Consider the following 72,089-nt stretch of genomic DNA (forward strand, 5'->3'; position numbering starts at 1 on the left):
TTATGAAGCTTGATTTCTTGCTATAATAAGTTTTTTCCTATCCATACATATTGAAATCTATCAAAATCTTATTTTGATGATAATTTATATTCAATTTATGGAAATTTTGTTGAAACTGCACTAAATTTTTATGATTTTTCCTCCTTAAAATTTATCATTATAATCTTAATTTGGTATTAGTTTTGACAAAATTAAAATTTAAGTATGTTCTTCACCTCATAATTGACGCAAGGTATGAACATGAATTGTAAATTTTGTTTCTAGCTTTACCAAATAATTATGACAAGTTGAAAAAACAAGACACTTTGGTGTCTTAGGACACTTGAGTGTTTGTTTACAAAACTATTGTTAAGAGCACTAGGAGAATAACGCATGCAAAAACCAAGCTCCACACACACACACACACACATCATTGTTGTAAGATTTCAAGTTAGGGTCTCATCAACCTGTCGAATATCTATCACTAGGATAGGTGCTTGCAACAAAGGTGCTTTTATGGATACTCACACATCTTGCCGTTATAACATTAATGCAAGGGTCTCATCAACCTGTCGAATATCTATCACTAGGATAGGTGCCTTGCAACAAAGGTGCTTTTATGGATACTCACACGTCTTGCCGTTATAACATTACTGCAAGGGTTGGTATTGTGGTTTGTTTGACTTGGTGGGTTGGTGGCGGATGCCATGGCTCGGTTAGAGCATGGCTTTCTTTGTAATTGGTTTGTTTTGGTTTAATATTTATACACTCACTATTGTGAGTGTGTTTTTTTTTAACATTAATGTTTTTTTTTTAATGTGCCCAAACACTGCTCGATTCAAGGCCATTTTGAGTGGGTTGTTGGCTTCGTCCAATAGATCTTGATTAAGAGGTGTCCATTGAATTCATTCCATCTCATAGTCTTACACACACGAGACCTTTTTTCACCAAGCACAAAATGCCATACCAACCCATGCATCATTCAAGACATAATAAAAGCACTTCTCAAGCCTGCAGATATGCAATACAAATCCATGCATCAGCCAACAAATAAGGCTCTTCTCAAACTTTCAAATGAACATCATAGCTATTTTCCTCACTTCCTTGTCTCTTGACAGCTTGTGATATTTTGCCACATGCACTTTTGAATTTCTTGCAGTATTAATTTTACATACTCATAAGGTTTTTGAGGCAGGAAATTCTCCCTCAAGATTGTTCTCCGAATAGGAAAGGGGGAGATGGTGGAGCATGACAAATCCATGCACAAAATGTGGGGCACCTTAGAAAGAATTGTAGAAGAAAACCCCTCTATTAGCACTATTTTTACACTTATATTGAAGAGAAACTTGCCGATCAAAGCACAACAAGCATACAAAATACCCAAATTACAACCCAAAGGACATTGGCTACTATAAATTTTGAAAGAGCTTGTTATGAACAAATTTTGAAAGAGCTTGTTATGCAGTGTGAGCTTGTTATCATGTCCTCAGAGAACTTACATTGTTGTAAACCCTACTACATGTGTGCATATAGCAAAGTTCCCCTGATATTGGGGGCATGGCAAGAAGGCATTGGGAAGGTTAGCGGGAGAATCTCTCTTACTCTCCCCTATACCACCCTTGTTGCGTGTGCTGACAGATTCCCCCCCCCCCCCCCCCCCCCCCCCCCCCCCCCCCCCCGCTCCCAAGCATCCACTCTATCCATCTCCTCTAGCATGCCCTGTTGAAAATAATGCAAATGCAAAAACTAATAATTCTAGACCATCAATAGCTCCCGGACCCTCTATAAGCTTCAACTTCCTATTCTGTATTCTCATTAGCATGTGAAGGCCTAGGCAAGTCTCACTATCTAGCCACCTCAACTACTACTTCCCCCTGCCTCAATTGTGGATAAAATTGGAAAATTGTATCAAAATTCACCTACAAAGTTTCCATTTTTCCGTCTCTTGACTAAGAAAAAGTAAAAGGGGGAAAAAAAAAGAGGAAGAGGGGGGGGGGGAGGGGGGGATGTTTGATTAAGCGGATCTAAGAAGCCTTAAACCTGCACTTAATGCTCTTCCAAATCTACTTGTTCTTTAGACCTACATATACGTCTTCTACCATTTTGGAAACTAATGCTAGCCCCAATGACCTAAGGCTTTTTATGTCCTTTAACAAAGGCACTACTAATGGGAAAAAAAGTAATTTAGCATGAAGCAATAGTGCACATTATGAGCTTATAAAAAGCAAAACATAGGGCAGTACTTTCCCATATTAGTGGCACAAAAACACATGATGGTGTTGCAGGGCATTACTTAATTCAATCCAACTATGTTTCCCACCCTCGGTAATGGAGAATCCATCTCTTTAGCTCTCAGTCATCTCAAGTTCTTGCAAACCTGGGTTTGGCTATAAAATGGTCTCTTTTCATGTAGAAGCTTCTCTTTATTTCCTTATTTGTTAGTGTATCTCTACTATTACATATACTCTTTTAGATACAAGGTCAATAACACAAAGCAGTATCATGTAAGGGAGATCCCTTATTGGAGTGGTGGATGAAAACTGAATAGCTTGCATTCTCTCCTCTTGTTAAGGATGTACCACATGTATGTTTCATGCATTAAGCACTACAACCATAGATAGTGATCGGAATGCTATAAATTCTTGTAGTAGCAAACTTGAGCAGTAGAAGTAGACTCCATAAGCCTACTAGACATTATGCCAATGGGCAATAGACTTGTCTATACTCTTAAGAATAGAATTCCATCATGAAGACAAGTAACAAGAGTTTGGAGATAGAGCGATCATGCATGTGGGAGTGACTGCCCATCCAAATCATGCTAATTAAGTGTATGCACGCATTCATATTACTCATAAATATATATTTTAGTACCCCCGTATCATTTACCCAAGTGCATGCACACATTAATATGCACTCATAAATCCATATATCCATATATTCTAGCCCTATGCCTAGAACGTGCCCTAGTACCCCCATATCATTTATCCATATATTCTAACCCTATGACTAGAACAGGCTCTAGTACCCCCATATCATATATCCAAGCAAACATCCACCATGGCATGTCAACCCGGAAAAAAATTTCTAAGGAGCCCAACAAATGCCATCTCCAAGAAAAACAAGTGATAAAATCACAAGGCCTTGGATGGGTACAACTAGAAGGACCACTTACATCCTAGGGCTAGCAATTTAAACATCTAAGAGAAACCAAGACCTAAACATATTGCAAAGAGACTATCAAATTACATACTTTCTCATGCTCAAGGTAAAATGCATCTAAACATCTTAATTCTATCTTAGCTAACATATAATTGCCATCTTATGTTAGTCGATAAGCGATGTGCATGCACAGTGCACACAATTACCTGTAGATCTACTATAAGAAATATTACTTAATATTACTAAAAAAATAGCATTAGCGATTGCTATGTTGAAATGTATAAGCAAACATGCAAACAAAATACACACATTCATACCAATTTAGAGGAAAGAGAAGGTGAGTTCATAGCTATTGGAAATAGAGTACCAAGAAAGCTTGACTAAGTTTAACTTTTCTTGCCACTTTTCAACCACAATGCCATAAGCATAATGCACAGAACATGAGATGAGAGATATGATTACAAGGGCTATTTAGTTTTATGATAGCTTGTATTCTTTAATTTAGAAGCCTATCTACATAGGCTCAGAGCTTCAATTATCTTGAACATCGTGGAAGTGAAGAATTTGTCTATATGTAGTAAAAACACCTCTCCTCCATGAGTGAGACAACTATACAAGACACAACCTGACATTCTAGGAGTGTCATTTTTACGATGGCCAACCCAAAGTACATGTGATTGTCTCTATCCAACTTGAACAACCCTCAAAGCTGCAAAACTAAGATGTATATGCACAAGACAAAGGGAAGATACCAAGAGTGGCATATATGTGCATGCATGTGTGTGTGTGTGTGTGTGTGTGTGAGAGAGAGAGAGAGAGAGGGGGGGGGAACATGTGGGCTTTCATTATCTAGACCTATAGTTGCAGAGGAGCTTTTTGACTTGAGATCAATTCAAAGAAATCAAACAATATTGAGATGTTTATCAGCATTTATTTAGTCCTATAACCCATTAGGAAAAAATGAAAACCATGGGGAAACTACATACACCAAAGAAACTCGACCAAGGCAACCAAGACCGTTTATACAAAAAATAGTAGACTTAGATTTGTGTTTACATGATACCAGATTCTTGGTGAGCATAAACATGGGCGCATTTTTCCACATTTAGACAACAGTTGCACACAAGCGTAAGTCATTGCATGGATTGTAGATAAACACCCTTTTGTAGTCATGTTCTTCTCGAACGCAACAAGGCAGGGAGTTATAGAATACCTATTCCTATTATAGCCACAAGAAGTTTTGAACAGATTCTCACAATAATTCCCTCGTTATGACTTACCTCAACATCATGAGCTTCTGTGAGGAAGGCACAACATACCTAGCTAGGTATGCGGTGCCTCTCGAGCAGAAGCTCATGATGTTATGCATTGTATGAAAAACATTGAAAAAGGCTCCCTCTTCCTACGTGAGAAAATTTCTAAATCTTCTTGTGAGCCCACACTTAAAACAACAGGAGCTAGAGCCTTCTCTCAAGGCGCAATGAACTATGGTAAAAAAGAACACTGTACAGCATCTTGCAGACTACTATTTGTCAACTAGGATCAATCGAGAGCTGCACACCAGCTACGGGAAGCTTGCTGATGTCTAGGACGACAGGCGGTTGCACTCCCAACTCTCTGCATTTGCTCAGCTCAGCAGCAAGCAGGTACCCTTTTAGACAACTCAACTTAGTTGGCATAGAAAGCATTCAACAATTCGTAAAGTGAGAGAGATACTCCCATGGAGCGCCTTGGCTTTGGCATGACAACTTACAGGAGAGGACAGACCTCTGATTTGCTACTAGCCGACTAGCCTTGCCGGAGGTAAACCTCTTCCACCTTTCATGATGATGATATCAATCTCATCATTACTTTTACAAACTCTTCCTCTTTGATAAATGCCCACGATGGGATTCCACCAATCGAAAAATGTGGGCTCGGCAGCCAGAGGTGGCGCACACAGGCAGAGGCAATCCTGGAGACAAACAGAAATGCTGCGTTAACTCTCCCGCCACCCCTGTCGACCTTCCTTGGCTGCCTGCAGACTTGCCACGCTTCGTTAGAGGGGCTGAGGCTCGTAGCCCTTTCGGCTAGCTGCAGCCTGAGAGAGAGAGAGAGAGAGAGAGAGAGAGAGAGAGAGAGAACATCTGTCTCCTTTTCACGATTCAATGTTGCTATCAATATTGTTTGTCTTTCTAATGAGTATCTACCATCTTTTTTAACCAATCAAAAACTATCTATTTTTTAAACCAGATGTGGAGTATATTGGCTTGTCTTGGTAATGAGTGTCATATTGTGATATTGGTTCAGCAAGTGAGGTTAATCTGGCTCTAAGGTGAATGCCATCACCTATGCAGCGTGCAGCAAGAAGTGAAAGAATAAGAGGACAAGAAATGATGCCCATCATCTCCACCAATGTGATGTACACGAAGGACGAGACCAAACTCGGCCTCCTCTCCACAGTGAAGCAGCCCATTATATTGATAACCAGAAGGAGTACAACAACCTATCATTATCTTGGCACCTACTTGAGGGTTCACACCAAGGCCGTCCACCGGCACACACCACAATATATCCATTCTAACCAATAAAAAATAATACTTTTTTGAAAAAATCACTTTCTTTTTTCATTTGCAAAAAGGGAACACATCAACTATGGCCTTAGCCCTTTGAGCAAGCCAAAAAAAAACTGCAAAGAGCCAAAGTTTACATTAAATCAATTGTGGTATGTCAGGTACAAAGTTGCATGTTCGAATTCCTGGATGCAACTCTACAATCACAAAAACCATTTTCAAGTAGAAAGGAAAGAAATAATGCAAGTCTGGATATCCCAAACTTGCAAAATTACACAAATTTACCTGCCACCTTTCTAAATCACCGACACGATGTTCAATAATATCTTAAGAATGGTGGTATGATCTGGCATAAAAAAGACCTGCACCTTGGACATTCAGCTGCACAGACTGAATAGCTGTATAGTTGGTGACGATCATGCGGTTCAATTGCGGCCCCACAAACCCCATGTTTATCGCACCTTGCACACGTATTAGTCCTAGTAGCTTTCCTCCACGGCTGAAAACTGTTCCATTACTAGATGTATTAAAGGCAAAGCCACAGGTTGATATTCAAATAACAGCAGAGAAGTGCTAAAAGAAATAGCGTAAAGCTTTGGGATTTATGGCTTGTCCACACTTTCGAGCAAGCTGCCCAATTATGACTCTTCTGCCATACACTCTAAAACCAATGGATAAAGAATTCAAGTAGAGCCCTCAAATTTGAGACTTAAAGACAAGTCCCTTCCTTTTTTGTGAAGTAGAAGCTTCACTTTCAAAGAAAAATGTCAAAATTCAGATGTGGTATGGCAAAATAAAAGAAAATCTTTACTTTTTCCATCTCTGACAGCATATTAAAATCAATGCAATATATGAAATTACTTCTCATGCACATGGCTGTATATTGCGGAAAGGTAAAGTATGATACCTGATTCCTGTCAAATGCAATGAGTTATAAATTGTGAATCCTTCAAAGTCAACAACTGTGAAATGCTTCAAAATTCACAAACAGCAAGAGGAACGTCCACTCTATAAGAGCTATCAAGAGGGTCACAAACAGCAAGAATTTCTATAGAGGATTACAAAAACAGTCGTCAAGTAGTTGAGGGAACGATAATGGTAGTACTTTTGAAGAGGAGGAAACATCTGAAGAGATGGAATTCCTGCTTAGTCTGGGGTACCTTTCTCTGCATCAATTGTCTGTGTCTTCTTTTCAAAGCCCCTGTTACCCCTTATTGAAGATCCGATTTCCCAATCACTAGGGCTTTAGGGTATTTTCTGCTAGGGTCCCTCTATGGTGCTCTGGCCCGCATTTAGGCGCACCTGAGGCCCTAGAACTGCTAGTTCTATTCTAATGTGCACACAACTAATTAAATACTTATTTTCTCGTAAATGAATTAATTATTTACAAAGATTGACATTGTTACACTCACTCACAAGATATAGACCGGAAACCCAAGAAATGACCTCTAACACAATATTCTTCTCTTTCGTGAATAGTCAAATCATTAGCAAGCATCCCCATCAATTTCTCCTTTGGTAATGTTGGATTTGAAGTCAATTTGTTGATCTTCTACCGTCTTATTCTCCTTTCGAATGGCGTTAGTTTTATCCATATGCAATCCGCAAACATCCATGCCAAGCTCCAATAGACTTAGATCAAAACTTTCTTCACTGCGCGTAGAAAAAACACTCAAATATTCATCGTGCATGTCCTACGTGGCTGAAGTAGACACTTCTATCTCTTCCTCTTCTCCACTCTTTGATACTTTGCATGTCTTCATGTCGTAGCAAATTCTTTGATCTTTTGGAAGATCTACAAACATCAATGTAGCATCTATATGAAAACTGCCACTATCTCGTGGCTATCAACAATGGACTCCCCCAAAATGATTGGATAAGCTCCCAACCTTCTTAACCGGCTTCCAAGACTCATGTGTTATGGTTAAGCTTGACCTCCATCTCCACCTTTGTTCTCTACATTATGACCTTGCCTTGGATTAATTAGATAGATTCAACATTGTTCTCGCCGTGGAAAAGGGCAATGAGGAGATATGGCCACTCTCTCTACAATTGTCACAACAACGTGCTCTGTCCAATTTTCTTTTTGTCTTTTTCGAAACTCGTTGTTGAATAGCTTGCATAGCAAAGATCAGCTCTTCACGGTAGTTTGGTGGTGCCTATCTTTCAATGGTTTTGGTGAATAACCTCTACCTACACCTCCTTTCCCTTCACTTCTTGCCAAGGCACTTTCTACCCTCATTAGAAGGGGTTTTCAACTGGCATATTTTTTAGCCTTTTACTGTTTATGGTTTGGCCACCAGCCTTGTAATTGCCTTTGGGCATCTTATGTGACAATTTTTACTTTCCCTTGGAATGGGCACCATTTTGAGCAATTCAAGGGGGGGTCAAGTAATAAATATCGACTATGTTGTCTCCATGAAAGAGAGAGAGAGAGAGAGAGAGAGAGAGAGAGAGAGAGAGGTTACATACGAGTGCACACAACCACACTACCCTTGCTTGCACTGCTCTTTTGCCGCCAAACTTTGTTGCTAAATCAGCTTTATCTGAAGGACATATAATTCTAAAGGAATTATTGGATTTATAAGCGAGGGTTTTTCTCGCTTGAGACATCCGAGTACAGACATTTCTAGTGCGCCATTTAGTGTAAGGATGGGGACATTGTGAACTGGAATATCTGTAGGGCCGCCAAGAACAGATACTCCTGATGCGTCACATTGGATGGGTGACAGAGCATTTAGAAGAAGTATTCGAGCTAATGCGTCATGGAATGGGTGACATAGAGCATCGTAAAGGAGGGTTCGGTGAGAAAGGACCAGGTGATGGGTATTCCCGATGCATCACAAGGTGGATGACGAGAGCATCAGAAAGGGAATATTTCATACTCGAGAAGTATTCCAAACTCAATTAGAATTGTGCACAACAAAAGAGGCAAGCACTTGAATGAAGATGGGTTCAAAGGAAACTTTGAGGAAATGTAGTTTCTTTCTGAGAAAGCGAGTTGCTAAAGCATCTGTAAAGCAGTCTATGTTCGCATTGCATCTATGCATGAGACTCTATCCAGGGACGCCTGGGTTGTGACGTGTGAGAATTGTTTCAGCTTATAAGGTTTTATTGAGTTTTTAGCAGGTTCAAACCTTTTTTTTTTTTAAAGTGCCCGGTCGCCCACTTAATAAGTGGGCAGCCATAAGTAAGAAAAGCAGTAAAAAATCAAACACCCTCTCTTTCTCTCTCTTTTTAGCAGAAGAAAAAGCGATCTCTCTCTCTCTCCCTGTAGCCCTAGGCGCCCCCTCTATGCCCTAATTCTGCAGGGAAGACCCCCTCTATTCCTGTCAGTTGCCAAAAATTATAAAAGCGGTTTCTCTCTCACTCTTGGGGACCAAAAAAGTCAGCATTAAGGGTCAACCCATGCTGCCGCATATTTCAGCCGCCAAAATGATGCCGCCGGTGACTCCCATGGCTGCCCCAAGTGCAACCATAGAAACGGGGGACGGGGGGACGGGGCCCTAAACCGGCGGGACGTGACGGGGGATGCAGGAACGTGGGACGAGACGGGGTTTTGAGACGTAGGGACGTCCCTCACAAGGGACGGGGACAGGACGCGGGTCCCCGGTGACGGGGCAGCATGGGATGCGGGCAAGGGGCGTGACGGACGAGCGGCAAGTTTTGAAATTCACCTCTCAACGGCCAGTTTGGAGGCACTAGTTTGCTATTTAAGGGCACACAAGGGAAGGCCTTGGCAAGCCTACCCTTCTAACTTCTAAGTGCTCCCGAGTCCCATGGGAGGCTGGCCATCATCCATGCCACATGGGCCATCTCTCTCTCTCTCTCTCTCTCTCTCTCTCTCTCTCCGAGCTTGAAGGCTTGAGGCTTGGGCCTTACCTACTACCTAGTAGCCCTTTCTCCTTCTCTCCGAGCTTTCTCTAATATCTATCATCTATGGTATCTCAAGATGGATCCGAAGCTTCTCTAAGCCCTTCTCCCTCTCCTTCCTTCGGCCTAGTGTTTATTAAAGCGCGTCCCCCGTCCCTTGTTTTGCCACGTCCCCGTCCCTGGGACCCGCTGTCAGGAGTTTTTTGGAGCAAGGGATTGCGCATATGTACATACACATGCATGGTGCATCAATTGAAGAATTGTCCATTTTCCAGAGCCAGGTGGTTACGTGGGGCCCACATGTGTACAGGTAGGACAACATGTACATAGTGCATCGATTTTCATCATTACCAATACTAGTGTGTTTTTTCTACAATAATCAGAAGTTGGTAGCGCGTAAAACTTCTCGAGGAAGCTATCCGTGGGCCAACGACATGAGGTAAGCAGGTGCGTCAGATGGCATCGAGTGGCGTCAGGAGGTCGAACGGGGTCAATACTTGCACGTGGAGAAGTATGGACACAACGTGGATGTTTTCTTGTGGTAATTATGCAAAAAGGTCATCATGAGGACCATATTTTGGGCCAACTTCATGTGGTGGCGGGATGCATTATTGAAAAAAGCTGAGTGCCAGGTGTGCGGATGATGCAAAAAGGTGACAACTATGCACTGCGAGGTCAGTTTTTGGCCTGTTTGGGGTCCGTTTGAGGTCAACTAAAAGCCCAAGGGTGCCCAGGTAATAAAGCTAAGTGTGGGAACTGAAAAAACAAAGAGAAGACCAGAAAAAACGTGGAGAAGAGAGGAGGAACAGCCACAGGTGTGTTTTTGGGGTTTTTGGAGCCTGTTTTGGCCGTAAACTGCTCATTCGAGGTCAGATTTGAGCACTTTGACATTGTAGACTGGGGTTTTGGGCTGTTCCCGACGCAATGGCGCTGTCCATTTTGCCAAATTCCTCACTCTTTTTCTGCTGTTTTTGCTGTGTAAGTTTCTCCTATGAGCGAAGCTTCCGCTCCAGTTTCTGATTGTATCTGGCATGTTTTACCCATATTGTGTGAGCTATTTGCCCCATTGGTGTTGGCCCAAGCTCATTTGTATCTAAACATCATAAGTTCTCCTCTTTTGAGCTGAGTTTTTTGGGTGTGTGTGTGTGTGTCTCTCTGTATGGAGTGGGCAAGTGGATAGTCTCTCTCCTCTCACTCCATAGGTGTGTTTCCTGTCTCAGCCAGGTGTGTTGTGTAAGCCGAGTGGTGCCCCATAGTGTGTGTGTGTGTATCTTCCCAAGAGTGTGTGTCGGGTCGTTATAGAGGCGTTCTGTGTGTTTCCATCTCGCTCACATTCTTTTGGCACCCCCACGGAGGATCTTCTTCGAGTACCTTCTGCTTCGAGCTTCAAGCTTCGAGATTCGGGATTACAGGTTACAGGTTGCAGCTTGCAGCTTACAGGTTACAAGTTATAGGTTACAAGGACAGGGACGAGTACAGGTGATTCACACAGGTACAGGTAGCTGGAGTACAGTGATATACTAGCAGTGGTGTCACTTGTAGTTGTTGTGGGTATGCATCACTTGGCGCATGTTTGAGCGCATTCTCTGTTGGATTGTACGTTACTTCTGGAAACTGCCATGGTACGCCTTTGTGGAGCCATAGATTGTTTTATTTGGCAGTCCCAGCCATTTCTGAGACTTGGTCTGGAAGATAGTCATTTCTAAGACTTGACTATACGCGATTTGCATTAGCCTTCGTGTGAGGGTCGATAGCGTGAGGTTTTTATTGAGCTGGGGGATTCTCAAGTGTGGAGATCCTTTCGGTGATACAGGTAGCTGGAGCACCCTTTTCGTGACCTCGCCATAGGCTATGTACTAGTGAGTCCTATTTGATGCTCGGGTTCTATTGTTGACAGTTTATGCATACATATACAGTCTATATTTTGGGTTCCTACTGCTCTATTTCTAGGGAAACTCTGCCAAAATTTTTTCAAGTTATGATGGCTGGTTTTTTGGTCTTTTGAGCCATTTATGTTGTTATGCTGCTGAAATTTTGGCAAAATCAGAGGTTAAGTCAGGTGTGCCTTCTTGGGAGCTTCATGGTTGGCTTTAATGGATGATCAAAATGGCCCTCAATTCACTCCATTTCATTTAACTCAAAGAATCCAGATAAATGTTCATGTGTCCAGGAAGATTTTTTTCCAGCAGCGCATACTCTTTATGTTCGGGCCAAGAAGATTACGAGAGATCTTGGAATGTCCTTTGCTTGTTGTAATTCCGATGATCAACTATGAAAACTCATTTGATGTGCATGTGTTTGTCCTTATCTAAAGTTGAGCTCCATTGAAGTTTCTGGGGATTGGGTAGTCAAAAGTTTTGGGTTCTTGCACGTGTGTTCAAAGGGGTTCTCAAAGCATTGTAACTTGGGTAGCCATGGCTTTCTCTTATCCGGAGTTTCATGGAAGAAGTGATGAAGATGTGGAAGATTTTTTGGAAAAGATGGAGGTTGCCTGCATTAGCAACCAGATTCATGACCCTGCGCAGATGTTACGTCTTTTCCAAATTTGTTTAAAGAGTGATGCACGAGTCTGGTCCAAAACATTTCAAGAGGAGTTGCGTGCAGCGGATCCACCTGTAAGATTGAGTTGGGACAATCTAAGGCATGGGTTGGAAGTGGAGTTTGTGAAGATAGAAGATCCTGACAAAGTGTGGCAAGAAGTACAAGGTTTGGTGCAAAAGGAAGGTGAGCCAGTAGATACGTACATACGTAAGTTCTCATTGGCATGGGAGCGGATGTACAAGGCCTTAGCACCACAGGTACCCCAGCCTGACATGATGAAGAAGGACAGGTTCTTGGCTGGTCTTTGGGAGAATATACGTTGGAGAGTGGAGCTAAAGAAGCCTAGGACATATGAAGATGCACTAGAGGTAGCAAGGAACAAAGAGTGGAGGTTGAGGAAAATGAGCCAGTTAGGGGTGGAGTCTTTGCCCATGAGGTCTGAATTTCAGCCTATAGAGTCTTTACAAGGTCGCATGTCAGGGGTTCATCATGAACCAGTGGTTCCTGTTACTACTCAGGTTATGCCAGCAGTGGTCACTACATCGATGCAAGATGATGGGCTAAGGCAAGACATGAGGCAAGTGGTCGATTTAATGAAGAATCTCAGCCTAAACATGCTAGGTCAAGTGGGAAATAATCGAGGTCGAGGGAGGTTTGCAAATCAATCAAGAGGTGAAGAAAGGCCTAGGAATGGTGTTGGACAAAGCAATGGTAGGTTTTGGAGGCAGACGCCCACATGTTATAATTGTGGAGAGTTGGGCCACATCAGCCCACAATGTGATAAGCCACCAAGGATGGGGGGAGATATGTATCCATTGCCAAGACAGGTGCTAACTAGGTCAAATGATTATGGCATCGAAATTAAGGGAGACGAAGGAACCAGTGGACTGACCCAGGAGAAAAAGGGAAAGACAAAAGTGCTAAGTGTAGTCACCTTGGAGAAGGCATCAAAGCTAGAGGATACATTAGTGATGCCTATTGGGAAGAGGACCTCAGAGGAAAAGGAAGGAAGAAGTGTCCCAGGTCCTAGTAAGAAGAAAGGAAAGAGCCATTAAGACGAGGATGTCAAGGCCAAGAGGAAAAGAAGACCTCGTCGAAAGTTTCATGTTTCAGATTTTTCACTAGGGGATGGGCAATTAAGCTATGACTTGAAGGAGGATCTGACGAGCACGAAGGCAGATGTTACTTTTGGGCAGCTTATAGAGATGGTGACTAAGCTAAAGCGACAGTGAAAGAGGATGGTTAACCCAATGGAGAAAGAGCCAGAGAGAGGTTCAGTAAAGGTGTTGGCAATGGATGAGCTACCAGATATTTGTCCAATAGTAGATGTGTGGCATAAAGGAAAAATTTGGGACAAGGTTATGTGGATGGCGGAGCCCAAATATGTGTCATAACACACTCATGCGTTGAGAAGATGGGTCTCACAGTGGCTGGGGTGTCAGGTTTTCGGATCAGATTGGCAAACCATCAGAAAGTAAAATGTTTGGGTGTTGTAAAGAGCTTAGAAGTGGAAGCATATGATGCAAAGACAGTGGTTGATTTTCATGTGATGCCAGCAGGGTTGGGAGCATATCCTATTATACTGGACAGACCATGGTTGCGTGCAGTGGGAGCTGTTCAAGATTGGCGACATGGTACGATTAGCCTCTATGGAAAGACAGATACCAAGAAGCTATACAATATGGACACAAGGAAACGATTAGAGGAGCTTTATGAAGATGAGGATGAGTCTAGTGATGAAGACTCTTCCACGGTGACAGATGAGTACAGTGATAGCACTACCAGCAGTGATGAGGATACTGATGTTGCATTTCTTTTGATGGATAAAGAAATCCAGGAGTCTAGTTTAGTTGCATTTGCGAATGAAGTTGAAGATGAAAGTGAAGGACCTTATTAAGTGATTGAAGGGCTGATGCAAACCAAGGTTGAATTGTCAAAGAAGCAGGAATTGATGACACAAATGATCAGTGGAGACCTCTCAGCTATGGAGAAGGATATATATTTGCACATGCTGGCTAGTTTTCCTGATTTGTTCATTACTTCATATGAAGAGATCAGAGGGTTCAAGGGCGAAGAGATGCATATAGAGCTGAAAGAAGGTGCTAAGCCAGTGCGGCAAAGGCTAAGAAGGATGGGTCAAGAGCAAATGGAAGCCTTGCGAGAAGAGGTGGACAAGTTATTGAAGACAGGGTTCATAGTCCCTGTGGAGACCACAGAATGGGTGAGTCCAGTTGTAGTCAGTCCAAAGAAGGATGGGAAGTGGAGGATTTGTGTAGATTTTAAGCCCTTAAATGCAGCCACTAAGAAGAACCCATATCCTCTTCCATTCATCGATCAGATCTTGGATTCAGTGGTTGGTTATGAGAGGTACAGTGTGTGTGATGGTTTTTCACGCTATTTTCAATTGAAGATTGCTCTTAAAGACCGCACAAAGACAACTTTTATTACGCCATGGGACTGCTATTGCTACACAGTTTTGCCATTTGGGTTGTCAAATGGACCATCTTTCTATCAAGAGAGAGCAAATTGGGTATTGGAACCATTCATTGGTAGTTGTGTTAAAGTTTTCATGGATGACTTCAGTGTCTACAGCAGTAGGGTTGAACATCATGAGAAGCTGCAGATGGTATTGGCTCGATATAATGAATGTGGAGGACAACTAAATCCAAAGAAATGTCATCTAACACAGCCAAGGGTGAAGTTATTGGGCCATATGGTGTCAGAAAATGGCATTGAGGCTGATCCAGATAAGGTTAAGTCTATTATTCTTCTTCCATCACCTACGAGTACGAAGCAATTGGCAACTTTTATACACAAAGTGAAGTACATGGCACGGTTTATTCCATTGTCTTCACAGCTTCTTTATCCATTACAGCAAGTGGCAAAGCATGATCCATTGCAATGGGATGACAAGTGTGAAGAAGTGTTTCAAGAGGTGAAAGAGGTATTAGGGGGGTTGTCAGACATGCAGGCTCCTGATTGGGAGAAAGTGTTTTATGTAAATCCATCAGTAGGGGATGATGCCATTGGAGCCATGCTATTGCAAAAGGGGAAGGGCAGTCATTATATGAGGCCAATGTATTGTGCAAGCCGAGTGAAGTTAGTAGCGGAGAGAAAGTTCTCGGAAGTAGAGCTAGTGATGGCCAGTGTAATATTTGCTTGTCGACAATTTCGTCATTACTTGCTACCACGACCTTTTGTTTTCTTGACGAGTTATGCCTTTTTGCCACAGTTAATTAATGATACTAACATGTCAAATGTGGTGAAGAAATGGGTAATTGAGCTGCAAGAGTTTGAGTTCTATTTTCTAGTGGAAGATAGTACAAGGGCTACCCTAGCTGATTTGTTGACCTATAAGGAGAATCCCCTTATTGTTAAGGAAGAGGTGGTGAGAAAGGTAGTTGAAGAAGTGCCACAGATAAACAATGCACATGTGTTGTTCTTTGATGGTTCATACAGAAAGAGCCATGATGCAGCTTCAGGGGGTATAGCACTTTATGATCCAAAGGGGAAGCTAGTATGCAAGAGAGGGTTCAAATTGGATGCTCATAGTAACAATGAGGCTGAATATGCTACTCTAGAAGCCGGATTACACATTTGTTTGAAGCATGGGGTTCGAAGGTTGAGCATAAAAGGTGATGCCTTGTTAGTGGTGAAGCAAGTGCTGGGTGTGTGGAAGAGCAAGAACACCTCATTGAAGGAAATGTGCTTCAGAATTAAAGGCCTGTTAAAAAAGTTCGAAGCATGGAGCATCAGACACATTGAACGTGCTCTAAATGGAGAGACACATGACGCAGCTCAAGGCATGATTGGGGAGCTATTTGTGTTGAAGACCACTTTACTTCTTTATCATGGCCGAGAAAGTTTGGCTCAAGAAGAGGAGTTTTTGCTAACAGGAATCATTCCAAAGGAGATTCAGAAGTCTAAGAAGTATGGCTTTGTGCGTAGAGCATACAGGTACAAATTGATTGGTGATGTCTTATACATGAAAGGGGTTGATCTCGTGTTGAGACGTATACCTTGGCGGGAGGAGCTTTACAGAGTGTTGGAAGAGAATCATGAAGGCGCATGTGGTGGCCATTTTGCTCTAAAGACCACCTTGCATAAGATTTTGCAAGAGGGGTATGTATGGCCTAGTTTGCACAAGGATGTTCACCATTGGTGTAGGTCTTGCAATAGGTGTCAAGCATTTGGGAAGAGAGTGTTGAAGCCAGAGCTACGAAAAACCATTATGGCGTTTGATGTGTTTGAAAAGTGGGGGATTGATGCAATAGGCCCGTTACCTATCACAAGCAGGGGCAAAAGCTATATCTTAAAGCAGTGGACTATCTCTCTAGATGGGCAGAGGCTATAGCAGTAAAACAGATCACTGCAAAGGATGTGGCAAAATTTGTGTATGATGAAATATGTTGCAAGTTTGGGGTGCCATTAGATCTACTTTCAGATAAGGGGCCAGGCTTTAGAGCTAAACTACTAGATTTTTTATGTGCAAAGATGAAGACTAGGCACCAGCATACCACTCCTTATTACTCACAGTGTAATGGCTTAAATGAAAGATTCAATGGTGAGTTGGTACAGATTCTTTCGAAAGTGACAAAGCACCAAGGAAAGAATTGGGATTTGGAATTGCCTAGTGCATTATGGGCTTACCGTACTTCGGTGAAGACATGTACAGGGTTTACTCCATTTCATTTGGTGTATGGAAAGGAAGCACTATTACCTATGGAGGTAGAGTTACCTGCGGTCAAGATGTTAGAGAAGTTGCTTGGGCCGCCTAGTGATGCATTCAAAGAGAGGCTCTTGCAGTTACAAGAGGTTCAGTTGGATAGGATGAGCGCATTGGAGCATTATGGGCAGATGCAGGATAAGGCTTTGGCAGGCTTTGGCAAAGATAAATGAAAAGGTCAAAAGTAAGGGTATCAAGAAACATCACATGGTTTTGCGCTACAACAGTAAGTTCGACAACACCTTCCAAAAGAAGTTTCAAATTAAGTGGGAAGGCCCTTTCAAGGTAGTGGAGTGTTTTCCAAATGGTACATATCAGTTGGCTAACTTGGATGGATTTCTACATAAGTCAAGGGTAAATGGATTGCGTCTTAAATTGTATCATGCCAGGTTGATGATGGTCGAGCAAGATGAGCTGTATGTGGATCAAGGAGTGTTGGTGAAGGATGCGGAGACTTGTGACGCTGCGAGTCTCATATCGCTTTTTGCTGCTGCTGATCATGAATGATCTAGCAACCTAGGGGATGGGCAAATTATGTCAGGAGTTTTTTGGAGCAAGGGATTGCGCATATGTACATACACATGCATGGTGCATCAAATGAAGAATTGCCCATTTTCCAGAGCCAGGTGGTTACGTGGGGCCCATATGTGTACAGGTAGGACAACATGTACATAGTGCATCGATTTTCATCGTTACCAGTACTAGTGTGTTTTTTCTACAATAATGAGGAGTTGGTAGCGCGTAAAACTTCTCGAGGAAGCTATCCGCGGGCCGACGACATGAGGTAAGCAGGTGCGTCAAATGGCATCGAGTGGCGTCAAGAGGTCGAACGGGGTCAATACTTGCACGTGGAGAAGTATGGACACAACGTGGATGTTTTCTTGTGGTAATTATGCAGAAAGATCATCATGAGGACCATCTTTTGGGGCCACTTCACGTGGTGGCGGGATGCATTATTGAAAAAAGTTGAGTGCTAGGTGTGCGGATGATGCAAAAAGGTGACAATTATGAACTCCGAGGTCAGTTTTTGGCCTGTTCGGGGTCCGTTTAGGTCAACTAAAAGCCCAAGGGTGCCCAGGTAATAAAGCTAAGTGTGGGAACTGAAAAAACAAAGAGAAGACCAGAAAAAACGTGGAGAAGAGAGGAGGAACAGCCACAGGTGTGTTTTTGGGGTTTTTGGAGCCTGTTTTGGCCGTAAACTGCTCATTCGAGGTCAGATTTGAGCACTTTGACATTGTAGACTGGGGTTTTGGGCCGTTCCGGACGCAATGGCGTTGTCCATTTTGCCAAATTCCTCACTCTTTTTCTGCTGTTTTTGCTGTGTAAGTTTCTCCGATGAGCAAAGCTTCCGCTCCAGTTTCTGATTGTATCTGGCATGTTTTACCCATATTGTGTGAGCTATTTGCCCCATTGGTGTTGGCCCAAGCTCATTTGTATCTAAACATCATAAGTTCTCCTCTTTTGAGCTGAGTTTTTTGGGTGTGTGTGTGTGTGTCTCTCTCTGTGTGGAGTGGGCAAGTGGATAGTCTCTCTCCTCTCACTCCATAGGTGTGTTCCCTGTCTCGGCCAGGTGTGTTGTGTAAGCCAAGTGGTGCCCCATAGTGTGTGTGTGTATCTTCCCAAGAGTGTGTGTCGGGTCGTTATAGAGGCGTTCTGTGTGTTTCCATCCCGCTCACACCGCCACGTCCCCGAGACCTGTCCCTATCCCCATGTGACTATGAGTGCAACAAATGTCGCCAAGACTAAGTAGGCGAGTTCCATCCCGAAGAAGTGCCTACAGAGACTGCTTTCCAAGAACCGAGTTGCGTTCCGAGTTTCGAGTCTTCATAGGTAATGTTTTTGTTCATGTTTAGACGGTTTGACCTATGAGTGTTTGTTTGCAAGCGCACTTCCTCTACAGGAGAAAAGCGCTATGAGTAAATAGAGCCAGATCAGCCCAAGGGTTTTGCACCCTGAGTTTGGGAGAAGATCCACGGGTAGACTCTTGTGAGATTCTCAAGGAAGGACTTCACATCTAGGAAAGCTGAGTTGATGCTAAGATCTCTGCGGGAAGAAGACTCTCGGAATAGAGTCAGAAAAGACTTATAGGGATACCATGCCCTGAGTCTGGAAGGTGAATTCCAAAGGCAAGAACCTTGGTTCTTGAAGATTCTGAGTAAAAAAGCAGAGGTTCCTAGGGTTTTTCCTTGAGAACAAGAAGCAGAGGCTTTCAAGTACCATCGAGATTCATCTAGAACGAGTTTGGTAATGCGTTCGGTTCAAGCGCTTGTATAAAGACTTCTCCCCAATAATAAAGATACTCTTACAAGGGAGGACCAACCATCTTTTGTCCTCGGTACTGTGTCGATCTTCTCACTTTCTCTTTTTCTCTCTATATCAATTGGCTTCAATATTAAGTGATAAATTCTATTTATTAGAGCATAGTTGATATTGTTATGCACTCCCGTTTGTGACAAATTTACCGTCCACGACCCCTAATGTCATCGAGGTTGCGTGCTGCCGCAGTGCGCACTAGGTGTGGTCAAGGGCTCTAGTATGACAGCTGAGAGCAACCTTATCTTCCCCCTTATTTCTTCCTTTCCTCCTCGAGTCTTCTCGTCACGCCTTAATGTTTTGTTGCTACCTTTTGTTCTTGGTTTGTCTACAAGGTGTTTTGGCTTCTTCGCTGTCTTGTTTTTGTCTAAGTAATTGTTGCTTGTTTGTGGTTTCTTTTTTTTTTATGCGTTGCTTGTGCACCATCTCTACCTCAAACCTTCCAACACAAAAAAACGAGGGGATAAAACATGAAGAGCAAGCAGCCAAACAAGAAGGCATGCAAGCAATCACTCACCCACACTATCACACAGGAAGGCAAGCAGACAACACATCACACACAAGCACAAGCCAACCACACCACACAGGTGAATGGGTCTTCTAAGTTCTACCCCTTCTTGTCCTGCTTGGTTGAAGAGTTTTATGCAAGATTGGTGGTTCCTCTCTCAACTCTTCATCTTGTCGAGTTGTTTGAAGATTTAATTGCACTGAGCTTCTCCTCTTTCCAAGTCTACATCAGTTTGTCTTGCAATGTCTTCATGCAAGTTTTGCTATCATTCTCTCTCGTGCAATGGCTTTCCATGGTTTTAGCTCTTACTGGAGAGTGGTATGTTGTGGAGATGAAGTCTGTTGTTGGAGTGGGCCTTCTTAGAGCTTTGGAATCTGATATTGGAGATCCTTTGGTAAAGTTTTCAGCTTTCTAATTAAAACCCTTGGGTTATTGTGGATAAATTCAGCAAGCAGGCTCATTTTGTACCAGTGAAGAAGATAGTGAAGGTCGATCATTTGGCAAAGCTCTTTGTCTCGCACATTTTTTGATTGCATGAGACGCCTAAGTCTATTATGTCGGATAGAGACCCTCAATTTACCATATTTTTGTGGAGAGCAATGTGTGAGAATGTGCACACTATGCTCAAATTCTCTTTTTCATTTCATCGATGGGCAGACAAAATTTTCCAACATGGTTATTTTAGACTTGTTGAAGTGCTACACCTCCAAAAATAAGTATCAATGGGAGAAGTATTTACCATTGGTGGAGTTTGATTATAACGATATTGTTCACACTTCAAGGAGGAAGACACCATTTCAGATTGTCGAGGGTGGCAAAAAGATTTCACCTATTTTATGCACAGAGGACAAGATTTTTGCAACAGATCATCTTGTACAGGACATACTCATGGCGGCCCGGACCCTTGTGTTTATTTGCAGGAGGAGTATTGAGTGCTTGAAAGGTGTTTGTCTTTACTCATGGCTCAGAACCTTGTGGTTATTTACGGGAGAGTATTGTTGTTACTCATGGTCCGGACCTTGATGGTTATTTACGGGGGGAGTCTTAAGAAGTCTATGAGTAGTGGTTACTCTCAACACCTCCAAATTACGATGCAGGTTGCGGTTTGGGGAGCGTTTGATTGTAAAGGCCTCTATATCTACCTTTTTAGGTTAGTTGCGGGAGGAGTGATGAGGGAGTCGTTGAACAGCTCATGGCCCGGACCAAGATGGTTATTTGTGGAGGGGTGTTCATCGGCAGCTATAAGTTACTTTGTCTTGTAACACGCATATGTGAGCATTTGTGTTGCATTGTGATGTGCCAACCGCTGAATATTCCTAATTGGGTGAGATTGCTTGGATATGCAATTTTAGTGCATCAAGACACCCGTTTACAGATCATTGGATCAATGCGGTTTGGGTGTGATGGCTAATTTTGCTACGCCAGAATATCAAGAGCTTTGAGCTGGAATGAGAATATACTCCTTGTTGGATGAGATTTTTTGGAAAGTCAACGACCTAGGATATCAAGAGCTCCAATTTGGAATGAGAAAACTGATTGTCCCTCGGAATGACCCTCGAAAATTTTTCAGCTAACTTGAGTTGTTTGGAAGATATACTGTAATCACGGATGATTACTCTTCTTTCAAGAAGGGGGTTGTCACAAACAACTAACGTGTCAAACCAATGAAGAAAAGAGCCAACCTGCAAATCTCGGCCAGGGGGCCTAAACCCTAAGAAGAAGCAACTTATAGAGCCTCGCCAAGTTGGGCAAATTGTATAAGAAGTTTTTACCAACTTACGGGACCCCATCCGATGGGATCTAAGTGACCCAAAGACTAATAAAATAAAGCAAGACCCAATCACACACACAAAGAAGACTTGCGTAGCAGCTCATGACGTGGCAAGACAATACGGACACCCACGAATCACGCTGCCAGCTACTGACGTGGCAAGTGTACAAAATTTTGCATTTCAGTTGATGATATGGCAGTTGTACGGATTTTCGTGAAACGCACTGGCAAATTTGGATGTCAGATTTTGAGACCATATGCTTTTAGAACTTGAAGCTTTTCATGTAACTGCTTTTGAGAGGCCAAGGGCCTTAAAATATGTGGCCTGGGTTCTTACTCCGGCAATCTACCCAATGGGAGAAGCAAAGCAAAGCTGCAGGGATTGTACCTTGTTGAAGCGATATAAAGAAATACCGAAAGGGGTGCCAATGCTCTCTCGGGTGGAACCCCGCCACTCCCCATCTTGTGTGTCGTGCATCTCTTTCAACTCATTTGTTTTGAAGTGTCTAAAACCTGTTCAGTCTGTTCTTTTCCGTTGGCACGTGGTTCCCATCCCGTTACACCTATCAAGCCAGGGGACCGGAGCTAGCAGAACAACTAGAGGTAGAAGAAACTGAGGAGATTCTTCTACCTGATCAGGCCCTGGTGCACAAGAAAAGAAAAGAGAAGGGTAAGGTAGTCCACAGGTATTTGGTCAATTTCAGGCATTATTCAATCTTGATGCAAAGTGGACAAAGATGGGGAGGAGCCAAGACCTTGTAGGTACTCCTCAAAGAAGGCTTTGCCTTTCGGCTTTTGGTTCAACTGTCCTTATTCCAAAATGCACGTTGAATCAACGGGTTGAATCTGGTGCAATGTGTGTTGCACAAGAAGGATCTATTTCCTTTTTTAAAGATTGTTCAGAAGAGAATAGAGTCAACCAATTTCACTCCAGATTTTGGGATACTAGGAGGCTGACAATACTTTGGTGAGTGACTTTATGATTTATACATAAAAAGTTGACTAAAAGTTTTGGGATTGTGGTTAGGAATTCCTTCATAACTGAATGATTGAATTACTCTTGCAAAAATGTATTTGGTGGAGTACGAGAGGTGAAAAGTGTTGGAGTAAAGCCCCATGTGGCCGATAAGGCCAGGTGCCTGCCCACTATACTTATTCATTATGTACATAATAGAATAAGGGGACTCACATGTAGTGAGTGAGTTTTAGCCCCTGCAAACACAAGGTCTCCTCTTCTCTTCTCCATTGCTGCACACACTCACACGCTCCCGCTCTTGCACTTCAATTGGTATCAGAGCTCAAGGATTGGGAGCACCATTGGAGCTTAACAAGGAAGCAGGCAGAGAAGCAGCAAAAATTGTAGCACGTTTTTGCAGATCTGTTTTGGCCTACCAAAACGTCTTTATTCAAGCCGATTCCCGCAATTCCTAATCGGTTTTTTGTCCTCTTCAACTTTGCAGAAGAAAGTTTTCTCAAAATCTTCACCAATTTTGAGATACGTCACTCAGACTACCTGCACGTCTAGGGTACGTAGGTGCTAATTTTTACAGATCTGTTTCGACCTGTAAAAACAGCACATTTCAGGTCCATTCCCGCGATTCCCAACCGTTTTCGCGTGGTCTACAACTTTGCAGAAGGAAGTTTCTGCAAATTCTAAACAGTTTGGAAGATATGGGCTGACAGGCTGCAGGATATTCGGAAAGTTGAAGATTATGTATGCCTATTGTGGTGATTTGCTACTTTCGGAGAGCTCGAATTCAGCTTTTGTCATTCTCTTGTGTTGCGCATTGATGTTTTTCTCTCAGTGAAGAGAGTGTGGGTTGATATTTTCAACACATTTACGCGCATACCTTGAGAACACTTTGTGGATGTATGCATTCTTGTGGACTCTCAGGATTCGAGAGTGGCTTCATCACAGGTTATGTGCATTGACTTATGCAATTGAGCAGATTTCGAAAAGTGTGGTGCACAGATTTGCAGAGAGTTTTGCAAGCATTTCTGGCATGATTGTGAGCTGAATTTTCAGCTGATTCGGATGCTCATTTGCTACACATTTGGTACATGCTTGATGCACATTTATATTGCCATGTGGTTGCACATGATGTGCGCTTTTTGGCGGATGGTATTCTTCACCTTGCAATGGCATATGTGGGCTGATTTTCAGTTGTTTTGAGTATCAATTTGTGCCATATTTTTGGTTGGTTTGCATCTAAGTTTATGCTAGTATATGCCTCGCTTGTAAAGTGCGGTTGATGCACTTTGTGTTTCGGATTACAGGATCGTTTTCCAAACTCAAGGAGTTGAGACTTTGGGGCAGCTCATGTATGCTTGAGTGCGGATTTTACGCATGATTTTCTCATGGTTTTGAGCATGTTTATGGCATGTATGGTTATTATGGTTCGATAGCCAAATAATGCCGAAACTCTGCCGGATTTTTCTTGCGAGTTTATTTGTTTATGCGCATGGTTTGCAATCGTGTTTTGATTGCATTTGGCACTCAGGGGTTGCTTTGCCATAGTGTTTTGGCATCACATTGTGAGAGTGTTTGCTCATCGGATTATGTCATTTGACATACATGTGGTAATCTCTTCAGGAGGGAGATTGTTGATGCTAGTTGTTGATGCTAGTTTCATCGATTATCACATAGTGCTCTTTGATTAGAGCGGGTATTTTGGCATCATTTGAGGACTTTTGCTCATTTTGTTTCGTTACATTGTTCGCCATATTTGTTGACACTTCTCTTAGACAGCTTATGTTGTATTTTGAGAGTACTTGGTGTATGAGTTAGCCAGGATTTAGCTATTGTTAGTTGATCGATTTGTGCTTGGTCCTGTCACAGGTTATCGCCATGAACTTGGCATGTACGTCATTGTCAGGGTTTGTGTTTTTCCATACAAAGTTTGATGGTTCAAACTTTGAGCATTGAAAAGCAGGTATGCATGATGCATTGACTCAGTTGGGCCAAGTGTTGCCACTACAGGGCATGGATGCTAGGCTAGAGTCTATGACTGACGATGAGTAGGAGAACTTGGATGAGCTTGCACATTCGACGATCATGTTACACCTTGGTGAGTTTGTCTATCGCATTGGTTTGGATGCATGTACAGCTATAGAGTTATGGCAAAAATTGTGCAATGCTTTTGGCACAAATGAGTCTAGAGAGATGCCTACAGTCAAAGGACGATCTTGCAAAAATAGAGATGTTGTGTGTTGGCATTGTGGTCATACAGGGCATGTACATAGGCGTTTTCGACGGATGAGACAGCACAGGAGACAACACAAGAGGGATGCTATCACTTTGGATGATGTGGGAGCATATGTAGCGTATGTGGCTACGTATGACGGAGATGTCGCCTTTGCTTCCATGTTTCCTCTTGACTTTCTTATGTCGGTTTTTGACGACACATTACCTTCACATTGGATACTAGATGTGAGTGCTAGGTTTCACGTCACGCCGAGTCGTGAGTGGTTTAGCACATATGCTAGTGGTATGCTTGGACATGTGTGTCTAGCTGATGGTTCAATGCATGACATAGTTGGTGCAGGAGATGTCAGACTATTGTTGCCGAGTGGTGCATCATACGTGTTGCGAGATGTACGCGATGTGCCAAATTTGACGCAGAGCTTGATCTCTGTGAGTCAGTTACGAGACTGCGGATGCCAGGTAGTGTTGGACGAGCACAATTTCAGATTGCATTGTGGACAGCTAGTCATAGCTAGAGGTGCTAGTGTTGGCATGATTCATGAGACGCAAGTACATCATGTACGAGACGACACAGCCTTCGTGAGTACGCAACCATGCAGAGAGACGAGGCATGTCTCCTTTGTGGATAGGTTGCATGATGCTCCAGTTTGTGAGCATGTTGAGCCAGTTGTGCAGACAATTGTGCAGCAGGGCATGTCATTTGTGGATACGATGACGGATATGGATGACTTGAGTGTTGAGGATTTAGCCGTGATTCAATCATTCATGGATATGCTTAGGCCAAAGGCTGATGCGTGTGAGTTAGAGCTAGGCATTGCTCTTACCACACAGGGTTCAAGACAGACAGATGCTCTTGGTGCGTATGTGACATGCGCTGGACACGAGGATGGATTCCAAGGATCAAAGTTCGAGTGTCAGAGTGATTTCCATGAGTGGACTTTTGAGCCACATTTGAAGAAGATGGTCAGATTGGCAGACATTGCTAGGATTGCATCAGAATTTGGGACTCTCATGTACGAGATACTGATCTCGAGACCCGAGATTGCATTTGCAATAGGTGCATTTGCAGTGGGAGCAGCTAGTCGTGCAGTGACTGACATTGGCCTTGAGCATAGGGATCCTTTGCAACGTATGGTGAGATACCTGCAGGATGTGTGCAGCTTTGGTGAGGAGTATGGTGTCGATCGCTCTATACTTTCTCTACGATTAGAGCTGGATGCACACATATTCAGTGAGCCAGTGGGCGTTGGCTGAGGTCATACTTGTGATGGCCTTGTACAGGTTTTGTACGGTTTTCTTTTCTCTCTCACGGCCACATTGGCCTTTACGTGGGAGGTTGTTGGGGTAAAGCCCCATGTGGCCGGTAAGGCCAGGTGCCCGCCCACTTTACTTATTCATTATGTACATAATAGAATAAGGGGGCTCACATGTAGTGAGTGAGTTTTAGCCCCTGCAAACACAAGGTCTCCTCTTCTCCTCTCTTCTCCATTGTTGCACCCACTCTCACACGCTCCCGCTCGTGCACTTCAAAAAGTCTACAACATTTTTGTCTCTACCCACACGGAGGGGTGATACGGATGATTGATATGATAAATTTGGTTAGTGCATCTAGACATCCGCTAGAAATCAGTGCGATCTTGATGTGATGACTAAATGATTCATTAAATTCACAGTTATGTATGAGGCAAGTTCTAGTGTTAAAGTTGTCAATTTTGTTCATGTATCATGCAGCCTGTTTATAATATAAGCAAGGCAATAGGAGAGATGGAGAGGTCATTGCATGAAGTGGAGTTGCTTGTGTGGGCTCTTGTTTATGCTACAAAAAGGATCAAATGCTATTAAACTTGTCGTCCTTTTGTGGTGCTTTCCTCTTGTGTGTTGAGTCCTCAAATTATTGAGATATCCTCGAGATAACCTAAAAGTTAAAAATGGATCTTGGAGATTCAAAAGATTCATATAACCTTCATCAAAGACATCAGTGTTCGTGCTCATATGACTAATATGCTTACATACAAAGAGGTGGCAGCAAAGACAAAGCATGTCAACGAAGTGGAGAGACAAGTGGTTCCGAGTCCAAGCATGCATGAGGAGTAGCAAAATTGGAGCTGCAAGGAGGTCTAGACCACTATCGAAGACAATCCACTTGCTGAAGGTGGTTCCTACAATCCAAAGCTAGGGAGGTTAACTTCAAGAAGACAGTGGAAAAAACTCCGGGGCCCGCCAAAAGAGATCCATCAACAAAACCCATGGTAGAGAGAGCAAAGCTCCAACCCAAGCGCACCCAACCACACAACAAAAACACGGAAAACAAAGACCAAAAGCAACAAAAACAAGGAAAAGCAAAACCAGAGAAATCAAACGAAAAAGAAAGCCATACGTACAAGACAAGCTTCACCCACCACCCCCCATCCCAAACACACACACCCCCAAAAGCAAGCCTTGAGAGTACAGACCCAAAATAGTGCATACATAATCTACAATGCACTCACCCACACAACAGGCACACACCCACCACTCACACTCCCCAAAGCAAGGAAGACATGTGTAGAGAAAACACAATAGAAACAAAAACAAAACAAACAAGAAATATTAGAGAACAAAAACCAAATCAGAACGAAAGAACATGCCAACCAACAACACCAAACACTGACCAGGAGAAAGTCATGCACAAGCAACGACACCAAAGCTGACAGCCCACTACAGGTGAGGTTCTACTAAAGCCATGTCCAGACTCCAAACACACAATCACCTGGCAGAGTGTACGGCAGGCAAGCTCAACCACCTCAGAAAGTTGACCAAACAAAGGCCATAACCAGGCAGCACAAAATGCTATAAGCAAAACCAAACGCATCATGTGAAGCACCACCAAAGTCAAACAAGCAAGCCCATGATGGCAAGGATAACGAGAAGGAAGCCGAAGACGACCAAGAACCACTAGATGCAAGCAAAACGTGAGCTACCTACACTGAAGTACGCGGAAGGAGCAACAACCAGGGCAGAGGTGGTAAGCAAGCACGGGCATGGGCGCAATCCACAGGAAACCCACAAGGCCGATGTTGTGGATGCAGATCTTGGTTAGGGAGACAAACCGTCGGAGAGGGGCCTTTTTGTGAGGTCCATCACAAGGATGTCACCACCAAGACCTACAAATGGAACAGGGTGGCCAAAAAGGGGAGGAGGATAAAGAGGATGAAATTGACAAAATCAACCAGCAGCCCTAGCTTAAAATACACAAACGCCAGAGGTGACTGTAGCATACAGGCATCCTGAGGAGAAACTTGGTCACATTAAAACTCCATATGTACAAGAATGTGGCAACCACCTGCATACAAGGAGAGCAATTTGCGTCAAACGAGCGCATAGACACAAAGCTTCCTCAATTACTCAATAACCAGTAGTTGAAGGTTTGATTGGTACTAGGTAGTCGACTTCAGTCTGACTCCCACCTAACAGAAGCATGTTCTCAAATACATTTTGCATCCAGCTCAAAAACCGAGGAATCACAAAATATCCTTTGCAAATCACTTTGAAAAGATGCACATTTGCTCAAAAGCACACATACCACGTATATATCAATCTCATCATGACATTGTAATTTAAGTATATCTATCAGGCAACAGCACCATAGGTACCAAGAGGAGATTACCTTGTATTCCATCCTGATTGGCTGTGTAAACACGACCTGTTGTGTCTACTTTGATGCCATCTGGTACCCCAATACTTGGGAAGTTGCCATCTAGCACTGCAACCGATGCAAACACTCTTCGATTGGAGAGATTAGACCCTTCAACATCAAACACGGTAATGGAATGAGGTTTTGTAAGATCCACAGTCCCATCCCTACACAAAGCCAGCACAAACAGATAAATAACCCTTTGTGGTTAATTACTTTGGTGCAATGATAAAACACCTAGATTTAATTTTCCAACTAATATCTTGAACCCTTAAAAAAAAACCTCAACTCTCAAAATAAATGTGAGATGTTGTATGTGCAAATTGGCATGTTACCAAGCCTTGAGATTTTGAGAGAGACAGATAGACTGAACATAATTGCCTAGTAATTGCAAAACACACTAACAAACATGTGGCAACTGTTGCATGTATACGTGTGTGAGTGTGTGTACGTACAAAGATGTGATTGTATGTTTATAATATTTATGTGTGTTTTTTCGATATAATTATATTACTTATCCACAAAAGAACACTTTTACATGTTCAAAAGACACATGATTCACGACCTCAAGACAATCGGTGAGTATAAAACTTCTATTATATTTCAAAATTTTGTACTTCAATGTATCTCAAGACAATCGGTGAGTATAAAACTTCTATTATATTTCAAAATTTTGTACTTCAAAGTAAAAATGGCAGGTGCACTCCAGTTTTCCTCTATATCAAGATAAAATACAAAAGTAGATGTCGTTGGTCTTCATCTTCAATGTCCAACAGCGCATTTAAGAAAGAATAGAACTCTCTTCTCCATCCATGTAAAAAACAATCAAGCAATTAGTTTGGAATACGTTTAACAGGTGTCATTGAGCCTATCAGTTGTTATCCGTGTCAATCTTGAAAACACCTAGACTAGCTACTATAATAAGCAGTACATGCTACAGATCTTTTGTGATCTAAAGTGTTGGTTTTATGAGTGTTAGTTATAGAACCTACTTTATTTACAAAAAGCTATCAAGAGGCAATGAGTCCCTCTTGATGCATGTTGTGGTTTCAACATTTTTTGATCATATAGACCCACAAAAACGTATTGCAATAGTAAGAAAGTTAAGACATATCTGCTTGTCAAAACCCACAACTTTCAAAACCCACAACATTCCATTGCCTATCTCTCAGAGGCAACTTTCATCCGCTTTCTTCCTAAGGTGGCAGAAGCGAATAGCCTCACCTAGTAATCGTCATCGACTTTTACCCTTTTCCGTGCTACCTCAGCTCCATGGTGGTAGATGGCACCACTTGCAACCGGACTTGGAGCGGCTGTCTTTGGGCAGGCAGTTTCTTTATTGCACAATCTCCTCGTGCCCTTCCATTCACCTTGGGCATTTGCTGTGTGAGTACTTTTGTTGGGAAGTGCCTACTCTCAAAGGCAACTGTCATCCTCTTTCTTCCTTAGGTGGCAGAAGCAGATAGCCTCACCAAGTAATCGTAATCGACTGTTACCCTTTTCCGTGCTACCTCAGCTCCACGGTGGTAGGTGGCACCACTTGGTGGGTTTCAACCAGACTTTGAGCAGTCTTTCTTTGGGAAGGCAGTTTCTTTATCACACAGTCTGCTCGTGCCCTTCTGTTCACCGTGGGCATTTGGTGTGTGAATACTTTTGTTGGGTAGTGCCTATCTCTTAGAGGCAACTTTCATCCTCTTTCTTCCTTAGGTGGCAATAGCAAATAGACTCACCAAGTAATCGTCATCGACTTTTACCCTTTTCCGTGCTACCTCAGCTCCATGGTGGTAGATGGCACCACTTGGTGGGTTTCAACCAGACTTTGAGCAGCTGTCTTTGGGCAGGCAGTTCTTTTATCGCAGTCCGTTCCTGCCCTTCTGCCTTGGGCATTTGGTGTGTGAGTACTTTTTCCGGGAGGTGTCTATCTCTCAGAGACAACTGTCATCCTCTTGCTTCCTTAGGTGGGCAGGGCACCTTTTACTCTGTAGGAGAGATTTTCTGCCCCTGGCCCTTTTTCAGTAGATACAGTTTCATTAGTCTATGCCAGTGTGGCTCAGTTTTATCAAATTTCTCCAGACTTTGCCTTCTGGCTCGCTTTGTAACTCAGTTTTGTACTTGCCCTCAGATCGGCACCATTCAGGAGTTCTGAGGGATTTTCAAGTAAGAGAAATCAGCTCCTTTTTGTTGCAAAAGAAATATGTGCGTATGTGTAATCAAGATTATATCTACATTTTTACATACATATACACAGCCATGCTATGTGTTGGAACGTGCAGCTGGTGGCTTCTTTCCTATCGTTTTTATGCCTTCAATATCTCTGACAGGTTTTATCATTGCCAACATACCTTTTCATATGACCTATGCTGTTGTATTCTTTGCCTTCAGGCTTCAGTAGTATGACAGGTTCCTAAGAATTAAGTATCACGTGTTTGGCCAGCTTTATTGACATTTTCCATAATTAGGTTAAAAAGAGACACAGCATTAGAAATCTCTTACCCCACAGACGTGCCAGTGTCGGTGACATAAAGGAGCTTCTCATCTTGTGAGAAGGCCAAGCCATTGGGCTTTTCAAATCCATCTGCAACAGCTGTGACAACCCCTGTTGCACTTACGCAATACACTTGATTTTTCCCCACTTGTGACGGGCCTTTGAAACGTTCCGTTCTGATACAAAAGCACAACATGACGATACACGTCAAAACTTAAAAATGAACTCATCAGACATGCATAAATGTATTATCTCCACAAATCAAAAATGCTATTGTTATTGTTCCAAAACAAAGCCCATTACATAAGAAAACAGCAAAGCCCTAGTAAGCATAAATTCTAGAGAAGGTGCACACTAGCCATAGCTATTTTGCTGATACCAAAAATTAAAGCTCATTCTCCAACAATCAGAATAAGCATAAATTCTAGAGAAGGTGCACACTAATAGCTATTTTGCTGATACGAAAAATTAAAGCTCATTCTCCAACAATCAGAATACATAACAAACATATGCTTACAAGGGGAGTTACTCTATATGATTGTGAGGATATGGCATAAAGTTGCCTCCCTATAAACCCCATGTGTTGGAAGGCATAAACCCCTTTGATATAGCAGGGCAGAGCAGCAATGGGAGCACTGGCTCTACTTAATATGTCAAAGATATCTCTATAACTTGCACAAATGTGGCGTAAATCAAGTAAGTGAACAAAGGCTAGACATACTGGCCATAGTTTGGATCAGTGAACCAGATGGAGTTATCGCTCTTTACTACAACATCATTGGGACTGTTGAAGACCAAACCCTTCCAATTGTCGGCCACAACACTCATACTCAGGCTGTGCAAATCGATCCTCTGTATAAAACCACGCTTTTGAAAAAGCCCTTGCTCACAAACCACAAGCTTCCCCTTGTTATCAAGTGCCATGCCGTTGGCCATCATTGTCTTCATCACAACAGATATCTCCCCTGTCTTTAAAGACATCTTCATGAGCTGCCATCAACAATAGAGTTCTTCAGACAAACTTCCATCTTATAGAGCAGAGCACAAATCTGTCAAAAAATCATAACAATCTCAACTGCAAGCTAAGTACATTGGAAGCTTACTTATAGAGTTTGGTTGAGATTTACATTAGCAGGCTTTTCTGGGAGCTCATCAACACTCCACGTACTCGAAAAATAGAACTCCTCATTATTGGGGAAATAGACACCACCTTCATGCGCAGGCGCATGACTTATGAAGTCCACCTTTGGCGCCTTGCCAAGCACATCCAAAAACTCCACATCTAATACCTGGAAAGAGAGAGAGAGAGAGAGAGAGAGAGAGAGAGAGAGAGAGAGAGAGATTCAGTCATAGCAACAACAAGATATGAAAAAACTTTATCCTACTTAAGACACGAGAAACTCTTTTTTCCGAATATAAGTTGCAGACATGGACTGAAAAATGCACACAACCAGCTTAAAGAAAATGTTGAAAACTTTGACAACATGCATCTTTGAGTTCACTGCAGGAAGTAAAAGATCATCGCCTTTATTACGCATAGCTTGAACAACAGCTATGACATCACTACCAGAGTCATCAGTGACCAAGACTAGATGCAAGTGATGTCATAGCTGTTGTTCAAGCTATGCGTAATAAAGAGGATGATCTTTCACTTCATCAGTGAACGAGACTAGATGCAAGTTTGTCTAGCTGTGTTTCATGTTGAAATATGGCAAGAAACAAGAAAAGACCTCAAATTGACTTCCAAAACGAAAGCACGCAGCATACACACATATACAGGGGTTCTCCTCCGTACTCACCAAAGAATGGATGCAAGACAGCCATCTACTTGCGACCGTACAAACATTATATATATCATGGGAAATGGAAACCAGCAATCAGAGGCGAACACTCATAATCCAAAGTCGAACAGAAACAGAAGATAGGAAGAGACCAAAACGCTGCTAAACAGTAGCAAACACTACACTCAAAGCATGCACCAAGTAAGCGAGCAAGCTCAACATCTGTCAATGCTCCCACTGGAACTGAACTCGGTCTCAATCACCATGAGAGGCATTAAAGAGAGCAAAACACTGACAAAAATACATCAAGTTTGCCATAAACTGGCATCACAAGACTATAAACACATCAAATATTAAATGGCCTCAAATGCTCAACTCACCGGAGCAGCGAAAAAGCTCATTACATACACAAGAGCCTCAAGGTGGCATCTAGAAAGCCTAAATGGCTCCACTTGACCAAAGCAAAGAGATTGTGTAAAATCAGTCCTAAACTGCTTCAATCAGCATACATAATCACCTCCACAAAACTCATATAGCAGGCAACACTACTGATGCACAAACCAAGCATCCAGATAAATGGCTGTCGAGTGCACATAAACTCTGCAAGACCAAGCATAAAATCGACAACTCAATCAAGAGAAACACAAAATCTGTATGCAAAAACCGTGCATGCTCCTGTATAAAACTTCACACTGATGACAAATCCCCATCAACATGGACACATCAGCGATCGCAAGAGTAAATCATGCCATAATTTGCTTATCCAGCAATCAGTGCATCACGTGTCACAAAGCTTGTCAACCATTGCTCCAGAAAATCACCACAATTCAGCGTACATATCCACAAGAGCATCTCTCATGCCCACATCCACATTTCACATGCAACTCTTCCAGCACATGTTGTGCTTTCCTTAAGCACATTACACCACCCACACAATGCAAGAAGTACAAAACCTAAAAAAAATTATACACTCCCAGTCTATGCAGAATCTCTAAAAAAACGGTGCGAAATTTATTAAAAAAATTATTCTGCGAAGTTCTCGTCAAAGCAGAAACCCTTGATGTGCAAAATTCTTAGATATTTTAGGGGAAAAAAAGGGATCTCGTATAAACGGAAGCGCATGATGTGCAAAATTCTTAGATATGCAATTCCAAGGAGACATTTTATCTGTCAAACAGAGCTGCAGTTCACACACAATTTTCAACTCGCATATACTTGTGCACTCTAAACTGAGCTTCCACAAGAGCAAACATCTTTAATTGATGAATTCTCTTTGATTTGTGCTCTCAACCTCCCATTCCATTCCCACAAAACTCCCAAGCTTCATAGAATGCGTCTCCATGCCCAAGCCGCAACTCTCGCTCTGTAACCACTTATTACACTCGCAGTGTGCGTGCGCCCGCGTGTGTGTGTGTGTGTGTGTGTGTGTGTGTGTGTGTGTGTGTGCGCACGTGTGTGTGTGAGAGAGAGAGAAATGAAATGAAATGAAATGTTATATTAACGTCTTCAAAAGGCCAGAGTGACCTATGAGACCAAACTGATACAAAAGTGGTGAATCTATTACAATGTCTGAAAAGTGTGAAAGTGTGAAAATAAATGCGAAAAACTAAATACAAAGTATTAGATAAACTTTTTAGGAGCATTCTGAGTGTCTGGCTAGAATGCTTCTAATCCTTTGTTGTAGTCTCCTCCGGTGAAGTGTGCTTCTGCATCTCGGTCGTGGTCGTCTCGATTTCCTAAGCTCAATCACCCTGTCAATGAGGGTGCCTTTGGTCTGAATGTGGGTACTCCTTTGTGCTCGCTGCTGGCCTCTTGCTTCTCCTTCCATTCCTGCTTCTCTCGATCCGAAGAAATCTGTGATCTGCCTCTGAGGCTGTAGTGCTCTTTGTCTTCTCATCAGATTATCCCTGTGCCGATGTAGTTCCAGTAGGTACAGGCCTAAGCACCTTTGATCCTGGTATTGCATGACTCTATCTAGAGGTCCAAAGCCTTCTTTAAATAGGCAATGGAAACGCCCGCGTATCTCATAGTATACGGTGCAATGACATATGTAGTGTAATTCTGTCTCCGGCTCCATTCCGCATAACTTGCAAATTCTGCTCTCATGTGGGATTCCCCTAAATCTGCCAAATTCAATTTCCAGCTGGTGTGAGGATGTACGAATCTGACCAATAGCACATCTCAAACCATGAGACAGGTAGGTATCCATGTAGCTCGGGCGAATCACAAAACCATCTTCAGATATCTGTAGAAAGTTTTCTTTGTAGTCGGCCATCTTCGTGCCCAATTCTTGTGTAGGGTCTACCCATGTCCTCTTAGTGTCCAACTGTATAAGATCCTGGCGGATGATTTTATTAATCTCCGTTCGTGTGATTGCCAGTGATGGAGCCTCAAGAGAGTATTGGAAGGGGGGTAATCTTTCCATACTAAACCCGTGTCTCTGAAACCACGAGGACAGTTGCGCATACCAGCATGATGTATCTCCCTTCATTGCTAATTGTCGAGAGGATTCGAGGGCCAATCTAGTATATCGGCAATTATTTGTATCCCATAAACCGTGTATAAAGGACACTGATCTGGTAAGAGCTTCAATTTCTATCGGAGGGGCAGCTAGTTCCGCTCGGGTAATCGCGTGTGGTACGGAGGCCTTGGCTCTAATCATTCGGGAAATCATAGATACCAAAGGTCTCTCCATTGACTTCCAATTATCCTGATCCCCATATGGTCCCCAAATCTGGACCCCATAAAGCATAGCCGAAGCCACCACAGTATCAAAGAGCCAAAGTTTTGTTCATGGTTCTTGAAACTGCACTTGTGAACACATCCTCTCCAACCCTCCCAAGGCCGTGGAGGCTCTGGACAATCTAGCATCCGCTGCTTTCTTAATAGTAAACTTCGGTCCTGCAAATACCACACCAAGGTATGTGTATGCATCTGTGTACTCTACTGTATCCTGGCCATATGCAAATGTAGGTGCCGATCTCCTAACCCACTGCGGTGTGGTGTTAAACACCATAACTTTGGTTTTACCCAAGTTTACCGACAGTCCACTGTCCTCCGCGAATTTATGTAATGCATCTAGCTGCCTCTGCATTCCATCTGGTGATTCTGCTATCAATACAATATCATCTGCATACAACAACAAAGGGATCCATGACCCTGCAAGTTGAGCACCTCTGTCACCCTCTGTATCAATGTAATCTGATACCTCATCTATGTACATACCAAATAAAGTAGGGGACAGTGGGCATCCCTGCTTTACTCCAACGGTGGAATGAACAATGTCGGAATCCCCTTCTGGAGTACGTACATAACCAGTTACTGACTCGTATAAGGCCATGATCCCCCAAATAATCTCTTTGGGGACCCCTAACTCTTGCATTCTGCGCATCAATCTTGCCCTTGGTACTGTATCAAAAGCTTTCCGAAAATCCACAAAGAAACAATACATCCTTCTCCCGCTTGCTCTTCCTTCCTCAATAATGGCTCTGAGCGTAAGAATATGATCTAAAGTGGAATAACCCCTCCTGAATCCAGCTTGTCCTGTTGCCCTTATGCCCTCATTCTCTGCCCATCTACTCAATTTTTGTTCCAAATGGATGCATACAGTCGGGTCAATGTGTGACCCACCATAATGGTATGGTAGTTCCCGGGTATCATAGGATCCCCTGACTTGAAAATAGGTACGATAGTAGATAATTTCCAAGATTCAGGGAATCCTTCACACATGACCCAATTAAACAGACGAGCAAGGACTTCTGAAAGTAGATCCCTTGCATGGATCAGATTTTCTGCTACTAAGCCCTCATGATCATATGCTCTTCTTGTCTTCATCTTATCAATGGCTTTTTCCACCATTTCCGTCGTAAAGAAAGTACTAGTAGCAGGGCATGGCTCGAGCGGATCTGGTAATGGAGGCTATCCAGATACCGTATATAATGATGTTACATATTGACCCCAAATCTCAGGAGAAGAATTGTCGGAGGCGATGAGTGCTCGTGAAATAAACGCCAGGCCTCATGTGAGTCCTGACTCAAGAAGAGTTGATATAAATCCTTCTCCAATTTGGCTAAAAATGCCCTTTTCTTGCGACGTACTATACGCCGAAGAGCAATCCGAGACTGCTTATATGTGATAATCCCAAGTGTAAGCTCTTTCTGGACCTGGGTTCTTGTCTCTCTGCATTCCTCGTCGTACCAACTGTTTTGAGGCATGTTCCCAGATCCTCTCTTCTGATCAGGCTGAGTATGTGGGTATGCCTCTTGTGCTGCTCCATGTAGTATCTCTGTTAGCTGAGAAGTAATCTCCTCTACAGTATATACTGGCTCAGCTGCCCACATCCTGTTATAGATCTTTTCCACATAGACTGAATCAATCTCTGGCGTGAAAGTATATCTTGTGTGTGTCTTCTTCCTTTGTACTTGAGAGGCATTGTATTGGAAGGAGATTGACAAGGTCAAGAGAGCATGATCCACTGCAATCCCAACCGGTCTGGGTCCCACCTTAAAGTCCTCGATACTAGAAATAAAGCTTGGTGAAGTCATGACATAATCCACTGTACTGGCCCCATGCCTGTGCGGGAAGCATGTGAATCCCCCAGATAAAGGGAAATTCTCTAGACCATTAAGTATGGCCAAACCATGTGTACGGGGAAGGGCGGGGGGGGGGGGGGGGGGGGGGGGGGGGGGGGGGGGGGTTTGTGAGCCTTGCTTCCTACTATTGCATCTTAGCATGTAGCTCCCCTGTTCTTGTAAAAATAAAAGAGTAACTAAATGGTTAGCGAGGTTAAGAGTCAGTCAAAGTGGGTGGCTGTCCATGTCCAGCCCAAGCACATTGGCCCTTTCCCCGTTAGGTAACATAAGCAGAGAGAGTACTTGTAGCCTATTTATGGAGGCTCCAAAAGCACCCGTCACAAAAACAAGCCTTCCAAAACCTCCTGCGTACCCTACAATAGGTGCACACATCGGCGTGTGTTTGCAGATTGCCGCTTTTTAATAGTGACCTCAAAAATCAGGCCTGTGTTTTCTTTTCAGCTGCAATCTCCTGCTTTTCCTAACATGAACTGTTGTTGCTGCATTCTGAACCCTAGCTGCTCTGGATACGACGTTGCATGTCAGCAGTGATGTGTGGCACCTTCTGAATCAGCATCTGCAGACCATGCAGCTCATATGCAACCTATATTGATGGCAAAACGATGAAATGCAACTTTTATGTATGCACATTGCAAAAGACAAGGTTCCATCGCATACCATGCATCCCTGTTTCACGCAAGCATTTGAATCATTGTTCATCGTAAACAGCAGAGGAAGGGAAGACTCTGGAACCAGCTGTCTCATACCTCAAATTCACAAGGAGTGTGGGAAGCGCCTGAGCTTTTCTTCCAAATGCATGCACCAGGAGGCAATGAAATGTTCTCCAAGATTTGCATTTCTCCATTCAAATCTAGAGGGCAGTACAGGCAACATTAACTCTCTCTCTCTCTCTCTCTCTCTCTCTCTCTCTCTCTCTCTCTCTCTCTGTGTGTGTGTGTGTGTGTGTGTGTGTGTGTGTGTGTGTGTGTGCGTGCGTGCAGAGATAGTAGACAAATGCGGAATAAACATGTATGCATAAATAAACAGGCTCGAAGTTCACCCATTTTCGAAGACTAAGATGCCATCTGTTTCCTGCACACGCGCAACAAAGCGAACCCAGAGGATCCGGTGATGCTCGCTGCTGCCGTACGCTCCCACCCCCATCGTCGCTAGCGTTGCCCCGTGCCCCCTCAGCCTCAACCCCGCGCCCGCCCACCTCAGCCTCGTGCTCCCTCTCTCCCCCACCCCTTTTTCCCAGCCTAATCCTCCCTTCGCGTCACGTTCTCAGCTCGCAGGTAGACTGTGTTTCAGCCTGCTGTGATTGTCTCGTCACCACCGCCCTTCTCAATTCGGCAGCAGACACAGAATGGCGGCTTCTGCTCCACCTCAGAGGGACTCTACAGAAACCCCCTCGCCCGACACCGCGGAGCCGACCCTTCAACTTGCTCTCTCGCCAGAAGAGCAAGCGAGCTTGATGGCCGAAGTGGAACGCTTGCAAGCCACTTCAGTTATCTGTAAGATCATTGGCACTCGGCCCAGTCTGAGCGAGGTTCGGGATCTACTTCAGGCCCGCCTTCTCTCCGATGTGGGCAAGATCACCGATGTCCAAATCCTCCAGAGAGGGTACTACCAGACAGAGTTCGAGTCTCCAGAGATGACAGTCAAGGTGATTTCGATGAGCCCGCTTGGCATCCGAGCAGCTCGAGCTTACTTCAGACGATGGCATCATGGTTTTGACCCTACTACACATGTGCTTGAGGAGGACGCCGACTTGCCTATTTAGGTTTGCTTCCAGGCCTGAGGCGAGAGTACCTCCCTCTTCTCCCCAGGATTGGTTCCATGTTCGGGACAGTTCAAGAGTCTCCGCGCGCTGCAGCTTTAGTTGTGCCCAAGGCCGCACGTTTACCTACTGTGCGGGTTCTTGTTCGAGACACACTCTCCTGAAGGTGATATTGCTACCTCGGGTAATTGGGGTTGGATCAGACAGAGTGTGGAGTATTCGGGTCTCTCGAATCAGTCTCATTTGCAGACAGATGGGCCATTTAGCAAAGGCCTGTCGTCACTCGCAGGAGATCTCGACCCACAACGCATGAGCAGCCTCCCAAGGTTGAGCATGCTTAGCAGCCAAATACACAAGACGCACAGGCTGATACCTCGACAAAGACCAGCGATCTGACAGCTGACGGTTGGCAGCAGGTGCCTGGCCGACGCCGACAGGGACGAGCTCGCCCCACTACTTCCCCGGTGGCCAACCTCCTGCAGCTCAGCAGCACTGGGTTCTGACGGGGAACCGTTTTGACCCCCTTCAGCAGGACCCGCCTGAGGAGGCCCCATCCACTTCAAATCCTCCGCCTCCACCTCCTCCTCCCTCAGACACCGCCGCTCCGCCTCCTCCCCCTCCTCCACCCTCACTGTCTCCCGTCCCTCCTCTCCCGAGTGGGACCCACAGCCTCCTCCCGCGGACCCCTCCCTCATTCCTTCTCAGACGCAGGGGACTGGACACGCGTCTGCAGCGAGGCGATCTCTTCGCAGCGCTTTCGCTACAAGCCGTGTTGCTCGAGAGGGACAGCCCCATCTGAGGCCGCCTTTTCTGGTGCAGACTTCTCCTGTTGCAGCAGTCCCTAGAGGTTTGACTAGCTTTGACATTCCCAAATGCTGGGACTTCTTCGACTACAGCTTCACACGGTTCTTCGGCGACTCTTCTCCTAACCTGGAGGAGGCTTGCTTTCGAGTCCATGTCCTCTTTCTTGCAACTCGAGGCATTAAGGCTTTGGACACATTGGTGGGTTTTTCCTTCCCGTTGTGCAACAGGGATCCTACATAGTGGACCTGCACACAGTTCTTGACTGGCTCCAGATTCACGCTACTGAGTTCTCACGCCACACAGGGGACTTAGGGGTGACAGATCTAGTACAGACGCTTTGGCCTCTTGCCAAGTTCAACGTGACGCCACCGGATGTAGTGGGTTGCAGCACATTGTGGTGCATTTGTTTGCTGACACTCAAAGCCCTCCTTGCTATGTATTTGTACATGAGGATTCTTGGACAGAGGATGTAGCCCTATGGGCTGCACGCTCGGCTTGGGCCTGGTGGGACAGTCACTCCAAACACGCTTGTCTAGAGGTCGTTCGGATGCGGATTACTCCCCATCCAAACGGGCCTCAAAGATAGCGAGGTTGGCTGCTGTTGCAGCATCTGTTTTCTCTCACTGACTCCATGAGGATCATCTCATAGAATGTGCAGGGATTAGAAGGGCCCTAGGTTCAACGTTAGAGGGGTCGGCTGCGTCAAGAGCTTCAACGATGCCTTGTGGGTGGTGAGATTGATATTCTTATGCTGCAGGAGCATCCTCTGTGTGAGAGCCGCATTAGACGGTGTGGTCAGATTTTGCATAATCGCTATGAGACGTTTTGGTCGGCTGCATTTGGACCTGGAGGCATCCAGGGAGGGGTATGTATGACTATTGAAGATTCTTTGCAGGCAGCAGGCCATTGTGGACAGAGGTATTATTGTACCAGGCACAGCTCAGCGGATTACTATGCAGATTCAGGGTTGCCTCATGAGTTTCCTAAACATTTATGAGCCCAATGTGGCAAGTGCACGAGCAGAGTTCTGATCTGAGGTTGTGTGGTCTTTACCGCATACAGAGCAGTGGTGTGTTGGGGGGGACTTCAACATGTTGGAGGACCCCTCTGATCCAATTGGAGGTGGCCATGTCACGATGCACGAGGCTGAGCTGGCAGCTTGGGAGCGGCTATGTATGACTATGAGGGTTTATGATGTTTAGCAACATTCAGGTTTTGTGAGACCCCCTAACAGCTTGGCTTTCTCTCGCTCTGATCGCAAAGTTGGAGGAGTGAATCTATCTAGGATAGATCGCTTCTACGCTAGTGACCTCATTTGTGACTTGGGTGGGTCAGTTTGCATCTTGGCTGGGACATCTTTTTCGGACCATGCACCAGTGATCCTCACGGTGACAGATGGACAGAGGAGGGGAAGCACGATGCTACGCATCCTGAGAGGATCTTGTTGGACTCCGAGCTCACAGAGAGAGTGGTGGCTCTTTGGACAGAGGGCTTGGACACGCAGGACTCTCCTACTAACGAAGTGGCCTCTGGACTTGCTCAGCTTAGTCGTTTCTTTCTCCATGAGTCTGCGGCCCGCCTGGCTACAACGAGGGAGGAGGAGTAACGTCTCCGACGGGGCGTTGCTTCCTTGCAAAGGATGCAAGAGCAGCATCCAGACAGTCCGTGGGGCAATTCGCGAGAAGCTTGCCAACATAGAGGAGAGGAGTAATGAGTTTGCTTTCCATCGACAAGAATCTCAGTGGACTTGGGTGGGTGACAGGGTGACTGGGTCTTTCTTTAACGTAGTGGGACCTCGTCATGCGCACACCAGTGTCAGCTAGTTGAGGAGACCTAACGGGTATGTTGCTTTAAAGCCAGAGGATATGCGTGCAGTTGCTACTGAATTTACCGTGACTTGCTGTCAGAGCAAAGCCTCAGTTAGAGTGTCAGGATGCATGCAAAGCAGGTTTGGGCACAGATGCCTTGTCTTGTGACTGAGGAGATGCGCCAGAGGCTTGAGCTGCCTCTCCAGCTAGAGGAGCTCCATGCAGCCCTCAGAGCACTTCCCCGTGGTAGTTGTCTCGGTGAGGATGGTTTGACTCCCAGTTTTTTCCTAGAGTACTGGGACTTGCTGGGCTCAAACCTTTGCAGCGCTTTTTAGTGCATCTTGCAGGTGGGGGTTAACGAGCAAACACATATGAGGGCTTGGAGAGTGGGCAGTAAGAAAAGTGGGAGCAATGGAAAACCTCAAAGAAAAGGGCACTCATCCTCCGTTTCCCCGCCATGGAAGCTAAGGACGACTTTTGGAAGAAGAGACCGACTCTAAAGAAGACAGGCATCTTTCTTAGAGATGACCTCACCCTCTCGCAGATTGCTCATATGCAAGAGGTAATGCCGAAAATTAGAGCAGCAAGGGAGAAAGGGAAGATTGCTTTTTACAGGGATGGAAGGGTGGTGATTTTGGAGTGACGCTCCGCATGACGGTGAGAGACATATGGGACCACAATAAAGATGACAGCCTAGAATTGTAATGGGTCACTCCATCTTGATGTAGGGGCCTTTGAGGATAGTTTCAATGGGAGAGACATCATTTTCTATTCTGAGACGCATCAAGCCCTTGGGCAATCCATGCCACATGTGAGCAGATATAGATGGGATACAGCCTGCAGACAGGAGAACAGATCGGAGCATCGAGGATGGGGCTCAAGGGGAGTGGCAGTTTTATTCACAGAGGAGTTGCAACCATTGATATATATAGCACGTAAGGATGAGCAAGCCAGGTACGTGTGGGTGAGGCTAAGGGCAGAGACAGGAGGATACCTCTACATTGCTATTTGTTACTTTCCTCCTAATACGTCAGTATATGCATCACCTAGAGGACAGTCCCCCTTTGTTATTTTGGATAATGACATATGGGGGTTTTCCAAGGATGGTGACATTATCATACTAGGGCACTTCAATGCTAGGACTACACATCACCAGACAATATTTTATGATACTTCCAAGGAGATGCTTAGGAAGCTGGGCATTATAGAGATGGGCCTATCCAGGCTATCACAAGATGAGGAGTACACTGAGTATGGTAGATACTTGATAGATATGGGAATTGCACATAGACATGCCATTTTGAATGGCCTACAAAGATTTTCGACATATGGAGGTTTTACATGCTTCCCACATCGACATGGTGCTAGTAAAGTGGATTATGTTATTGCTCAGCCAGGTCTCATTCCATTCTTTTAGGATTTCATGGTGGGCACCAGGCTAGTTGGAGTAGCAATTATCATGCTACCTTGTCTTTCACTCTTACGTTTCAGTTCAGCACAACTCCATTAGGAGGGGTCCCCACCCACACTCGGTATACCTTCGTGAGGGAGACGGATTCATGTATATGGATGCGATATACAGGCAGCTATGCATTCAAGAGCCGGGACGGCCACTAGATGAACTCACTCAGATATTGACAAAGACACTCCATGATGCAGCATCAGAGGCATACCCCCACAACCAACCTACACGAAGACGATCTGGGAGCATGCCCCAAAACAGTTGGTATGATGAGGAGTGTAGAGAGACGAGGATCAAATTACAGAGGGAAGTGCTCATGGGTATTACCACACATAGACAGTCACGGATTATCTTTCGCCGCCTAGTGCAACAAAAGAAAAGGGCTTCTCTAAAGCTAGAGCGGGATCTGTATCATCTAATTATGAGTTAAGACTCAAGTGAAGCATGGAGGCTATTCCACGAGCATTCACCACCACCAACGATCACCTGCACAGAGACATGGGGTGAATATGCCACATCTCTCTACACAGCATCAGGGCAACCACCTTTGTCAGACCCACTAGAGACATGCCCTGAGACATGTACTTTCTTTACTGCCGAGAGGGTAAGTAAAGCCATTGACAAGATGAAGACAAGGAGAGCACATGATCATGATGGTATGGTAGCAGAGCACTTCATCCATGCCAGAGATATGCTTGCAGAGCTTCTTGCTATGATGTTTAATCGAGCCATGTATGAAGGCTTTCTTGAGACTTGGAGTATGTCTACGATTGTGCCTATTTTCAAGTCAGGAGATCCCATGATTCCCGAGAATTGTCGCACCATCATGGCTGGTCACACATTGGCTAGGCTGTATGCATCTGTTCTTGAGCAGGAGCTAAGTAGATGGGCAGAGCGAGAGGGCATACGAGCACCAGGGCAAGCATGATTCAAGAGAGGTTTCTCCACTCTTGACCAAATCATAACACTCAGAGCTATTATTGAGGAGGGTAGACACCATGGCAAGAGGATCTATTGTAGCATTGTGGACTTCCCGCAAAGCTTTTGACACAGTTCCGAGAGCTAGACTTATCCGCAGACTGCAAGACATGGGTGTGCCTATAGAGCTCATATGGGGTATTCTAGCTTTATACAGGACAGTGATGGGGCGGGAACGCACTACTTAGGGAACGTCTAACATGGTCCACTCTACTATTGGAGTGAAGCAGGGATGCCCCCTATCTCCGACTCTTTTTGGATGTATGTAGATGAGTTTTCAGACTATGTAGAACATCAAGGAGACAAAGGGGCCCAGCTAGCAGGGACATGGATCCCGTTGTTACTATATGCTGATGATTTTGTGTTGATTTCTGACTCTCCAGAGGGGATGCAACGTCATTTAGATGCTTTGCATACATTTGCTCGTGACAGTGGATTGTTTGTCAACCTTGGAAAAACCAAGGTTATGGTGTTCAACACCACACCACAATGGGTCAAGAGGTCAACACCCACACTTACGTATGGCCAGGAAACTGTGGAGTACACAGATGCATATACCTATCTTGGGGTAGTTTTCGATGGACCGGTGTTTTCACTAAGGAGAGCATCAGAAACTAAACTGACGAGAGCATATGCGAGGACTGGAGAGGATGTGTTTGCAAGTTTAGTTTCAGGAATTGCGAACAAAGCTCTGGCTTTTTGACATTCTAGTGACTTCAGCTATGCTCTACGGAGTTCAGGTATGGGGACCGTCAGTAGACCATCATGGGAGATCTGGCAACACAGATGGATGGAAATATATGGAGAGGCCTTTGGTCTCTACGATCGCTCGGATGATTCGGGCTAAGGCCTCAGTGCCGCATGAGATTATCCGAGCCGAGCTAGCCTTCCCCCCCCTATGGTTGAGGCATTGACTAGATCAATATTCTTTATACACAGTTTATGGGATCTCAAAGACAAATCACAGATTTCTTTGCACCAGCCAAGGGAGAGCCAGAGGAGCAGTCATCGCAACAGATCTCAGAGCCCACCCACACTAGAGGTACGTTGATTGACTGAGCCATTGAGCTAGGCAGATCCAGACACCCACGTCGCACGACCTCGAGGAGGCTATAGCAGAAGATACAGATCACTCTAGCTCGACATGTAAGACACCCAACCAGAGTACTGACCATGGAGGAGGTTGATGAGATTCGACAACGACCGATGAGAGATTTCGTTTGAACCTAGCAAACCCCCCCCCCGCCCGCCTCCCCTATATCTCGTCTCAATTCCGAATCAACTTCAGATTCATTCACTTAGTGTTTTAGTTTTAGTGTTAGTTCTTTGAACTTTCCGTACTCATACATGGTATCAGATTCACCAATAGTAACTTCTTGGTCTCATAGGTGATTTTGGCCTTTCGACGACGTTAATATAACATTTCATTTCTCTCTCTCTCTCTCTCTCTCTCTCTCTCTCTCTCTCTCTCTCTCTCTCTCTCTCTCTCTCTCTTTTTCAAGTAGAAGTGTTTGCTATTGTGATTCACCTTTTGTGCTTAACGTACATAAAGTTTCATATGCTGATGATATTGTGTTGAGATCTGACTCACCGAAGGGTATACAACAACATTTGGATGCATTACATAGCTTTACAGAGGATAGTGAATTGTTTGTAAACCTTGGTAAAAGTAAGGTTATGGTGTTAAACACCACACCGCAATGGATCGGGAGATCAGCACCTACATTCACTTATGGTCAAGAGATTGTTGAGTACACAGATGCATACACTTATCTTGGAATAGTCTTCATTGGGCCAAGGTTTTCTTTGAAGAGAGCAGCACAGACTAGATTGTTCCGAGCGTATGCGACCTTGGGAGGAGTCTTACCATACACCGAGCAAACTTTACCGAGCGAACTACAAACCCGAACGAGACTTACTTACAAATAATGTGTGTGTGTGTGTGTGTGTGTGTGTGTGTGTGTGTGTGTGTGTGTGTGTGTGTGTGTGAGAGAGAGAGAGAGAGAGAGAGAGTTCTAATCAATTTCTGTACAAGATAAGGAAAAATAAAGGAACCTACAAGATAGCTACAACGAGCAAACAATAACATCATTTCTTAAAAACACTATTATATTGCAACATTGGACTGCATCACATACAAAATGGCATACAAGAGAAAGAGTGAGAGAGTTGTAAACAATTTTTGCACGCATGAAATTTCCAAAAATAAGGACAATAAAAGAATTTTACAACGAACATAAAAAAACGTCATTTCAATAAAAACATTGTCTCTTCATTTCAACAAACTTTTATGATGATGAATCACACTCATCATCAATTAAGACATGTCTTTTATGTGGCTTGTCAAGAGGACGCATATCGTATCTGGGGTCTCACACCATCCTTCTTGCTTGTGCCTCAATGTATACCGGCAAGGCACTTCAATGAAACAAAAAAAGATCAACTCAATAGAAATGACCACAAAAATACACATAACTACATCAACAACCTACTATGATGTCATACCATGGTAGGTAAATATACTAGTCTCCTTAAACCCAAATGTATGTCAAGAGATAAAAATGAGGAAAACACATGTATGTGCATAAGAATCTATGACAAGATAAAATGCTCACAAGTCATCAAACGGGTTTCAACTTTCCACTCAATGGTATCTCCCTCATCCACCACATTTGCAAACGTCAATGCCTCTCGTCTCTCTCGCCCACTAGACTGAGACTGAAGTATGTATAGGTAGCACATACGTCAAAATCAAAGCCGCATGACTATCCAAGGATGCACATGCATGACTAGAGCATCAATATGCCCGAAGAACTGGAGCAGTCCCACAACCAAACTCTACGCATATGCCCTTAGGCCGACAAAGGAGCTCCACCAACGAAGAAATAAATGAAGAATAATGCTGCATAGACCCACGCCAAGGTAGACCGGAATCCATCATTGCATATGTTGTCTCTGACATGTAGTGCCACATGATGGTATCTGTAGGAGTCATACCTACAGCATGAAAAAAGGGTGTACTCTCAGCAATGTAAACATTCGATATAACTCCGCGCTTGTGAATGAAGAACAACATCGAGCTATCACACTGCAAAAACAAAAAGCATAAATAGCAAGAATAGTATTATTTAACCTTAAATGCATGCATAAGTCATATACTAGAGCCACAACCTCATGACAATCTCCGCCAACCTCAACATATCCGTAAGGAGAGTGATGCATAACTACCACACATCGATGAATAAGTAAGTTAGATGCTCTACACACCTTCTCTATCCAAAATAGGTTGTTACCTTTAACAAAAAACACAATGTGCTTGACAAAGACCAAAAACACAACAATCAATACACAAACTACAAGCAATTTTTTTGTCACCTGCAATAGAACCCAAGACAACCAGCCATCCAGAATCTGCCAATGTACTAGTGTCAAATGGATAGCAGCTCTCACATGCTCCTCAATGAATGCATCCCATGTTGGCTGCGATGGAGAAGAGTACAAAACTCCTCCAAAAGGCAAATCTAGAAAAATAAAGTCTGCTGCCCAAGGAACGATTCGACCACCCCTCCTGTAAATAAAATTGTAGATCATACTCTCTACCATGTCAGGCTCAGGCCCCATGTCATGTTGCTTTCCCTTATCCTTGGGAAGCGATACTGTTTCATATACACAACCCCAGTTTCAAAGATATTTATTAAACACAAAACACACCATTAGTCATCCAAATTCATTAAAATCATTTATAAAATAGTCACTAGTATGACTGGATCTAACATTTTGTCGAGTCTTCTAAGAATCTACTCCATGTGTGTCAAGTGACATGTCATCATTTCTCATGCAATCTGCTCTCATCTATGCAGAATGTATCTCTCTCTCTCTCGCACAATAACATATCCTTGCTCCATGTCTATCCACCATGGGCAATGATCTAGCTCCCATTGTGGACTATGCATAGTTTAAGGATACATGCATCCCTCTCCACTATCAAGCTGAGCCCATGATCGTGCTAGGAGAGGAATGTCCACAATATGCCGCATCCAAAGTAAATGACAGAAATATCTATAGAACATTTAGCATATGCAAAAGTAAGAAAAGAACCAAATGCTTGCTAACAATGTTAAAGAAGTTTAATAGTGATGAACTCCATCTGTAGAGTTGCCCCGATGCCATATGATAATAGTCAGTCTTTTTTAGTGTTTGCAACTCCACCTCACTATTTCTGCTCTCTAGGGACACCTCAATAGGAATGGTGTAGATGCACATTGATAATGGTGTAGATGCACCTCGACCACGTCTTCTAGAGCATTCGCAAAAAGATTTGATTTTGTAAAGATTTTTGACCAATTATTCTACTAATTTCACAATTGGCAAGTCATACAATCAATAGTTTTTTGCTCCAAACTATACCACGTCGATGCGGCATGGTTTGGAGCAGAAAACCCACCTTCAATGGTTTTCCACTCGAAACTATACTGCGTCGATGTGGTACGGTTTGGTTCATCAAAGTGCTAATCAGTTGTCATGACTAATTTATCATTCAACTAGTTCAAGAAATGTGAGACAACTAGCCAAGTGCTCTTAGATACGGAAGACCAAGTTCTTCCCCATTGTCCTCATAAATTCGAAGAAAAATGCTTTAATGACAATACTCTTATGCTACCATCTTGACAACATCCAGGGAAAGAATGATGGGTTTTCTGTCCGAAACTATACCGCGTCACGCGGTATAGTTTTGGACAAAAAACCTAGGCATCTATCCTCAAACTCATCATATGTTTCAAAAGATTTTCAGTTCCTACTAGGCCTTCCTTTTTAGTTTCCATATGAACTAAACCACCCTTTTTCAAATCTCCTACCTCACTGCATGCTTGAAGACTAAGAAGTTAGGTAATAGCATCCGGGCAGACACCTAGAATTTGCAAGTGTTCGAGACACTCGAGTGCCTCAACATATCGCCGTTGACCCACATAACCTGATATCAACACATTCCAAGAAACTACATTCCTTACCTGGAGAGCATCAAACACTTGTCGTGCTTTTGTGAGTTGCCCACTTCTTGTATACAAAGCCATAAGAGTGTTGCCAACAACAACATTCTTTTCAAGTATTCCTTTCCTTTCAATCTCAACATGGAAGCCTTCATTAATGACTCCTGCATTGCTGTAAGCTTTCAGGTTGGATGTATAAGCCTGAGCACTAGGAGAAAGAGATCCAGGTTGCATTTTCTTGAAATATTCAAACGCTTGTTTCTTACAAAGATGTTCCATAGGTATTGACGATAAAACAACTGCAGAGGCTAAATTTTGGACAGGGAACCTACAAATCACTTTTTGAGCAAGACCTAACAACCCATTCTCTACATACATGCGCAACAAGCTACTGCCAATTTCGTTTTCAGTTTGATCATATGATCATTGCCCTGATTTTGCATTAACACATTACCCAACCCTCTCAGATTAACGCATTAACGCAGTGTCTATACTCAAACTCATCAAAGGCAAAAGCTGCATCTCTGTACCAGAAACGCAAAAAACTTACAAGCGCATGAGATTTTGCTCGAAACCATCCCGCATCGACGCGGCATACTTTCGAGCAAAATCACATGGAGACACTGTGTTAATGCGGGATTAACGCATTAACACAGTGTCTATACTCAAACTCATCAAAGGCAAAATTTGCATCTCTGTACAAACAACTCAAAAAAACTCACAAGCACATGAGATTTTGCTCGAAACCATCCCGCATCGACGCGGCATACTTTCGAGCAAAATCATAAGGAGGCATTTCGGGATTAGCGCATTAACGCACTGTCTATACTCAAACTCATCAAAGGCAAAAACTGCATCTCTGTACCAAAAACTCAAAAAACTCAGAAGCGCATGAGATTTTGCTCGAAACCATCCCGCGTCGACGCGGCATACTTTCGAGCAAAATCACATGGAGGCATATCGAGATTAACTCATTAATGCAGTGTCTTTACTCAAACTCGTCAAAGGCAAAAACTCATCAAAGGCAAAATTTGCATCTCTGTACCAAAAAACTCAAAAAACTCACAGGCACATGAGATTTTGCTCGAAACCATCCCGCGTCGACGCGGCATACTTTCGAGCAAAATCACAAGGAGGCATTACGGGATTAACGCATTAACAGAGTGTCTATACTCAAACTCATCAAAGGCAAAAACTGCATCTGTGTACCAAAAACTCAAAAAACTCACCAACGCATGAGATTTTGCTCGAAACCACCCCGCGTCGACACGGCATACTTTCAAGCAAAATCACATGGAGGCATTTCGGGATTAACGCATTAACACAGTGTCTTTACTCAAACTCATCAAAGGCAAAATTTGCATCTCTGTACCAAAAAACTCACAGGCGCATGAGATTTTGGTCGAAACCATCCCGCGTCGACGCGGCATACTTTCGAGCAAAATCACAAGGAGGCATTTCGGGATTAAAGCATTAACGTAGTGTCTATACTCAAACTCATCAAAAGCAAAAACTGCATCTCTGCACCAAAAACTCAAAAAACTCACAGGCGCATGAGATTTTGCTCGAAACCATCCCACGTCGACGCGGCATACTTTCAAGCAAAATCATAGGGAGGCATTTTGGGATTAATGCATTAACGAAGTGTCTATAATCTAACTCATCAAAGGCAAAAACTCATCAAAGACAAAATTTGCATCTTTGTACCAAAAACTCAAAAAACTCACCGGCGCATGAGATTTTTCTCGAAACCATCCCGCGTCGACGCGGCATACTTTCGAGCAAAATCACAGGGAGGCATTTTGGGAAATGATACTGACCGCTTGGGAGGCATTTTGGGTGGCGTGTAGGGTCGATGTTGAGCAGTGGCGCGTGTTGAGCAGCAGAACCCGAAACTGGGCACGTCTCTCTCTCTCTCTCTCTCTCTCTCTCTCTCTCTCTCTCTCTCTCTCTCTCTCTCTCTCTCTCTCTCTCTCTCTCTCTCTCTCTCTCTCTCTGTGCTACTTTGTCTGAGCCGTACCTATTTTGTTGAATAATAACCTAAGAGTTAAAAATTTTGAAACTCCCAAAATATCTCCGGTTGTGAAGGTCACAAGAAGAGAGAGAAGAAGAAAAAGAAGAAGAGACCTTAAAGATCAAGCCGATGAGGAGTTGAACTCAATACCTATTATTTAGGAGGGAGAGAGAGAGAGAGAGAGAGAGAGAGAGAGAGAGAGAGAGAGAGAGAGACCTTAATTACTTTACATTAAAAAAATCCCAAGAGATCTTAAAGATCTAGCCGACTAGGAGAGTTGAACTCAATACCTATTATAGAAGGGAGAGAGAGAGAGAGAGAGAGAGAGAGAGAGAGATTAATTACTTTACATTAAAAAAAAACCCAAGACTCTAAAGATCTAGCCGACGAGGAGAGTTGAACTCAATACCTGTTATTTAAGGGGGAGGGGGGGGGGGGAGAGAGAGAGAGAGAGAGAGAGAGAGAGAGAGACGTGCCCAGTTCCTGGTTCCTGCTATACTTGCTCAATGCGAGCCACACCTGTCTCAGCTCGACAAACATCTAATATCTATATTAAAAAGACAAACTGCTAGGCCATGTGGCAGCAAATGCCTACAGCCATGGGATGCTTACCCTTCCTCTCCTCCTCTCCTTGCCATCGTGGCATTGGGCACTGCCCCTTTGAATCCATCTATCCTTGCCTATGTGGCATCCATCAAAGAGCGCACACAGAGTGCCACAATGTGTTGCAGCCACAGTGCGCAAACAAGAAAGCGCAGCTGGCTGGGAGTCAATGCGCTGTTGAGCAACCCTAGAATAGTGAGCCCTGCCGCATGGCCTTAACTTCGCCCTCAAAGAGAGGAAACGAACCCTTGAGCTGCGGGTACCTCCTCCTCTCTACCACCTCGATATAAATGAGCAGTGGGCTGTGTCCTCAACGATATGCGCAGAGAGAGAGAGAGAGAGAGAGAGAGAGAGAGAGAGAGAGAGAGAGAGATTTTCTTGCTAATTTGTGTGCAAGCGTCTGACAGGGTAAGAACTCTCTATCTCTCTCTGTCTCTCCCCCTCACTCGACTGCAGCATGCTTCTGATCTCTCTCTCTCTCTCTCTCTCTCTCTCTCTCTCTCTCTCTCTCTCTCTCTCTCTCTCTCTCTCTCTCTCTCTCTCTCTCTCTACTGCAGCACGGCATGGCAAGCGATAGTAAGGGTAACTGAGTTGATTGAGGCCGCACCAATTGGATCGCTAATTGCTGCCTAAATGTGGTAGGGGGGGGTATAAGCAATGGTAAGGATTAATGAGCAATGCACCCTAATTAGTTAAGCATAGCAATGCACTCACAATAAATGATAACAACAGAGAGAGTCTGTTGTTTGATTAAGAGCCATGTTAGCATTTCAAGAAATTGCATCATAATTACACAAGTGTTTCGCACAAGCAGATGATCAACAAAAGCCATCGGAATTAATGTAGTTACCATTTTGTGGAAGACAACTGGTAGGTATGTAATGTGAGTGGGTGGGTGTTTGTGTGTAATTGGCTATGGAAGACGAGAGAGCTAGGATGGACTTTGTGTTTGCATGTCTAGGTCAGCTAGGACGGACTAAAAGAGAGAAGATTGTGCCACACGTGTGCTAACACGGCACTGCCCAGACTCCAGAGATCAAGGCGGCGACTTGGAGTAGTCTTTGTTGAGTTGGCGTCCTACTCAAAGAGCTAGGCTATGCAGAGGGACGAGCGAGTAGAGAGAGAGAGAGAGAGAGAGAGAGAGAGAGAGAGAGAGAGAGAGAGAGAGAGAGAGAGGCCGCTAGAGGCGGCCGGCCATACTAGTAGGTCTTTATGAAGCCACGTGTGCAGATTTGTCTTTGGTAGTTTTGCAAAGTGTGCGTTACAATGCTTACTTGAAGGGTGTACAGACTCTATAGGACCAATCATGCCAGATCTTGCTGCAAGATTTATGAGCAACCAATCTGGGAGTGGTTCTGGTAGAAAACTAGTAGATACAACACCATTGGCAGTTTTTGAAATGCAAATTCCAAGCCCAAAGATGAATAGAGATTCAATAATGGAAAAGAGTGTGCGCAAAACTAGACCTATCTTTATTGACCTTGATGAAACTCTCGAGGAGGATAGCCATAGACCTGAGTTTGTTACAGTTACCACACCAGTCAATTATAGAGAGCAAAACAAGTCGGTCGATTTTGCGACATCAAAGATGTGGCCAGAGCAAAAGCTACCAAGAACAGTTTGGGCAATTCGACAAATACAGCCTGACAGGAAAACTACATGTTTCCGTGTTTTGCTTGGTGAGACAGCACGTTGTGGTAGATTTATAAATGAGACTTCAAGCAACATTAAAACTAGAGTTCCAGCACCCTGTTTTTGGGGAAGGAGGAAATATCTTGCTGCAGGCCCTAAACCTAGAGGGGTTGTTGAGGGATTTGTCTGGTTTTGCAACAGTAGCAACAGTCATTCTTGGAATATTGATGAAATGATTATTGGACCTCCTGGACCTGCCCTTGGAACGTGGACTGTGGATAAGGGAACTTACCTTTTGCCTTCGGAGATTGAGATGCTTCAAAGGAATGGATTTGTTTTGCAAGGTGGTAATGTATGCACACCTATGGGAAACCACGCTTCAAGGCAGAATAGGCCACAACCTAGTTCTTTTCGTGCAAAGTTTAGAGATGGAAAACAAGTGAGATGGAGGTCAAAACTAACCAAGGAGTTCCATTACTTGATTGAATTGGGAAGAAGCATGCAAGCAAAGTTGGTGCGGGAGGTAATATTGGTGCCAAATGCATCGCATGTTTTACACATTAGCACTGATGGTTCAGCTCAAATTGGTATGACTCATGCGGTGACCATTGCAAACTTTCCTCGATGTTTGTGAGGACTTCCTAAAAAGAGATAGCCAACACCTCACGTATGTGCCATGCAAACACATGTATTTTGTGTTGTTTCGTGTCCTCAGCTTAGACTCTATAGCTCATGAGTTTATTGATCAAGCCGCACTAACAAAAGTAGAGCTATTCCAGGGACTAGGAGGGGCTAGAGTTTCAGCATAATATTGTTCCCTTGAGAATTTGGTTGGTTCAATCAATGATGACTTGATATTTATTCCATTTTGCATATAGTGCTCGTTTCACTTAAAGAAATAACAAAATCTTCAGCCTGGGAGAGTTTTTTGCCACCAAGGTTGACTTCACTGCTAGCTTGAAAAACGATAGCTGCATTTTGTCATCGAATATATAGCTTGAGTAAATATGAATTTCCTTTTAAGTTTTTGAGAACTTTCGCTTGGAAAGATGTGTCGCTCGGTTTTTCTTGCTCGGAGAACGGTTTGCCCCCCTTGGGAGGATTGAAGAGGATCTGTTCGCAATTTCAATTCCAGGAACCCCGAACAAAGCTGTGGCTCTTTGATACCTTGGTAGCTTCAACCATGCTCTATAGGGTTCAGGTTTAAGGACCCTCTGTAGGTCAGGATGGGTGGAGAGATATGGAGAGCCCTTGGTATCTATGATCTCGACTAATTAGAGCCAAGGCCTCCGTGCCACATGAGGTCATTAGAACGGAGTTAGCAAAACCCCCCCCCCCAACCCCCCCCCACCCCCCTTCATGGAGATAGAGGCATTCACCAGATTAGTCTCCTTTATGCACAGCTTATGGGATACTACCAAAGATAGATATGCCAAATTGACCCTTGAGTCCTCTAGACAGTCAGTTTTACAAGGGGACACATCATGATGGTCTACACAGATGTCATCATGGTTTCAAATACATGGCTTCAGCATAGACAACTTATCCCCCTTCAAGTACTCCCTTGATGCCCCATCATTGTCTCTTACACGGGTGGAGATTACTAGACTCATTCGTCAGGACCTGACCCAGTTGGACACCAGCAAGACATGGATAGAGCCGAGTCGGGAGTTGGGTACGAAGATGGCTTTCTATAAAGAGTATCTTCTCCTTGTGGTTCGACCCAAATATATGATACACATCTATCTCATGGGTTACGGTGTGTCATTGGTCAGATACGGACATCTTCCCACCCACTTGAGATTGAGACTGGTAGATTCAGAGGGATACCAACAACCAGCAGGATATGTCGCCTATGCCATATAGAGCCAAAGACGGAGATGTATTATATATCTCAATGCACAGTGTACTATGAGATACGGGGTCGCTTCCACAGTCTATTCAGAGACGCCTTCATACCTTTCTCCAGAGTCATGAGCTATCAAGACCAAAGATGCCTTAGACTATATCTACTTGAGCTACACATTCACAGAGACAGTTTACTGAGTAGATCTGAAGAGAGACAATCCCAGAGACAGATTATCAATTTCTTCACACTAGACAGAGGACAGATAGAGCAGCCACCACTACAAAGCTCAGCTCATACTCACACCCGCAATAGGGAGATCGAGATGCCCGCAACAAAGGAGAGGAGCTTCACAGCATCGACGCAGACAGCAACAGAGGATTCGAGCCATACTATCTCGACATCCTGAGTGCAGATGAGGATAGACTCATGGCCCATTATATCACCCTCTTCTATTGGGAACCCATTGTATCAGTGATCACACATACCACACACAGTTTCAACTAGTAGCACTCCTAGATTCATTTTAGCATCTCTTTTTTTTACCAAACATGGTTCACATTCACCAATTTGTAACGGTTTGGTCTCATAGGTCATGTTGGCCTCTTGAAGACGTTAAAATATCATATCATATCATTTCTCTCTCTCTCTCTCTCTCTCTCTCTCTCTCTCTCTCTCTCTTCAGATAGATCTTTATGGTCTCTTGGGATAGTTTCCTACGACATTAAAATTCTCTCCTTCTTCTTCTTCTTCTTCTTTTGTGTGTGTGTGTGTGTGTGTGTGTGTGTGTGTGTGTGTGTGTGTGTGTTGTCCATGCATCATCTGAGGTGGTCCTACATGCGTGCATGATAAACACAAACAATCATCAAGAACAAGACAAGCTTGAAAGCAATGACACATCACAGATGATTAGACCACCACCATAGAATGGGTTACATAGGGTTATGCAAATGGACTCGGCATGTGACTACAAGGTCACATTCTCCAGCAAGGGTTTCTGAAATGCTGGAATGTTGAAATGGGCTGAGGATGCAGAATGCACGCATGCACTTGCGCACGTGCACACACACGTTACTCAATGGTTTGTTTGGAGAACGCCTACATTCCTGCAGTAGAGCAGTGACACCAAAGAGGTGACAAGAGAGAGAGAGAGAGAGAGAGAGAGAGAGAGAGACCTGGAACACCATCAACTTCTGCTGCTGACTTGAGCAGAAACGCCAAAATCAGAAGTTTGTGAAGATGGAAGAGTAGAAGCGCAGAGCTAGCCATGCTCTAATCTGCGATCAACCTCTCAAAGTTTCTTGGTCAAGCCTCACACCCACTCAAGTACTCAAGTGAGTGAGTACTCTTCTGGACCGAACCAGGGAGCGGGCTTTGATTTTTAAATCCTTTTCAGAGTTGATGGAACAATGCAACCAATCGAATTCTGTAGTCGTGGGTACGTCGGGACTCGGCCCTAAAGCAAAACCAAAACAAGGTGACAGTTCACTAAGGCTAGTGAGAGGAATTTAATAATAAGAGCATTTTTTTAAGAGAAAAAAATTTAAGAAAAGGACATTAACATTTTGATATATTTGTTATCGCAGTAAAATATTATGTTTTTTGAAATCAAGGTTTTGAGGATGAACTATTTAGGTTACAATATATTCCAAATGCATAAAAAATAATGATTGAAAAAACACTTGAAGAAAACAAAAGGTGAAAGAGGATGAGAAAGATTGTGTCTTCTGATCAATGCCCTTTTTTAAAGAGAGAGATACACAAATAGTTTTAAAAAAAGTTTGTCATTAATCAGCAAGCTTTAACCAATGGTCCACAATTACGTCCAAAATGCAACCCTTTACACACACACACACACACAACCCCCCTCCCCCTCTTTACCAAGACTTTAAGGAAAATTGGAGATTCTCTCTAGATGCTCTCCTCTTTGTTTCAATTCTCTCAATTAATTACAAGGAGTCACATGCAATTCTCTCTCTGCTACAGCGGAGAGCGTGGAAGACCCTACAAAATACTGAAATATCATACTACATGGCATAAAACAATAGATCTGCATACATGTTAACTATCCTTGCACATAATCCAAGCTATACGCAATAAGCTAGAGACACAGAGCAAGAGAGCACGTGCGGATGCACCTCCTAGAGTGGAGTGCTACACCGGCACCGTGAGAGAGAAGAGTAGAGAAGAGAAAAGAATAGACACAGGCACTAGGTGCAATCTCCCCCCGTGCAAGAGTGAGCATTTTCCTCTTGCACGTATTTATCTATAGATTTTTTAAATGCTCAAAGTGAATATATTGTAGTGTGAGCGACTTTCCCTTGTAAAGTCAGGTGGCTGTTGTAAAGTCGGGTAATTGTTGGGTAGTTAAGGGTCACTTCTTAATCAAACCCATTCTTGATGTAATTCAGACGATATCTACATAAGGAAGAGAAGTCCCACACTTTAGGGGACAAGTCTTGACTGAAGCAAAGGTGTGCACATTACATTGGTGGAGAGGCGGGGTAGCATTTTTAGCAACATCCTTCCCCGAGTGCACACAGCAGGCGCCTCGTCAAGCTTTCTTCTAAGTCCTTCGTAGCAGTCTCCTACACAATCGACATGAGTCGGCCCTTTTCGCCACATCAGACCCCTAGCTCCCCCCGTTTTCAAGATGTCTCAATGAATCCTGAATTCGGCATGTTCAATCCACCCATCGAGCAGCTTGTTCAAGCATTAAGTGACTTGATCCATTAGGAAAACCAGACTAATCACGCTCTGCTCAATCAAAATCACAGTAATCAAACTCTCCTTGACCATCTCTCTTATGCACACCATAGCCGCCCTGATCACAAAATCCGGCCTAAGTCCTTCTCAAGTCTGCCAACAGAAGATGTCCTCACCTTGCTTGATCACTTCCACAATGTCGCAACCTATCACAATTAGTCAATCCCTAGACAAGCCATGAAAGCTAGCACCTTGTTTGAAGGCGTGGTGGCTACATGGTACATTCAACAGTCACAAGAGGTCAAGCAAGACTGTGATGTTCTCAAATCAGTGTTGATACGCAATTTCACCCATGATAATGTAACACAATAGCCCTACAGCAACTTAAACACCTTAAGCAACAGCATCAAGAACCTGTGGCACAATTCCAAGTGAAGATGACACAACTACTATTGCGAGCTGACCTGACCATGTCCGAAGAAGTGAAACTTTTCTTTTTGTGGCCTCGTCTTCGACATGACATCTCCAGAAGGGTGCGCGATCAAGGACCAACCTCATTTCACTCCGCAATACAGATTGCTCACAGAATTGAAAGTAGTGAACGCTCAGAGAAAATTCCATCTTTTCATCCACCACCTTTGCCCAATATTCTACATCCGCCGGTAGACACTCCTTCACCAATGGAGGTGGGTTCACAGAACGTGCAGGTTAATCCTAGGCAACAACATCAACCGCCCAATCCTCGGAATTCCCCATACATTAACATTAACCGTCGATCTTTACCCGAGCGGGATGCACAAGTAAGGCCAAAACGCTTTTACTCCAACATTTACTGGCATGTCAAGAGGCAGTGTCGTCGTTGGCTGGCCACTCAGCAAGTGCAGAATTCCCAAGTAGCAGTCACTGATTCCACAACCCTTGTAGCTTTGCCGGAAACCTCTCAGCGGGTGGTTGGTGGAAGGGCCCCACCCGCATATTCATGCCACTACCTCTTCCAGACGTCAGGTATGCTCTACTATTGCCCACATGTATGACACTACTCATGAAGCCCTTTTGGATTCAGGGAGTACTATTTCTTCAGTTAGCTCTCACCTAGTTACCCAATTAGGCCTACGCACATCCTCAACCAGTCCCATTACTGTTTTGTTCAGAGACAACAAGGAAGTGTATACATCAACAACATTTGCTCACTGCACTTTTTACATTTCAAATAACCTCTTTCATCATAGCTTTTATGTTCTCCTCAGACAACTGTTTCCCATCACCCTAGGATGCGATTGGTTCATCAAACAAGGAGCACGCCTCCAGTTTGATACCCATCATTTAGTACTACCCCAGACCCTTCCTATCCCTTTGCTGTATTCCCATACATGACCAAATTTGTCAAGACCCAAAGCACTATCATTGATGTCAAAGCTTGCACCATCGACATCAGATCACTTCTGCCTAAGTTCCCAACCCTCTTCCAGAAACCACTCAGACCATCAACTGTCAACCTCCCCATTTATCATTCTATCTAGACCACAAACAACCACCCCATTAAGATGGCCACACGGAGAAGGTCCCCAAAGGAGAATGCCATCATCAATAATGCAGTTGAAGACATGCTAGATAAAGGTATCATCAGCCCATCTAACAGCTCTTGGGCGTCTGAGCCCCACCTGGTCCGCAAGGATGATGGCTCCTATCGTTTTTTATTGATTTCAGACCACTTAACAAAGTCACCGTACATGATCTCTATCCTCTTCCCCGAGTCAATGGTCTTCTTGACAAACTAGGAAAATCCCGCTACTTCACCTCTCTTGATTTAGCGTCTGGGTATTGGCAGATTCCCCTCAACCCTAAAGATGCTCACAAGACGGCTTTCAGAACACCCTCGGGTCTTTACCAATTCAGCCGAATGCCATTTGGTTTATCAGATGCAGGGAGCTCATTTCAGCGAATAGCTAATCCTATTTTTCAGGATTTGATACAAAAAGGATTGGTATTGGTATATCTGGACAACATTCTTGTCCACACAACCACTTGGGTACAACATCTACAGGTGCTTAGTGAGGTTCTCAATCGCGTCCGCCAATTCAACCTGCAATTGTAGCTGAAAAAATGCCACTGGGGTGCAACCAAACTGAAATTTTTGGTATTTAGGTAGATCCTGCAAAAATTTTAGCCATTCAGAATTATCCACCACCTTCGAATGTCAAAAATTTGCAAAGTTTCTTGGGAATGGTAAATTTTTCATTAAGGTTTGTTCCTCATTTGGCAAACCTCACTTTTCCTTTACGGCAACTTCTTAAAAAAGGCACTAAGTACACATGGTCAGATAAATGCCAGCACAGCTTTCAGGAACTTAAGCATGTGATCTAACAATCAGCCATGCTGTCCCATCCAGATTTCAACAAACCATTTCTATTGCAAATTGACGCGTCGAACCGGGGTTTAGGAGCTACATTATTACAGCAAGATTCGCACAGCAGATGGCATCCGGTTTCTTTCATCAGTAGAGCTTTAACAACTGCCGAACAAAACTATGCAACTACAGAGAAGGAACTTCTAGCAATTATGTGGGCATTTACAAAGTTTCATCCATATCTGCATGGAACCCAAGTCACGGTTGAGACGGATCATCAGCCCTTAGTCAGCTTGTTACACAAACATCATCCTCCGGGATGTCTTCTCCGGTGGACACTGGCATTACAGGAGTATACCTTCCAATACCGCCAGGGGGCTACCAATTACATTGCAGATGGGCTTTCCTGCAGTGAATTTATGGCAGTGCAATTTCAAATGCCCTTGCCACAAGATCTTCATGTACAGCTAGATCAGATGGCCTCTTTTCAACATCACGACCTCGACATCCAACAAATCATCCATCAGCTCAGAAACCACAATCTACACCCCAATTAGCAATGATTCTTGATCATAGATCAAGTCCTTTATTATCAAGCCAATAATCAGCCTCCAAGGATCTATTTGCCACAGGCATTATGGGCTCCCTACCTGGACTACTATCACAAACACCCATTGGGTGGACACCTAGGTTTTCATCGCATTCTACAACGCATGCGAACTAGCTTTTATTGGCCACAAATGCGGCAAACCATCTCTGATTTTGTCAGATAACCAAAACACCCCCAGCCAATATCGGATTTTTAGAACCCATACAAGTTCAGGAGCCTTTCCAGATGCTCGGCTGGGATTTGCTTGGCCCATTTCCCACCTCTTTGGATGGAAACAAATACATCATTGTCATGACAGAATATTTGATCAGGTGGTGCGAATCGCAACCCATCCAAGATGCCACAGCAACAACAGTCGCCAAGTCCCTTTTTTTAAAAATCATTTTTTCTCATGGGTGTCCCCAACATTTACTTTCTGATTAAGGTAAACAGTTCAAAGGCGAAGTCATGCAGTTGCTCAGCAGATGTCTTGGGGTCACTCAGGTATTCTGATCCCCATATCATCCGCAGACAAATGGCCTAACACAGCGACTTAATCGGACGATTAAGCAAGTCATTGCTGCCTATGTGGATCCTTTGCACCAAACTTGGGATCAGGTGTTACCCTATGTAGTTCACGCCTACAACACTATCGTTCAAGCCTCAACAAAGGTAAGTCCATTTCGAGCTCTCTACGGACGGGACCCTCATCTTCCCCCTGACGTTGATCTCAGCAAACTGCAACCTACCCGACAAGATGCGGCTGAATGGTTACATCATTTACAACAAGTCCAACCTCTTCTTCGAAGCTCCCTTTGAACCAATCTTCAACAAGCTCAGCAGTGCCAAAAAAAACAGTACAATCAGGGTCACAAACATAAGGAGTATCAATCAGGAGATCAGATTTGGCTCTATCATCCTCTACGACGACCGGGTTTAAGCGAGTCCCTTCTTCATAGATGGCTTGGTCTGCTATAGTTGGACGTGTGTCTGCCCTGCAAATTACCCAAGATAATACAATATAACACATAAAATAATCAATCCGCATACCTGACTAATTTTGTAGCACAGAGATCGAAGCCGTATGCGAACAAAGAGAGAGATGGTGAGTGAGAGAGTGTAAAAGGGGCACGTGCAGATGCACCTCTTAGAGTGGAGTGCTACGTCGGCACAGTGAGAGAGAAGGGAGGAGAGAATAATGACGCAGACAATGGGTGCAATCTCCCCCCGTGCAAGAGTGAGCATGTCCCTCTTTTACATATTTTATTTATAGAAAAGTTCATGCTCAAAATTTGAGTTACTTCAGCTCACACTAGGGCATAGAATAGTCATGACTCATACAGAGCTCAATATAACAATTAATAGCTGTCTTCTACATCTCAAAATATAAATTTCATTACATACCCCGGGGTTGTCCTCAATTGTTACCAAAACCAACTAGCGACAGTGGTGGCCAGCCACACTGGTAGAGTGGTCTAGTAATTGGTGTTGCCTAAATCGGCAGATCCACACCAATGGACGTGCTGCCTAAATCTGCGGATCGGCACTAATGCTACCTAAATCGGCAGATCTACATTTTGAATTTGTGTTTCCTAAATCGATGAATCTACACTAGTGCTGCTTAAACTGGTGGATCTGCACTTTTAAAATTTCGTGTTGCCTAAATCGGCGAATCTACACTAGAAGAGAGGCACTACCTAAATCGGCGAATATGTGTCCCTAGGTGTGTGGTATGCAAGTATGAAGTGATGGTAGTACGGACGTAGCCATTGTTCAAAAATCCATTGACACTCTTTCAAAGAATGGTTTTTGTATTTTACCAAATATCTTTTGTACTGGTTTCCTCTGCAGGTAGTGGTCATGTCATTATCTAAAATTATTTTGGGAGTCAGAATTTCTTCATCATTCCTCAATTAAGGGGGGATCAACTGTGGAAAGAGTATCAGGAATAGGTCCCTTATGTGGTCTCAACAAACTAACATGGAAGGAGTTGTGTATTTTCCGATGTGAGGAAATGCCCAAGCGGAACGCATTGTCATTTATCTTTTGAAGGATTTTGAATGGGCCATAAAATCTAGGGGTCAATTTTACTTTGGGGTGTTTTTCTACACTTTCTAAGCGTCATTTTTCTATTCTAAGCCAAACAAGGTCATTTTTGTTAAAAGGTGCAGGTCCTCGTTTCTTCTTGGCTTGTGCAGTGTATCTTAGTTGTGCTCATTTAATGCAAGCTGTGGCTTCTTGTAAAATGTGTGTGTGGTCTCTTGCTAATGTGTCAGTTGTCGCAGGGACATCAGTGCTAATAGTGGATACAGGGATAGGGAGTTTCTTCCCATAGACAATTTCAAAGGGTGCACGGTTTGTGAAGGAGTGAGGGGCGTTATTTTAAGAAAATTCAAGCATAGGGAGGTATTGGTCCCAGTTTGCAGTATTTTCAGTGGTATAAGATCTAAGAAGTTTCATAATAGTGATGTTCGTGGCTTATGTTTGACCATTACTTTCAGGGTGAAATGCAGATGTGAAATCCATTGTAGATCCTAAGTTTTTGGCTAGGGTGACCCAAAAATGATTGCAAAAGTGTCCATCACGATCGGAGAGAATGACTTTGGGGAAGCCATGGTAGGGAAAGATGGTTTTGAGGAAAAGTCTTGCAGCCTACAGTGCAGACAATGTCTTTTGGCAAGGTACAAAGTATGCTTGTTTGCTAAAACGGTCAACTATGGTCCATATCATATCATTGTTTGAGGATGTGGTGGGGAGTCCCGTGATAAAATCCATGGAGATTTGTTCCCAAGGGCCAACAGGGATAGGGAGAGGCATTAAAAGACCATAAGACTTACTATGATGAGGTTTAACTCTTTAACATATCAAACATTCTGAAACAAATTTTGTGATATCGTGTTTCATTCTAGGCCAAAAGAAATGATCTTGACATGCCGTGAGTGTGGATTGAATTCCTCGATGACCCATATATGGTGGGGCATGCATTTTAGTCATTGCTAGTTCCTTAAAGGGTGTTGTGATGCATAGCTTTTGCTGAAAATAAAGATAACCATTTGCCAAGGTATAGTGTTCATAGGGAAGACCTTTATTGTGAGTTATTTCAAACCAAGCACGTGAGAAATGTGGATCATGAGCATATGTGTTAGGCATATAATGAAATGATTGCACATCACTCACAGAAATGTGATTCAAATAAACATGCTTGATTTTATCAAAGACGCACGAACGAGTAGTAGAAAGAACATTCACTTCAGGTTTTCTACTTAATGCGTCTGCTACTACATTCGCTTTACCTGGTTGGTATTGTATCGTGGGATGGAAATTTTGAATGAAACCGGCCCATTGGATATGATGGTAAAAAATGGTCGATTGAGTCAGAAGATGTTTAATGGCCTGTTGGTCAGTCTTGATTAGAACTTCACAGCCCATAAGATAGTGTTTCCAAATGTCTAGAGCGTGGACTACGGCTAGCAATTCTTTATATGTATGTGTTGTATTTGGTTTCAGATGGTTTGAGTTTTCAACTTTGAAGACAAAGTGGGTGATCATTTTTCATTAAGACTGCACCTATGCTTGAGCCACTCGCATCTGTAACAACTACAAAGAAGGGTTGTGTGAAGTCGGGTAATTATAAGATGGGGGCATGTGTGAGGAGATATTTGAGTGTCAAATGATTTTTGTTGTGTGGGACCCCAATTGAATGTTACTTTTTGATGAAGCAGAGTGGTCATCGGTGATGCAATGTGTGAGAAGTTTTTGACAAATTTATGATAAAAATGTGCTAAACCTAGAAAGGATTTTTTGTCGTGCACGGGGTAGCCCATGTTTTAATAGTGTCAATCTTTTGAGGGTCAATGGATATGCCTTTTTCTGAGGCTATGTGCCTAAATAATCAATGTGTGTTTTAAAAAATGTACTTTTGTCTAGATTTCACTACAAGAGGTTGTGTGCTCTTGTGACACTGTTAGCGACGGAAATACACTGGGTTTTTATAACCCCTGGCGTCGCTAAAACCGTCGCTACGAGCGTCGCTACGAGAGCGTCGCTATAGAGCGACGCATATAGCGACGCCTATAGCGACGTTTACACAGAAGACTATAGCGACGCTCATAGCGACGCTACAGAGCCATAAATAGCGACGCTTATAGCGACGCCCGAGAGAATTTTTTTTTGGTGGCAGGGCATTGAATGCCCTGCCACCCATCAACCATATTGTACTTGATTCACTTTTTTAAAAAAAGTACAAAGGTAGATAATAGACCCAAAATAGTCACCCACAAGACGCATTGTTTGCAAAATTGACAATTGTACACATCATAAGCAAAATGAATTGATTGGCAAATGTAATAATGACAATTGTACAACATCATAGGCATAAAGAACTGATTGGCAAAAGGAACTGCGGTGACAAATGTAATAATATACATGGTTCAAAAAGACGTATAAAATCCGTCTCATGATACATAAGCTATGAGAAACCCTAAACTAATGCTATCTAGCTACGGCTAAACTGACGTCGTCTAGTCAGACGTCTCATCACGTCCAAGCGGCGTATCTGTCGGATTCTGCAAAAAAAGACAATAAGACAGCTTTCAGTAAGTATAAACATATAACGACATTTATAAAACAATACAAAAAATAAAAAAGAGTAAACCCTAATACTAACCATGCCGCCGCGAGAACTGAGAATGTCCATCAGGGCGTTTAAGCCCTTCTTGCCTGCGTACTCGCGCTCGTACAGTGTGGGATCACGTCCTGTCATCGACCACTGTCAAAACATACAAAGATTTCATTATGTTAGAACTAAAAAACTCATAAACCCTAAACTATCGAATATGCATAAAGAGCAATGTGAAAACACTTACAAAATCGGCCTCAAATGATGCCCATCCACCGCTCCCCAAGTGGTGCGAGCTCCCTGCCTCTACTTGCGCTCTGGCTGCATCCTTTTGTTGCTTCCACTTGTCGGGATTCTCGCGCGCTGCTTTCTTCGCATTCTTCCAATCTTCTTTGGCCAGCCAATCTGGCCTGTTCCACCCATTCTTGATTGCTTTTGGCACTTCGGAACGCTTGTGTTTGCAGTATTCGCGCATTCGAATCTTCATCAGGTCTTCATTGAAGCGTTGATCCCGTGTTGGAACGAGAAACTCATCATGAAGTATGCTGATGACTCTGTTTTTTAAATCACTTGGTACTTCACTCCATTTGTTTAGTATGTAGTGTCTAAACAGCTGAGAGCAAAGACCACGCATGCGCGAGATCACCTTCTTGCCGTCATCATCCATGATGATGTCGTCGCTGATGTCGACGGAGTAAGGCAAGCCCTCTGGCCGGTGACGCGTGAACCTGGGTGTCCCGGCAGGGGTCTCTAGCGGCGTGTCGATGGGGGTACGGACGTCAAGTGTCTCCACCGGCGTCTGGGCCCCGAAGCGAGGAGTGTCGAGTGGGGTGGCTCCTGGCGGAGTAGGTAGAGGTGTGTAGCTTCTAGGAACAGTCAGCCGTGCAAAACCTGGCGTAGATGGCGATGCTGTGGCTGGTGTGGGGGCGGGCAAAGAAGGGGAGGGTAAAGAGCCTCATCGAACACGAGGCGGTGTGGAGGCATCGGTGGCGGAATCCCCACAATAACCGCCACCGCCACCACTAGAGCACCGGTGTCTAGACGAGTGTGAAGCTCGTCTCGTCGACGCCGAAGCTTCGGAGCGCGCCGAATGCTCCGAAAGAGAGGGAGATGCGGATGGAGTAGGAACGCGCGATGATGCGCCAGAGTGATGACGCTCCACGTACCACTGTCTCTGATGCGGTGACAAAGAAGAAAGAAACTCCTCATCATCCATACCTGCATTAAACACACGAATATTTAAACTTAATATTGAATGAATAGAGTAGACAATGACGCAAAGACCATTAAATACAATGACGTAATGACGCATATAAATACAATGACGCAATGAATCGAGTGATAGAAGAGGCAAGTCGAAAACTCAGAATTTTCAATCAAAAGATGTGAGCGCGAGTAGAAAAGAGCGTTATACACCATGGAAGGTACTTAGAGAGCCAGAGCTTTTACAACACGGAGCAAAATTGTTCAAATACAATATTTGTGGCTTTAAGAGATCTCTCTCTCATCCTCGCATAACTCAGCATAACTTCCTATATCTATATAGAGCTCTCCGTTTAAACACATATCCTCTGTTTCATTTTGTAGCTCCTCTGCATGCACCCCATATAGAGTAGTAGCATCTTGATGCTCGTCTGGCACCACCGCAGCGGCTTCTGATTGAGCATCTTCTCTGATCTCCTCCATTGATGTCATTGTGATTGGCACATGGTAGCCTTCATACGTCCTTGCACTACGAGGGGCTACCTCTATGACGTACCACCAGTTTGATGTAGACTTTGTAGGATGAAATATTACCTGCCAGAGCCACATAACTTACATGAGAGCTTTCAAGCACATAACTTGTAAAAGGGGGATGTTAACTATTTACATACTTACTTGTTCACAATGCTCGGGTAGTACGAAAGTGTCTCTTAGGTCAGTCCATTTCTTAGTAGAATCCACCTCAAGAAAACCAGACTCTTCTCTACGCACCACAGGATCTGCATCAAAGGAACGTCGTCGACTAGACTGTTCAAATTTTTCCATGATTCCACAATCTTGAGTAAAACGCTTTTTGTCGATTCGTTCCACCCTAAAATGTCGACCTTTACACCATGCTGCTGTGTATGACTTATACTACAACGAACAAAGATTATGAGTGGCTGTTCAAACATTTATAAATAAAGTCACTTGCTAGTCGTACATTGCAAACTTACCTTGGTCGCGCAACCCCGAGAGTACTCCCACTCTTCTTCACTCACTTCGTCACCGCATTGTTGTGCGCTTTTCAATTGGTTGTGCAACCATCTTAAGCTCATGAAGGTTGGTAGGCACTCCAGAACCGCTGGATAGTGCATCGGTGGTCGTCTTCCCCGTCTCCACTCGATTCGTGCCCTTTGTCGCTCTTGCTTTGCATCCTCATATTGTGAAATCCACTTTTGCATCACTGGATTGTGAAGCATGCAAAATCGGTTGATTTTAGCCTCTAGATCTTCCGTCATCTTCTTCTCAACACCGAGATTGCACATGACAATCCCAGATATGCGCTCATCATCTATGGTTCGCCATAGCGTGTCCCGGGATTTATCAAATCCGTCTAGCCACTCTCCAATGTACACTAGGGACTCTGATACCAACCAACCTTCTGCCATGCTACCCTCCGGACGTGCCTTTTGACGCACATATCCCTTAAGCGTTTTCATGAAACGCTCTAAGAAGAACATCCATCTGGAATGAACTGTGCCAGCTATTTCCACCTCATCAACTATGTGAACAAGAAGATGCACCTGAATGGTTAGCATTGTAGTAGGAAAATGTTTCTCAAACATGCACACAAGCTCCGCAGCATTTAGTTTGGCGAATGGTATGGAGTCTATGTTGATCTCCTTTTGTGAGATCCATTGCACCAGCTTTGCAAGTTTGTAGATTGTGTTACGGATGTCGAGAGACAAACATCCCTCAATGGCAACCGGTAAAATAAACTGTAAAGTATGTGCAGCAATGATATTAAAGTCCACATTTTATGCAATGATATTAAAGTCCACTATGAACGTACCTGACACATTTTATGCCAATCGTGTGACTTCAAACCGGTAAGCTTTCCTTCTTTAGTAAAACACGTTCGGAGCGAGTGCATTACGCCAGTGGGGGTCCGCAAAGATCGAATGGTCTCTTTTACTTTGCGTTCTTAGGCTCCTGTGAAAATCCATGGTGCTTTAGGGAGTTTTATCGATCCATCAGACGCTGTTTGCGGCCAATATTGCTCCATACGATCCACATTTCTAAGGTCAACTCTGGCTCCCAAAGTATCTTTCTTGCCGGTCAAATGGTCCCATAGTAGATTACCCACATTCTTCAATATGTGCATTGGATCGAGCAAGTGATTGATCATGAGTCGGGGCCAGTATGGTAACTCGTACCATAGAGATAGTCTCTTCATCCCTGGAGGCAATCCGTCATTGCACATCTCCTTCTGCTCTAACCATGCTTGTGCAGACATCCTTGGTGGCTCTCTTCCCAAAAAGCCATCGCGTAACACATGATTCTCTGGAAGATACGCTTGATGACCTTCGTAGATTTGCTTCTTCAGTGAGGGTGCCCTACGTGCATTCAGTCTAGGTCCACATGTGACACATGCTCTGTATCCGCTTGTTTGAAGCCCTGCATGTATACACATGATAATAGATCAACTATGGGAAAAAACAAGATTTACAGTGTCTGAGTGAGGAGTGTCAATAGATCACATGAGCATTCTGCTAGCCCGGGATAGTCATGCATGGTCCACATTAGAATGCCTCTGATCAAAGCATTCCGTCGTCCTGTGTGTCGGCTCATATCCACCACCTCTATGCCAATCCACAATTGTTGTAGCTCTTCCAATAGTGGACGAAGATACACATCCGTATTCCCCACTTTATATCGCCCTGGCACAATCAAGCTTAGCCATAGGTGCCCCTTCTTCGTAGTCAACCACGGGGGAATGTTGTAGTTGACGATGACAACGGGCCATACACTGTAAGATGTTGATCTTTGACCAAATGGATTTACGCCATCCATAGCCAGGCCTAAGCGCAAATTTCGAGCTTCCCTGGCAAAATCCGACCATGTTCCATCTATATGTTTCCACGCTACGCAATCTGCAGGAATTCGTAGCACACCATCCGAAGATTTATTCTCCTCATGCCATGATGCTAGGGCGGCCATGGACTTACATTCGAAGAAATGCTTGATGCGAGGAAGCAGAGGGAAATGTCGCAAAACCTTTTGTGGAATTTTTGTCCCGTGGAGATCTACTCGATATCTTTCGGAATCACATTTCGGACACTTCTCCATGTCTATGTATTCCCCTCTGAAAAGAATGCAGTCATTAGGACAAGCGTGGATAGAATTGTAATCCATCCCCAAGTTTCGCAAAATCTTTCTTGCTTCATCTCGGGAATCTGGCATCACATTGTCAACTGGTAGTATGTGCTCTTTCAGCAATCTACACAACATAAAAATATGATACAGTCGTGTAAAAATCTATCAGATCATTATACATTTAGAGTTCTATTAAAGTAAACTAATTGTAATAGATCACCTGAAAAGCGCTGTGACGCTAGTGTCACTCCATCCAAACTTTGCCTGCATGTTGAAAAGAACCAGGAGTGCTTTCAATCTAGACATACGTGCTCCATTATACAATGGCGTATCGGCTTCACTTTTCATATCATCATAGATAAGCCTTTCTGAATCCATGATCGTCTCGATCATTTCATCAATCTCGGGCTCAAACATTGCCTCGTTGGGAATGTGCTCTGCATGATTATCCCCCGAGCTGTCAGAGGCTACATCTTGTGGCCTCACATATGCTGCTTGACCAAAGCGCCTGCGAACACGTCTATTGGGTTGCAAGATTGCTGCTTGTTGGCCAGCGTCAGAGTCCGACGAGTTATAATTGGCAACAACTCGATCTATAATAGATGGATCGAACTCGCCAAATTCGCGAACGTGCTGCAAAGAAACACGTCTTGTCCGTCGCACAGCATGCTTGCATTGATTACAAGGACATAAGACCCTCGTTGAGAGATAGGTGTTTCGGTTGGACGGTCCCACATCCTCGTCGCTACTCATAATGAGGATAAAAAACTTATAACCTAGACAACAAATTTAATATTCTATTGGCATTCTTCGTCTTATCTCTCTCTCTCTCTCTCTCTCTCTCTCTCTCTCTCTCTCTCTCTCTCTCTCTACCTCACATTCTCTAGTCATGTCCAATCCCCGCACACCTCGGTCTAGAGGTGCACGGAGATCAGAACCACCGGGTTATAATCTCGTCTTTATTGGTCAATACCTATATTTGTGGGTACAAGAAATCTACACACCCACGTCTACATGATACTGCATGTAGTGGACAAAACCCCTTTGCCTCTTCTCTAGCTGTAGCACTTCACTTCATCTTAACATCTTTTCACAGTAGATCTTTTCACTGTTTGTCTAACTCTAAACCCTAAACCGTAAGTAATTCTTGCGTGGACTCGATGTAACGTAAATAAGCGTAAATCTAAATAAACGTAAATCTAACTAAAAATAAAGCTAAATCTAATTTAACGTAAGTCTAATGACCAGAGGTTGTCTAGATGGTCATTGTGTCGGGGATGTAGTGACTCTTGCCGCCCTGAAGATCCACCTTCTTCCCTATCTTCTGAAGACATTTCACCAGTACTTTTGGATCGACGGAGCCCACCATGAGTGAAGGCAGCAATACCCTATATTCCATTGAGGGCTTTCTTCACCCGCTTCATGCAGGCATCGCAGTCTATGGAGACCTAAATCTAATCTAATATAACGTAAATTTAAATCTAGCTTAAATAAACGTAAATCTAGTTAAAAATAAACCTAAATCTACTTTAATGTAAGTCTACATATAACTTAATCTTTAACGTCTTTTAAGATAGTTTCCTACGACGTTATAACTCTCTTCTTCTTGTGTGTGTGCGCGTGTGTGGATGTGTGTGCCAATAAAAAGAGATAAATGGTATAACCTTTCTATCACCCATGCCAAGTATGATAGATTGATTATGCCATTTCCCTCTTGAATAATAGGTCTTGAGTTCAACTCCTCGTCGGCTAGATCTTTAGGTCTTTTAATTTTAATTAGTTTCCTACGACGTTAAATTAGTTTCTCTCTCTTTCTCTCTCAATGTGTGCGTTTTTTTGGATCGTATGCATGTTTTCTCTCTTTTTTCCTCTCTCAATGTGTGCGTTTTTTGTTTATGCATGTTCTCTCTCTCTTTTCCTCTCTCAATGCGTGCGTTTTTTTGTTTATGCATGCTCTCTCTCTCTTTTTCTCTCTCAATGTGTGTGTGCATTCTTTGTTTATGTATGTGTGTGTGCGTTTTTATTTTTGTTTGTACTCTCTCTCTCTCTCTCTCTCTCTCAAAAACACTATGTGTGTGTATGTGTGTGTGAGAGAGAGAGAGAGAGGGAGAGAGAAAGAGGGGAAGGGAACATGAGAATGAGGAGAGGGAAGGAGCATACCTGGCTCTCCTTCCTCTCCTCGTGTGTGTGTGTGTGTGTGTGTGTGTGTGTGTGTGTGAGAAGAAAAAGAGAGAGAGAGAGAGAGAGAGAGAGAGAGAGAGAGTGAGGGAGAGCATTACCTGCTCTTTGCTTGAGGGCGCCGAAAAACTCAGATCTGAGATCTGAGTTTTTGGGCGTGCTCGGTTATTTTTTTACCCCAGCCGGCGTCGCTATGAGCGTCGCTATAAGCGTCGCTATGAGCGTCGCAAATTTACAAAGAAATTTGCGACGCTCATA

At 43.7% G+C, this 72,089-nt stretch overlaps 1 protein-coding gene across 6 annotated transcripts; it reads right to left on the reverse strand.

Annotated features, from left to right (window-relative positions):
* Positions 1-5,803: 5,803 nt before the first annotated feature.
* Positions 5,804-58,780, reverse strand: LOC147425212 (uncharacterized). Of its 6 annotated transcripts, XM_086499849.1 has the most exons (9): positions 56,228-56,502; positions 47,345-47,537; positions 46,967-47,057; positions 37,905-38,008; positions 31,913-32,074; positions 31,507-31,775; positions 30,794-30,961; positions 28,274-28,467; positions 5,804-6,196 (listed from the first exon to the last, which is right to left on the reverse strand). In XM_086499849.1, exons 3-9 carry the CDS (start codon positions 47,043-47,045, stop codon positions 6,018-6,020), a joined length of 1,155 nt encoding a protein of 384 aa, XP_086355975.1. In that variant the 5' UTR covers positions 47,046-47,057; positions 47,345-47,537; positions 56,228-56,502; the 3' UTR covers positions 5,804-6,017. The 6 variants fall into 6 exon arrangements, with proteins under 6 accessions (XP_086355975.1, XP_086355973.1, XP_086355974.1 ...); XM_086499847.1 differs by lacking the exons at positions 46,967-47,057; positions 47,345-47,537; positions 56,228-56,502 and adding an exon at positions 58,223-58,709; XM_086499848.1 differs by lacking the exons at positions 46,967-47,057; positions 47,345-47,537 and having other exon boundaries at positions 56,228-56,500.
* Between the last annotated feature and the right edge of the window lie 13,309 nt (positions 58,781-72,089).

Source organism: Adiantum capillus-veneris, chromosome 25, assembly GCF_014529385.1.
Source record: "Adiantum capillus-veneris isolate H3 chromosome 25, ASM1452938v2, whole genome shotgun sequence".
Lineage (NCBI taxonomy): Eukaryota > Viridiplantae > Streptophyta > Polypodiopsida > Polypodiales > Pteridaceae > Adiantum > Adiantum capillus-veneris.

Excerpts from the sequence above, each read along its gene's own strand:
- LOC147425212 (XM_086499847.1), bottom strand. The coding sequence starts at position 58,379 with ATGGAATTTTCTCTGAGCGTTCACTACTTTCAATTCTGTGAGCAATCT. Across the intron at positions 38,009-58,222 it reads ACTTCTTCGGACATGGTCAG|ATTTGAATGGAGAAATGCAA; the intron begins GTCAGCTCGCAA and ends ACTGCCCTCTAG. Across the intron at positions 30,962-31,506 it reads ACTGATCCAAACTATGGCCA|AACGGAACGTTTCAAAGGCC; the intron begins GTATGTCTAGCC and ends CTTTTGTATCAG.